At 36.6% G+C, this 72,089-nt stretch overlaps 1 protein-coding gene across 3 annotated transcripts; it reads right to left on the bottom strand.

Annotated features, from left to right (window-relative positions):
• Positions 1-17,016: 17,016 nt before the first annotated feature.
• LOC131049970 (bifunctional protein FolD 2) lies at positions 17,017-53,649 on the bottom strand. 3 transcript variants are annotated; one of them, XM_057984086.2, is made up of 6 exons: positions 53,014-53,649; positions 52,045-52,902; positions 24,917-25,233; positions 17,897-18,133; positions 17,541-17,708; positions 17,017-17,446 (listed from the first exon to the last, which is right to left on the bottom strand). In XM_057984086.2, exons 2-6 carry the CDS (start codon positions 52,292-52,294, stop codon positions 17,276-17,278), a joined length of 1,143 nt encoding a protein of 380 aa, XP_057840069.2. In that variant the 5' UTR covers positions 52,295-52,902; positions 53,014-53,649; the 3' UTR covers positions 17,017-17,275. The 3 variants fall into 3 exon arrangements, with proteins under 3 accessions (XP_057840069.2, XP_057840071.2, XP_057840070.2); XM_057984088.2 differs by having other exon boundaries at positions 24,917-25,262; positions 53,014-53,646; XM_057984087.2 differs by lacking the exon at positions 52,045-52,902 and having other exon boundaries at positions 53,014-53,646.
• Positions 53,650-72,089: the final 18,440 nt, after the last annotated feature.

Raw genomic sequence — 72,089 nt, 5'->3', positions numbered from 1 at the left:
AGGCTATAACTTTCTTCATATCTCATAAATAACGGAAACTATCTTCTTAATTTTCAAAGTATATAATTACAGTAACTGAAACAAAGTTCAATATACTTCTTCCAAATAAAGACGAACAGATTCAGAGAAAATGAATGCACCCACAAACATGAATCTTTTCCAGAGTAAACAACACATTCAAAGGAAAGAACATTAGAGGGATAATGAAAAACTGCAATGAAATAATCAAATACTGTTTCCTGATCGGATGAACATATGCAAAGACAAGTTATCCATTCGGATTCAAAATTCACAGATCTTTCTTCTCCCCAAAACGAATATCACCTGATTTCATATATATATCTTTATGTAATCAAAGACATAACGATACATCTGCTAATCTTTTTCCACCACAGATTTCAACCATCTGATTCCTCCTTTGATGAGGAATGAGAAAATACAAAAACAAACACACGTTCCAGTTTTCTTTAAAATCAGTTACTAAAAATCTAACCCTTCTACCATCGATTCTACTTAATTTATAGTCTAAACGGGGAGGTCTCCCTGAAAACCTGACCACTCCCCGATAAAACAGTTGCGAAACCAACAGAAAGTATTTTGGGACAGTTGTCCTAAAGTTTTTGCATAGCTATGAAAAATGTTTTGTTTTTAAAAATAAAGAAAACAAGCCCAAAGCGGATGCACTATGTTATATCTCATCATCGCCCTCTTCTCCGTCTTCGCGAGCGTCATGAGCAGCCGTAAGTTCTTGGATCATTGATTGGCTTGGGATTTTCATTGCATTAAGCTTTGTCTTTGCCACCTCTTTATTCCACCTGTGTTGCACCATTTTCTCTGAATGCTTCGGCAATTGATCATTCCCAATGAATACCATTGATTCAATCCTAGCCACTTTGGTTATATCCTCCGGCGTGAAACTACTCCTAACTCTGATCTTCTCCATGTTCAATCGGAATGACTTGACTGCTTCCTATGTACTTTCCCCGCAGATTCCTAGTTCCCAGCCATGATCGGGATTAACCACTTTATTATCTTTGACAATACTGCTCTACAAATCCTGGAGTTCATAGACGGAGGTTTTTGCATCCATAATTACCGACTGAAAGGTGAGCACCAGCCACATGATAGTTTTCTTAAGCATGAAAAGTTGACATTCATCAGATACCAGCTTAATTGAATGTTCTGTGAGAAATCTGGTAGTTCTGTACTCTTCGATTTTGGTAAACAGAGGCAGGACATTTTGCCATTTGTGCTCTTCTTTCTCCCATGGTACAAGTTGATTTTGGATTTTAGAAATCAGGCCCTATACCTCATCACACAACTTCCGGGAGTCGGTAATGTATTTTTCACCATCTTTGATTACTTGTTCAATCCATTTTTCAACTGCTGCAGCGATGCTCTTAGCCCGTTGAACTTGATCCATCAACTTCCTATTTTCCGGAGAAGTTGGGTCAAAATTCTCAGTGGCATGGGATATTGGCATTGCTCCAAGGCAACCGATGCTCTCGATGAACTGAGCCAAAACACTTATATGTCTTTTAAGTTCTCTTTTCTCCCGTCCATCCTTCTCTGACCGGGTAAGAATCTTCTTCGCTGACACTTGAAAAAAATGGTTATCTGTATCCCTACTCATCTTTCCCAATTCTATTCTTGTTATTTCAAAATCATCAGAACTGACCTCTTTGTTCTCATCCCTCGGTTTGTAAGAAGCAATTTCCGTCGTCCACTTACCAGTTTCCTCGTCATTGTTTAGGTGCGCGGTGGTCTTGAACCTCTTTGGCTTTGGATTCTTCTCAGAGTACTTGGCAACCATCTCCTGAATTGGAATGGTCACAGGAAGAGAGCTCCTTTTCTTGTTCACTGAGGTTGTTAACCATTTAGGAGTCACAGCGGAATGAGAAGTTCCTTCAATTATTTTTGGGGGTGGCGTCATTGCTACAGTCACCGTTTGAGAGTCTAGAGCACAAGCAACTTCACCATCCAAATCTTCAATTTCAAAGATCTGAGCTTCAAGTACGGCATCTTTGGCTCCCATATCCTTGACCTGGTCCATCCTCTTCTGGGCGACACTACGTGATCGAGTATACCGAAGGGTACTGAAATCCAGAGTTGGGCTAGGTCTGCGTCTAGGCTGAGCCGACTTGATTTCCTTACCTACACGAATAGGAGCACTGTTAGAAGGACGTTTTGGTGAAGACATACTTCTCGTAGAAAGAGGCTTGGCGTCTGGCTTCATTGCTTTCTTCTTGGTCACCCATGCCACTATTCTATCCAGAACTCGTTCGGTTCTCGATTGAATGTCATCATTTTCGTCTTCATCCCAATTAATTGGGGGCATTTCAGTGTATGTATGGGCTAAATACCCTGGTTCAAACAGTTCAAGATAATCTTCTTCAAGCCCTTTAATATCTATCTTTATTTGCAGAGAAATAACCTATTCCAGCACCAGTCTCATATTTTCTCTTTTGAAGACTTCAAGTTCATCTGAACAGTCTTCCCAGAAATCTTCTAACTATGGCGTGGGAAGGTAAGGCATTAAACCAAGGCTTCGAGAAAATCCTTTGTTGTCAAACCCTTTTCTTTCAGCATACAGAGAGAAATTAAAATTTTGAAGGTTTGCTCCTATACTTAGTGCATCAGACATTGAATTACAGGATAACACTCCCAAATGTATTGGAAAATGACCTTCCCACTTGTCCTTTGGTTGTGCCTTCTTGACCACGGAAGTCAGTTGTCTGCATACTTCTGCTAGGACAAAACAATCAAAACAGAAATGCGGAAGCTTGAAGGGTTCCTCTTCAAAGCCTCCCACTCGTATATAGCAAAAGAGTGGAAACTGGATGTAAAAGCTTCCGAACTTCTTAATCAAAGCTTGTGCCTCATCTGAAATCCGTTTGGCTTTCGTACCTTTCAGTTCATGACACATATTGCCCAGGAATGCATTATGTACCCTTCTAAAATCTTGTAGGGCATTGTCCTTTTGTAGCATTGGATAAAACTCATACACCGGAACATCTTCCTCAGTGGGCTGCCTGGGTATGCCGGTTAACTCCTTAACACAGGCCAGACAATACAAAAGATACGAGGACATGAAGAAATTTTGTTGAAATTGCTTGGCTAGACTCAACTGCTCTTTCATCGAATCAGCAATTAACTCCGCCCAATCCAGATATTGTTTTCCTTCCAGAACTAATTGTACATAGCAATATATCCAATCATCAAAGCTATAAGCTTCGGCAGAACCTCTGGCTTGATGTAACAGAAGCATTACATCATGGATATGCGGCAACATGTGGTTCTTGTTAGGATTTTTAGGCAGTCTAGAACCACCTCTCTGAGGAACTTTCAACCAGTACTTCGCCACATTATTCCTGTGTCCAGCTCTATCCGCATTGAACTCACTAATTGACTGAGCAGGGGAGAAATTAGAAAACTGATAATCTGGTATTTTGAACATCGAAGCAATCACTTCGCGGTTAATGGCATGAAGGATTTCGCCATTATCCCTTTTGATGGTTTCAGATACAGGGTCATATCTGGCAATACACTCCCGAACAAGCTCTGGACAAGGGATTGCCGGAGGAAAGGCTGCAGCTTCTAAAAGTCCACTACTCAAAATCTCTATACATAAAGACTTATCAACACCCCTGAACACCCTTTCTTTCAAATCTTCAAGGTTCTCACCCTTGAGGTCAGTATCACTAACCATGGCTTTTGTGGACGCCATGCTAAAGACGTTTCCAAACAAGTGCAGGGTGGACTTCATGATTTCAAAACAAGAAACCCAAACTTGATTGCAATGAAACCAAACCTCTGTATGAGAGAAAATGCAAGGGAAAACACTAGAGAGAATAAGGAAAAACTCACCTTCACAAATGTATAATCAGACGATGGCTAACGGCAAGAAAAACTCCTATCCAGGGACAATATAAACACAAATCCAGTAGCAAGAGAAAACACAGAACACAAATGATTTTCATACCTTATAAAGAAAGGTAATAATGTAGACACATTAAATGCAATGATTTCACAATTTCATTCTGAACGTGGCAAATTGATAGATTAGACCGCCGCACGCATGCATTGAATGCATGGCGGCGTACTTTAAGAAACTGCCAGTTCCCGCAACGTTCACTTACTTCAAAAAAACCAAAGAACGACATCACTTTACAATATGGTTCTGCCTCTCCATATTTAGCAATAAATGCACTTCTTTGAAACATTAGAAACTGCGGGACCCACTAGTATTGAACCTGTGTGAACATCTTGAACCAACTTCTTGAGTGTTCAAGTAGTTCAAGATGTATGCCGCGTCAAAATGTTGACTGCTTTGCCGTGTTGAACACGTTGAACATATTTGAACCCTTTGAACTTAGTTCAACAAGTTCAACACAAATAGTATGTCACCGAACAAGAAAAACTTTATTAAAGAGCCGCTACAAAAACTTAGAGAAAATGTTAGTACGATGAACCTTTTCTGAACACTTCGGAACCTATTGAACCTAAATGAACATCTTGAACCTAGTTCAGAACGGTTCGACACGTTCAAGGAGTACAATGAATTGTCCGAACTTGAATGAAAATGACTAGAGAAAGGACTTGAGGCCACATTTAAAGACTCGAACCAAGGTAATATGGTATGAACTAGGACTCCAACATAAAAAAGAAATTATGACCCATTCTCGGCATGAAGAATAAATGACGCGGTAACAATAAGTTATTTTTCACACGCCCTTGTTTGTTTTAAGTTGTTCCACTTTGATAGATTTACTTCTCAGAGTTGGGAAACTTCCTTTCCTTCTTGATGAATTAGTACAGTAGATTTCTGAAGTTCACCCTTGTGGAATGCATTCTCCAAAACCTTAATTTTGTGCCTATTAAGATTAAATGATTCTTTACTTAGACAATTTTTTATCTTGTCAAATTTTTTGGATGTCAAATTTTCTTTGGCTTAAATACCTTTTAGTGACCACTTAGAAGTTTGATCCTTACAAAGTTTCCATGTTATGTTCTTTCAAGAGCAGGATTTCAAATTTTCATATTTAGGTACCTTTTTAGTGTCCCTACAAAGTTTCCATGTTATGTTCTTTCAAGAGTAGGATTTCAAATTTTCATATTTAGGTACCTTTTTAGTGTCCCTGTTGAAGTCTATTTAACATATTTTAGTGCATATTTATCCTTTTGGAGTGGAGTTTCAAAGTTCCTTTACCATAGTATCTCATTAGTGGTTGTGTCGAATTCTAGCCTTTTCATACTTAAACATTATCTTTTTTACGTAACAGTTTCTCCATGGCAATGTCATAATGACATCATCTTTCTAGTAATGTCATAATGACATCGTGTTGATGTCATCCTCTCATCAAAGTTCCAAATTTTTAAAATTTTCTTATCCAAGTACCTTATTAGTGTCCCCTTTGAAGTTTGATTTTTATTTCTTTATTGATGTCATGCTTACATCATAATTTCTTATATTGGTAGCTCATGAATGGTCCTCTTGAAGTCCAACCCTAATGCTTTTGAAGGTAAATGCTTTTAGAGTTACACTTTCAAAGTTCCCTCAAGTTCTTACAACTAGTTAGTGACCACCTCAAGGTCTAATATTTATAAGTTCCAAGGCCATTAAGCATATTCTATTGGTATGTTGGATTCCCCAACCTTGAAGTACTACTTTAGAGGTATCTTCAATGTTGGAACTCTACGGCTCCATGAGGTTCTTATTCCTCAGATTTATATAATGATCATGATTTGCTCTTTACATAATTTTAGGAAGTGTGCTTGAATACAATAATATTTGATGGATATAAGAAATGTCAAAATTCATTTGATGTGGTAACTTACATAATTCAAACTATTGATGGAATTCTTGTGTTTTAATAGTACTCATGCAAGGAGGATAGACTTACTAAATAAATGAAGTATGAATACAAGGAATACCTTCCTCCAAATAAGATGTTCTCCCCATGGAAAATCATTAGAGCCATTGACCTTCACCATGTCATCATTCAAGAGTTTCTATAGAGGGTAAGTGCAAAAGGAGATAAGAATTCATGGCTCAAAGTATGACCAAGTTTGACTTGGTTCAAGCTATCACATTCATGGTTTCCCTCTGCATACATCTATTAGATACAACATCTTAGGAATAATAACAATTGATCTATAACATCCTTGAAACAATATCAGGACGAGGAAAGCAACATATTCCTTCGTATAAATCTAGAATCAACACCAGAATTGATAGACAACAATGTCGCTCATGAACCAACCAATCAAACAACTAAAAAATTGAAATCGGGCTACAACACCATTCTACAATAGTAAACATGGTCATCTAAGACATATCTGGTGCAAACACGTATTCCAAACCATGGTATTGTTCACCAAAACAGTTAGTAGAGATAACATCGGTGCTTCCAAACAAGTGAAAGGTCATTAAACTTTTAAAACTTCTTCATATCACCATACAACATCAATTTGCCAATACTTTTGTAGCATATGGTTAATCAACTAGACATCTGGACAAACAAGAACATCAAGAAAATCAGGAACATTAGGAGCATCCACTAGCACAATAATACATCCATATTGTCATCATAGTTCATCATAGTATATCCAGACCAACAATACAACGTTCGTGTCACCAACACTTTTGACATTAATGATAAAAAAGACAACAAAGACCCATATATGTGTAACAACTTGAGTGAGGATTGGATGAATATTATCCATTCTAGGAATTTATTGCCAAGTTCAAATTAAGTTCATTTAGATTTTTGTGAAAATTTTGTTAATGGAAAACAAAAGAGAGACTTTCTCAAAGTTGGAAAGAAAAAGAAGAGTGAAAAGTTAGAACTTATGCATTTAGATGTATGGGGACCAGGTTAGGCATCATCTCTTGGTGGGTCTTATTATTATGTTACTTTTATTGATGATGCAACTAGAAAAACTTAGGTTTATTTCATTCCCCCAAAAAATGATGTATTTGATCCTTTAAAAAATGAAAAGATTTGGTTGAGAATGAGACAAGAAATAAGTTGAAGTGTCTTAGATCAGATAATGGATGTGAATATAGTAATAAAGAGTTTGATATTTACTGTTCGTACCATGGGATTCATAAACAAAACATAGCTCTAGGAACACCATAAGGAAATGGTATGTTTGCAAGAATAAATAAAACAATCATGTAGCGTGCAAGGAGTATGAAACTACATGCAAGATTGTCATTACAGTTTTGGGTAGATGTTATGGATATTTTTGTTTACTTAATAAAAAAAGGGCCTTCAAGTTCCTTAGGTGGTGGTATTCCAGAGGAGGCATGGATGGGTAAAAAGGTAAACTACTTGTGTGCGGGAAAAAGTGGTGCAAAGAAACAGATATTTCGGTTTATGGACAAGTCCACACACCAATGGGACTCTTGGTGCAAGTTATGGAGTTATATTGAATAACTTAACTTCCCAAGGGACGTTCCATTTTTCTCTATCTCACAAGACCCCTCAAGCCAAAGCCTTTGCTCTCAGATCACTAAGCAAAGTGACTTAGGGATGACAACCATGAGAACGAGGGATATTGATCACTCTAGTATGAATGCATTCCTAATTATGCATGATACTAAATCTAACATGATTTAAACTAGCATGGATATGATGATAAGATAAAATGATTAGTAAAAACTATCCTAACATGCTATACTAGTCTAATATGATAATGCTATGATAATTAGAAATGCTTCTAAAAATGCTTATTTAGATGATTTCTATTCAAAGAGAGGCTAAATGCTTGATTAAAATGATTTAGATTGGATGCTTAGTAAAATGTCTATAAGTTTGATACTAAAAACTTGGATATTAAAATGAAAGGAGGGTCCTATTTATAGGAAAAACAAGGCAATGAATGGTCAAGATTGGATAATCTTATCAAGGGCCAGGATTGAAAGTTATCAATCCATGTTTACAATTCTCACCAATGAAATGGTGACAATTGTCAACATAAGATTGCTTGAGAGGAGATGTAAGAAGCATTAAATGCTTGAGAAGACCTCATGGTCACCTTAGAAGGTAAGGGTTAAGGTTAGGCTAAGGTTATCCATTGGATAAAGCTTTTACCCAAAGGATAAACTCTTGTGCAAGTGTTAAAGGGATAACCAAGGTTAAAGCAATGCATGCTTGATGAGACCCTTGGGTTAGATGAGGGTTGAGTTAGAGAGAAAGTCTCTAATCATGCAAGAGGGTTGAGTTTTTGAAGAAATAAAGCCTTTAATGGTTTTCAAAGACTTTGAGGGTTTGAGAAGTGACTTCCCTTTGCTTAGGGATGTGGCAATATTTAGGAGATGGGTTAGGCAAATTTAGAAGGGATTAGAAGAATCTAGAAGGGGGGTTAGAGAGGCAAGTGGAAGATGTAGGAAAATGAAAGTGGGTGGGGAAAATAGAATTTAATTAAAATAAAATTAATTTATTTCAATTGTGGTTGCAACTTGCATTTGTAGGATTTTGCAAGTGGGGGGATTTAATTAAATGTAAATTTAATTAAATGGGCTAGAAGGGGGATTTAATTAAATGTAAATTTAATTCAATGGGCTAGAAGGGGGATTTAATTAAATGGCTTAGATAGAAGAAGGGTATATTAATTAAATCTTAATTTAATTAATAGGTGATTAGAAGAATAGGGATGTTAATTAATAGGAAGAATTAAGAATAATTAAATGAATAAAATTCACTTAATTCATTGTGCAACTTTTAGGTGTCTACACTACTCATTTCTGAGAACATTTGGTTGTGAAGCATTTGTCCATATTGACATAGAAAATAGAACAAAGTCTGTGGTAAAACCCAAAAAGTGTACTTTTATTGGATATGGAGTTAATGATATTGGTTATCGTTTATGGGATTATGATAATCACAAAATCATTAGGAATGGAGATGTCATATTCAATGAGAAGGTCATGTGTAAAGATTTTTTCCAAGGAAAGAAACTGGAAAAGGAACACACAAAATACACAATGCTTGATGAAATCCTATAATATATGGTACCAATAGTTTCAGAAAATGTTGAGCAAGGAGAACAACAATAGGTACCTGAAACTCCTTCAAGAAGATCTACTAGGATAAGTAAACCTCTTGAATGATACTCTCTCTCATTATATTATGTGTTATTGATTGATTTTGGTGAACCAAAAAGTTATGTAAAAGTAATGCAGGTAGAAACCAGAAAGAAGTGGGTGAAAGGAATGAAAGAGTAGATTGACTCTCTGATACAAAGCCAAAATTAGGACTTGGTTGAATTACCTAAAGGTAAAAAAGCATTGCCGATCAAATAGGTTTACAAGTTAAAGGAAGAACATGGAGGCAAGAAAAGATATAAGGTTATACTTGTGGTAAAAAAGGTTTTGCACAGAAAAAGGGTACCAATTTTGATGAAATATTCTCTCATGTTGTTAAAACGACTTCAATCCAAACTATTTTAAGTCTTGTGGTTACAAAAGAAACGCATCTTGAACAATTAGATGTAAAAACAACTTTTCTTCATGGAGATTTGGAGGAAGAGATTTATATGTAGCAACCACAGGGATATGAGGTCAAAGCTAAGGACTTAGTGTGCATGTTAAAGAAAAACTTGTATGGCCTATAGCACGCACCTCCACAATGATATTTAAAATTTGATAGTTTTATGGTTGAACAAGGTTATGACAAATGTCATTCTGATCATTATGTTTATTTTAAGAGACTGGAAAATGGTAGCTATATCATCTTGTTATTATATATTAATGACATGCTTTTTGTTGGATCTAACATGCAACATATAAATGAGATTAAGAAAAAAATTAGAAAAGTCATTTGCTATGAAGGATTTGGGTGCAAAAAAAAAAATCCTTGGTATGGGAATAAGTAGAGACAAGAAAAATCACACATTAACATTGTCTCAAAGTGATTACATAGAAAAAGTGTTGAAAAGATTTCAAATGTAGGATGCAAAATCAATTAGTACAACTTTTCCCATTCATTTTAAATTGACTAAAGAGATGTGTCCCAAGACATGAGAAAATGGACTACATGTCCAAGACTCCATACTCTTCAGTAGTTGGCAACTTGATTTATGTGTGTACAAGGCTAGATATTGCACATTTAGTGGGAGTTGTGAGTAAGTATATGAACAATCCTGGAAAAGGGCATTGGAATGCACTAAAGTGGATTCTCTGGTATTTGAGAGGTACTACTACTTAGTCATTATATTTTGGAGGTTCCAACTCCACTCTATAGGGACATGTTCATTTAGATCTAGCAAGAGATATTGATAGCAGGAGGAGCACAACAAGGTATGTGTTTAATTTAGTTGGAACAATAGTTAGTTGGGTTTCACGGTTGTAAAAGATTGTTGCACTCTCCACCACAAAAGCATAGTATGTTGTTGCTATCGAGCCTAGTAAGGAGATGATTTGGTTACAAAGGTTTATGAAGGAATTGGGCAAGCAATAGGAGAAGAGAAGGTTGTATAATGGTAGTTAAAGTGTCATTCATATTGCAAAGAACTCAAACCTTCACTCTAAGATGAAACATATAAAGTGTTGGTACCATTTCAGACGCTTAGTTTTAGAGGATGGATAGTTGAAGTTGGAGAAGATACACACTAGCAAGAATCCTGTAAATTTGTTGTTCAAGAGAAACTGACTTCCTACTAAGTTATTGTTGGCCTTCAAGTATCATACTAGTGAAAATGAGAAACAAGCAAAGTCCAAGTGCATCAATCCAATGGGAGCTACAAGTGTAGTGGTGTTTATCTAGGATTAGTTTCGAAGTGGGAGATTGTGTGGTGTGGAACCTAATCATTCTCCAAGTGGGAGATTGTTGGTTTGTGGCAAATAATATGCTACTGGGCTTAAATTTTGGTGACTTTATCAACTGTGTTTCTCCCCAAATCAATTAACGGGGGTGACATAATGACACCTTACATGGTCCATTATATGGATCCCCTTTGTATCCTTTGATGTTTGAATAATTTATTTATATACATGTTTGTGAATGCTATATACTTTAAGATAAATTAATGATTTAATGATTCTTATACACCTCAAAATGGCATAAAATGTAATGATTAAATCTATGAACTCGTGTCATTTTCCATTTAAGTTTGTGCCTATTTTAAAGAGATGCCTTGAATACATGTACTATCTTGAGTTATATTCAACTCATCCCTCTAATCTATATCCTTATACACATCTCCATTTACTTAGCCCCTACCCACCTTATTGTCACATTTACCCATGCAATTATACTAACAGTCATTACCAACCTAGATTTCCCCTAGTCGTTTTCCCTTTATATACAAAAATACCCCCTCTAAACACACCTTTTATTTACATAATATAATCTATGCTATTTATGTTTTAAAATTTGACAATAGTTTAATATTGCAAAATTGGCTTTTGGATTTGATTGTATGAATAATTTTTTTCATCAACGTTTTAGATCATGCTTCATGATCCATCATCAGGATGAGAAAGCTTGAAAAGAGAAATGAAAATAGCACCAAGCCAAGGTGACTAAAAAGAAATAGGGGGTAGGGAGGAAGAAGAGGCACAATGTCCAAGGGATCAAGGGAGGGGAGGGGGTGAGGGGGAATAAACCAAGAAAGGGGCAAGGAAAAGAAAAAGAGACAAAGGGAATAAGACAAGAAGAAGAAAATGAACTAACCTACCAAATAAGACATTAAAAAACTTAACAATGAAAAACTATAAAAATAAAGGAAATCACCACAAAACATAATGAAGAAGAGGCAAAAAATAAGAGGAAGGGACACAATGGCAAAGAAACAAAAAATATAATGACTAAAGTAAAAACAAAGAGGCACAAAGATAAAGTAAGAAAGAGAAAGAAACACACCAAAAAAAAATGAATATAACATGCACCCAAAAATAAAGAACCAAGCAAACGATAAGAAAGGGGAAATTATCTAAAAATTAACAAAAAGAGAAAAAAAAAAATATATATGCACACACACACACACACACACAGCGCAAACAAAAGACAAACAAAAAAATAAAATAAAAGGAGCAACAAAAATAAGACACACCTATATGTGTGAATGTAAACAAGAAAATATATGTACACAAAAACACACACACACACACACACACACACACACACACATGTGTGTGTGTGTGTGTGTGTGTGTGTGTGTGTGAAGAAAACACAAAAAATAAAAGAAGACCAAGACAAGAACAAACAAAAGAATAAACACTAGAAAGGGAAAGAACAATAACAAGAGAACACCAAAAACAAAGAGGAGAACAAAAAGAAGAAAAAAAAGAAAATGAGGGACAAGGAAAACGCTCCAAAAGAAGGAGGAGAAAAAACAAGGAACAATGGAAAGAGAAAAAATAGACAAAGAGGAAAGGAGGAGAAAGGAGAAATGGGAAGGGCCTAGGGAAGGGATGGGGATGGGGTGGAAGGTGGAAGGTGGCAAGGAGGGGGGACTAGGAAAAGAGGGGGGAGGATCCAAGAGTGCAGGGGGTTGGTTACAGAGGTGAGATAACAAAGGATGCCATGAGAAACTAATGTTCCAACCGCCTTCACGATTGAGTTTAGAAGCATGACTAGAAATTTGGATAGCTTCAAAACCGTCATGCTTCCAAACTCAACCGTGATGGCAATTGGAACATCATTTTCTCCTGGCACCCATTGTTATCCCATATCCGTAACCAACCCCCCACACTCTTGGATCCTCCCCCCTCTTTTCCTAGTCCCCCCTCCTTGCCACCTTCTACCCCACCCCCATCCCTTCCCTAGGCCCTTCCCATTTCTCCTTTCTCCTCCTTTCCTCTTTGTCTATTTTTTCTCCTTCTTCCATTGTCCCTTGTTTTTACTGCTTCCTTTGGAGTGCTTTCCTTATCCCTTATTTTTCCTTTTTTTCTTTTGGTTCTTCTCTTTGTTTTTGGTGTTCTCTTGTCATTGTTCTTTCCCTTTCTAGTGTTTATTCTTTTGTTTGTTCTTGTCTTGATCTTGTTTTATTGTTTTGTATTCTTTATGTATGTACTCTCTCTCTCTCTCTCTCTCTCTCTCTCTCTCTCTCTCTCACACACACACACACATACATATATTTACACACACACACACATTTAAGTGTATGTACATATATTTTTCCTATTTATATTCATACATTTAGGTGTCTTATTTTTGTTGCTCCTTTTATTATTATTATTATTTTTTGTTTCTTTTGTTTGTTGTTTGTTTGTGTGTGTGTGTGTGTGTGTACACACATATATGTATATATCTATACACATAATACACATATATGTGTATGTGTGTGTGTGTGTGCGTGTGTGTGTGTGTGTGTGTGTGCACATATATGTATATGTATATGTATATGTATATGTATATGTATATGTATATATCTATACACATAATACACATTGTAGACACCCAAAATTGTCCAGTCTAATTAAATAAATATTTTATTTATTTAATTATCTAAGCTTAATTCTTCTATTAATTAAATAAATCTTTATTTATTTAAATAATTCATTTATCCTCTTCTAGCCTTATTTCTCATTTAAATAAATACATGTATTTATTTAAATTTTCCTTTTCCTAAATTAAATAAATATCTTCTTTATTTAATTATCCCACTTTTTCTATTAATTAAATAAATCTTTATTTATTTAATTAATTCATTAACCTTATCTACCCATGACACATGTCATTCATCTCTTAATTCATACACTACCTACCTCTTTCATTATTTTATTATTTCTTTTACCTACCCTCTAATCATAGCCGACCTCTTTTACACCTCTCAATCTTATCTCTCCATTTCTTATAGTGTCTTCTATATAAGATGATACTTCCTTCATTATCAACCCTAATCAATTATTCTAATCAAGAATTCTAATTACTTGATCAATTGACTACTTGGCATATGCGATCCTATTTGCAACCACATTCTGTTCTTTGTTGAGCTCTTGTGCACATAAAATCTGAGAGCAAATATATCAAGCAAGATCAATGGAGATAGGAAGAATGGAGATTCAAACCCTATTGGACATGTGATGGTATAATCTTTGTGATTTCATTTGATTTGCATTGTCTTAGGTAATCTTCATATGTTATGGTGGATCCTTGTTGTTGTTAGGCTAGGGTTTTGTGGTTGAATTCATTTAGCCTTTCAATATTGTTATTATTGTTATCCATTTTCACCATATACACACATATATGTATATGTGTGTGTGTGTTTTTTTATTTTTATATATGTTTTGTCTTTTTGTTTATTTTTAGATAATTTCCCCTTTCTTATTGTTTGCTTGGTTCTTTATTTTTTGGTGCATGTTGTATCCATATTTTATTTTTTTTTGGTTTTTTGGTTTGTGTTTTTTTTTCTCTTTCTTACTTTATCTTTGTGCCTCTTTGATTTTACTTAAGTCAATTATATTTTTTTGTTTATTTTCCATTGTGTCCCTTTCTCTTATTTTTTGTTTCTTCATCATGTGTTTTGTTTTAATTTCCTTTATTTTTATAGTTTTTCATTGTTGTCTTATTTGGTAGGTTAGTTCATTTTTTTTCTTCTCGTCTTATTCCCTTTTCTCTTTCTCTTTTTCTTGTCCTTTTCTTGGTTTGACCCTCCCCTCCGCCCCTGATCCCTTGATCCCTTGGACATGCTGCCTCTTCTTCCTCCCCACCCACTATTTCTTTTTAGTCACCTTGATCTATTGCTATTTTTATTTCTCTTTTCAAGCTTTCTCATTCTGATCATGGATCATGGAGCATGATCCAAAACGTTGATGAAAAATATTGTTCACACAATCAAATCCAAAAGCCAAATTTGCAATTTATTATGTACTATGGAAATTTCATGCAATTAATTAGTTCAATATTGTTTAGCAGACCATTTTCAGTAATTCTATTGTAAGGCATTGCCAAAAACAAGAAATTTTCTATTCTCATACATCATCTTTCTAAGAGTTAGAAAACTATTTTTAAAAGAGTTAATCCTTATCTTTTGAGCAATTAGAGTTCTAATTTTAGACTCTAAAAGAAGAGAGCTTATGACATCCTTGGATTGTTGATTTTAAAAATTATTTTAGATTTCATATTTATAAAATGTTTGTTTAGGAGTTTAATTATATAGATCTAGTCACGGCTTTTGAAAGTATTTAGTCATTATTATTTTTTGGGCAATAAGTAACCTAGTTTAGTATAATCTTTTAGTCACTGATTTTTTGAGCAATTAGTAACTGAATTTAGTATAATTTTGTTTTTTAAAGTTTATATGCTTTATTTGAATGGTACAATATGATAGTTTATAACCAACATGTATGACAAAAGTTTAGTTTTTAAGGTATTTTTTATTAGTTATATTTTAAGGTTCGGTAGTCATAATGTAAGTGTTATTGCAAGTTCATGAATTATTAAATAATTTTGTAATAGTGTTTGTCCCATCTACACATTTACCCATACACTTGTATTATTGTAATCATACTATTATCCAAGGTCAAGTTTACAATCATGGACTTAAACTATATCTTTTAAGTTCATGGATTATTAAATAACTTTTTTAAGAGCGTTTGTCCCATCTACACATTTATCCATACAATTATATTATTATAGTTATTCTGTTATCCAAGGTGAACTCCGCAATCATGGACCTGACTACTCTTTATCTTTTTAAAATTGAAGAGTAGAATTTTGTCAACCAACCCTCTATTTTTCCGCAAAATTATGTTATATTAGAATTCATGAAAATTCAATGCATTCATTGCATTTTTAAAAAATTTAAGGTGCAACGGGTAGCAACAAATTTTAAATTGGTGCTTTAAAAGAAGTAAAAAAATTGCATACATTATTCTAGGGCCCTTGTCTAGTGTCTCAAAATCATATGCACATTTTTAGACATTGATCATCCTTGAAGAACTAGTCTCCTTGTCATCTCCTTGTCACAAAACAGCAGCAGCAGCACTTTCAAAGCATTTTTAAATACTACCAGCCCCAAAGTCAGCAAAACCGGCAGAAAAAATCTAAAATCTATCAAGCAAACAAAAGATTAAAATTGCACAAATCACAAGTTGAACCCAAACGAAGAACAAATCCAGAACCAAAAACTTGATCCAAACCCAAACGATCTCTAAGCACACAATTCCAGAGACATTTTACTATCAGTGGCACAAAATCCAATGCAACTATCAGACTATTTCCATTATTTATCAAAATTATCCATCATAAAAGTTAATCTAAGTAATGTTATCCTCTTCGTACTCACTTTCCAAAATCAAGTACACTTATCTAATTAATAGTTCCAACTATGATTAGTTAATCTAATCTGAATTGTGCTAAATTTTTGCAATTACTTAATTAAAAGGTTACCCCTAAGGAATGTTTATTTTCCTTCACCACACTTTTCTTTCAAAAATATTGGTTATAAAAGAGTATCACTAACGAGCATCCAACAATGATGTGAATGAAAGGCTAAACTTTCCTGGTTACATAGGTGTGTCTTAACCCTATAATGTTCATTCCTTGACCAGAATCCCAAAGAAAGATAGAGAAAAAAGAAAACAATTAAGTTGGTGTTGTTGTATCTAAGATTGTTTCTAAAAATAAGAAAAGCAGTCACTAAACCCCATCTTTGCATTCAACAATGCAATACGACAGAGAACATACAAGGGTAATACCAAGTCAACACGCATGAACTAAAACTCTACTTGGCTTCACCATACTTGCAAAACAAATAAGATAGTTAAGTTGGGAATAGAAAATCATCCACTTAGAATCGCAAAAAAAGATGTTTTCCTAAGATTTTGCAGGTAAACACGGATTCATTAACTCTTCTTAATCACATTATGTGGTATAGCTGCATTGGCATATGTATAAAACATATAATTGCATCACAACTATCATATAGGTCAAATACAGTTCAGGACTCTGCCATATCTAGGCCAAAGACTGCAAGCCTTATAAGAGTACAAATAAGATATAACAAATAATCAGCAAGAAAGAGGCATAAGATACTGTAAAGCATATTACAGTAAGATTCAACTAGAAAAAAAGGTCAGTGATTTCACTAAGTATTAGAAACTAACAATTTATGTTACAGTTGTCTCCACGTAAAGAAAATGTAATCATCTAGTCCTAAATTCTCGTATACATGCCTAAAGCCTCCAAAAAATGCCTTACGGCAAAAATTAAATCTTTTTAATACTTACAGTAATAGGTAACTAATTTATAAGCCTCGTAAAACCCGTGTTATTACAAATCTGAAGCCTATTGCAAAAGGCCTAGATCAAACATCAAAAATCTCAATTGAACCCATATGCCCGTTTTGCTGACTCTAGAGTATTGGACAGAAGCATCGCAATAGTCATTGGGCCAACACCGCCAGGTACAGGAGTTATTGCTGAAGCTATTCTTGAAGCCTCTTCATAGCAAACATCACCAACTAATCGGTATCCTCTTTTAGCATTAGGATCCTGCAAAAGTGGAAGCAATAGTTTTAAATTCCTATATAAAGACCAACTTTTTGTCACAAAATCGTATTAAAAAAGGGAGTTATAAGGTGCTTACCTCTACTGCATTTATGCCAACATCAATTACTACTGCACCAGGTTTCAGCCAATCACCACGAACCAAATTTGGCACACCTGCTGCAGCAACAAGAATATCTGCTTCACGAGTAAAATCTGTAGGATTTTTGGTATAGGAATGCACAATAGTAACGGTTGCATTGTGTCTCTGCCAAAATTAAAAATAATCAATAACGAGGATTCTCCATATGAAACTATGGGGCAAATTGAAAAGTAAAGTCATGATAAACTCATTCAAATCAATCAAAATAATACTCGTGAGGGAAATAAAAGGGTTGTAAGTTGACAACATCATGATGATAGAGGCCAATGTTTTATATAAGAAAAATTATTTACTTGCAAAAGCATCGAAACAGGCATCCCAACAATATTGGAACGGCCTATCACAACTGCCTTCTTTCCCATCATATCTATTCCAGATCGAAGCAGCAACTCTATGCATCCTTTTGGTGTACAAGGTACAAATAAAGGCTTTCTCCCTTGCATTGCTAACCGTCCAATATTTAAAGGATGGAAACCATCGACATCTTTTTCAATGCTAATAGTATTCAAGATCTTCTCCTCATTGATATGCTGTTAACCATACAAGTAAATTTATGATAAGTAACCAAATTAATAGACGGAAAATTAAACATCAACTACCATATTAAGAGAGAAATAATAAAGTTGGTTCTTGTTTGCAAAAGTTAAGTGTAGAAGGTACTAAGTCTGATTGGTAATTGGCATTGTGAAAATTTTAAGACTTTATTTGTGAATTTACCTTTTCTATTCCCGTATTTTCGAACTTCAATTGGAATGCTTAGCAGAAGTTTGATTGGTTATAGAATACATGTAATCTACTGATCCCATCAAGCAGTATCTTCTCATTCTTTGATGCTAAAAAGTAAAATCCTTCACATATAACACTTATTAAACCTATGGCTTCTAGGACCAGCATATTCACTTGGGAATGCCAGATTATTACAAAAATTTGAAAAAGCTGAAGCAAGTTAAACAAGATCCGTTTAATGCACTCCTGGTACCAAACATGTTATGTAAATGATGTTCAATTTACATTCAATATGCAAGTCATATTCTTCTTAGTATTATCTTGTTTTATCTATTACTGAATTATTATATAAATCTGATTATCTTCTTTTATGTGGCAGGAGAGGAGGAACATTTATAAATTTCGATGTTCATTCTCACACATACCATTTGACATATATAGTGGGCTGGGTACGGTCAAGCGATGCCTTGACCAGTCATGTCTTTTGGACATGGCCGATCAAGACATCACTTGATCGTGCCCCCTCGCTATAATGGTGTATGGCGTTTTATTTAACCAACCGGTGTATATTCAAACACCCGATAATTATCGGTGTATGCCAAACAGTGTATGGTTATATTTAATACTTCAAACACTATCCTTAACAGCCGATATTAATCGGTGTGAGTTTAATATACCACCCGATATTTAATCGGTGCAAACATAAACTAATATCGATATCAATCGATAGTCTAACCGATAATCATTAAGTCGTATTTGCAATGGTTAACTCGATTTGTCAATCAGTGAATACGAATAGATTATCAATTTGGGATACTATGATAATGAACAATTAACATAAGTAAAGAATGTTTATCAATTGAATACTTGAGTTTATTCATTTTAATAATCGATATGATAAATGATTGAATGAGAGACTTCATTTATCTTTCATTCAATCATTTATCTTACCGAAGCTATCTATGCATTAACACTCCCTCTTAGCTAGGTAAGATAAAAAAGAGTAGTGTATCAAGCATCACAATTCAACTGATAGTTAGCATTCTTTTACATATTTTAATTTTCTAGGGGATCATATCATCTACTCACAAGATATGAAGTATCACCTAACCACGTGATACAAAATGTCTATCACATTAGTCTTGTGATGACAGGATATCACCTTAGCACATGATACCAGTATTACCTAAGCACGCAATACTTAAGGATAATCATATGAGAAAATATTCAATTCTCACCTTTATCCAAGTTATGGTAAGTGCACTAACACTTCACATGAATGTTTTACCACAACACAATCATGGCTACATCCATGATCCACCAGAGATCCAACATGATAACTGGTTTGGACATTATAAGATCGTCACCTTATAATGTCTCCATACAAGTGTTCATTATCTTGAGAGATCGTCATCTCTTAGATATGAGCCCAGGGGACAAAATCCAGAGATGTCCTATCATGACAAAGAGGTTTACACATTAAACATCTTATAGATATGCAAATATAGATTACAAAGCAAATTACCTTTCTATCATACCTAAACCTTTTTCTGAAGTGATCAACCTTCACTTTGGAAAGAGGTTTGGTCAGAATATCTACAGTTTGATCTCCTGTACAAATATATTCTAGTTGGATTGCATTCCTGTCTACCATATCTCGCACATAGTGGTATGGAATCTCAATATGCTTGGATCTATCATGAAACATTGGATTTACTGAAAGTTTTATGCAGCTCTGGTTGTCACAGTGTATAGTAGTGGGTTTCATAGGTTCTCCAAACAACCCCACAAGCAATTTCCTAAGCCATACTGCCTCTCGGGCAGCCATAGAAGCTGCAATGTATTCTGCCTCGGTGGAGCTTTGAGCTACTGAAGACTGCTTCCTGTTGATCCAAGATATCATAGCTAAACCTAGACTGAAGCAACACCCTGAAGTGTTTTTCCTATCTGTCACACTTCCAACCCAATCTAAATCTGTAAATCCATGCAGGTCTATATCAACTTTCTCATATTTGGGACCAAAGTTTAGGGTACCTTGTAGGTATCTCATAATGTGTTTTCCTGCAACCAGGTGTATCTCCTTCGATTCACACATAAACTGACTTAGAGCATTAACTGCATAATAGATATCTGGTCTTGTATTTACCAGGTACATCAGGGACCCAATCATCTGTTTGTATTGAGTAGGATCAGTGGGTTGTGACTCTGCTGCTGCTTCTTTAAGTTTATGTAAATTGGTTTCCATAGGAGAGGTCATGGGTCTACAGTTTAGCATTCCGAATCTCTTCAAAATATCCAAGGTGTACTTTCCTTGGTTTAGCATAATGTTGTCAGAATTCTGCCATACTTCCAATCCTCGGAAGTAATGAAGGAGTCCTCAGTCCTTCATATCAAATTCTTTGGATAGATCATTCTGGCATTGATCTATAAGGTGATCATTTCCTGTGATTAATAAATCATCAACATATAAAATCAATATTAGCATATCAACTTTATTTCTTTTGTAGTAAAGATTAGGATCTGCATCATTTTTGGAGAAGCCTAGTCCTAAGAGATAGGTGTCAATTCTTTCATACCAGGCCCTGGGAGCCTGTTTGAGCCCATAGAGAGCTTTCTTGAGTCTACACACATGAGACTCTGGATTATGAATTTCAAAACCTTCAGGTTGCTCTAGGTAGACTTCTTTTGAGATCTCACCATTTAGAAAAGTTGTCTTAACATCCATTTGTTGTACCTTCCACCCCTTTGATGCTGCAATGGCTAATACAGCTCTTACTGATGTATACCTGGCAACAGGTGCAAAAGTTTTTTCATAATCTATTCCTTCCCTTTGTGAGAACCCTCTAGCTACAAATCTGGCCTTGTGTTTTTCAATACTGCTGTCTGCAGCATGTTTTATCTTAAAAAGCCATTTAGATGAAACCACGGATTTCTTAGTTGGCCTAGGAACAATCTCCCAAACATCATTTTTCATAATGGACTAATACTCTTCAGACATGGCATCCTTCCATACTTGATGTTCAAGTGCATCTGATACATTGTTTGGTTCGGCTTTAGAGAGATCATTCATAAGGGCAACATAGCTAGTGAATTTATTAGGCCTTTTGCTTTCTCTAAAGGTACCTAAAGGAGCAACAAACTTCTGAGCTTCTTCTACAGTTTTGGTGGCCCATAGTGGTCTTTTCTTGAGGTTTTCTCTAGGTGGACTTTGATTTTTACTCATAGTTTCCTCAGGATTCTCCCTTTGAAGCTCAGGAGCAGGATCTCTATCTAAGCTAGGGGTGGGGATATAGACTTCAGGATCTAAAGAGCTTTGGGCTCTTTTGAAGGCTAAGTTTTCTTCAAAGATCACATCCCTACTTAGTTCAATATTCTTTTGACCAGGTATATATATCCTGTAGGCTTTGGAGGTTTCACTATATCCTACAAAGATTCCCCTTTTTTCAGAAGGCTCTAATTTTAATCTTTTCTCCTTAGGTACATGAATATAGACAGGGCATCCAAAAATCCTAAGGTGGCTTATATCCGGTTTTGATTTAGTAAAGACTTCCTCAAGGGTCTTATCTTCAAGATGGGAGTGAGGACATTTGTTTTGAATATATACAGCAGTGCTAGTTGCTTCTGCCCAAATATTGATATTTAGATTCTAATCAAGACTCATAGCTTTGGCAGCTTCAACGATTGTCCTATTTTTTCTTTCTGCTATCCCATTTTGTTGAGGGTTGTAAGGTATTGTTAACTCCCTCTTAATCCCTGAATTTTTACAAAACTCTTTAAATAATTCTGATGTGTATTCCCCCCATTATCAGTTCTTAGGGTTTTAATTTTGTTTCCTGAGTAGTTCTCTGTTAGCGATTTGAATTCTTTAAACCTATTAAGGATCTCTTCTAATTCTTTACATTTCAGAAAGTAGATCTAGGTTTTCCTTGAGTAATCAATAATCATCAACAAATATTACATAATACAGAAATCCCCCTAATGAATTTACCAACATTGGTCCACATACATCAGAATGAACTAACTCTAAAATTCTACTTGTTTTTCTAGTACTACTCTGAAAAGCACCTTTAGTATTTTTACCTAGGGCACATCCTGTGCATGCCCCTGAATGATATTGCTTTAGCTTAGGTAGACCTGTGACAAGGTCTCCCATTGATGATAAAGCTCTAAAACTTAGGTGGCCTAGTCTTCTATGCCAAATTTCATTGGCATCTGTAGTTTCATGAATTATGGCTAAGTTGGGCTCTGTGCATAGCTCATACATGTAGCCTTGTCTTTAACCAATTGTTTTAGCTTTCTTGATGGATGAGTTCTTTGGCCAAGCCAATACTTTGTTGTCCATGAAGGTCACTCTGTATCCATTGTCCTCTAGTGCTGATATTGAGACTAGATTCCTCTTAATGCCTATAACATATAGCACTCCTCTAAGTTGTAATGATACACCCGACTTTAGTTTGATGGTGCAGTTTCCAACTCCTTTGATAGGGTGTGTAGAGTCACCTCCGATGGTTACCTCCTCATCATTCTCCTCTTTCATGGAGTCTAGTACTTCTCTGAATCCTGTGATGTGTCTGGATGAGCCACTGTCGATCACCCAGGAGTTCACTTTGTTTGATGCTTGATTTGTGAGTGCTGAATAGAGCACATACTTCTCGGAGTCCTCTTCCCTTTTGGATTTTCCTGTTTTGGCAAATGTGGCTTGTTTAGCTCTTTCTGGACATTTGGCAACATAGTGCCCAAATCTGTCACATCTATAACACTGAATTTAAGAGAGATCCTTCTTGAAGGAGTTTTTGCTATGACGACCTTTTCTCTTCCTGAATTGTTTCTGCTTGCCTTTCTTGTTTGAGTTCGTATTTAGAACTTGTAGATCTTCATCTATATTCTTTTGTTTGATCCATTTCTTATTTTGCCTTGATTCCTCTTGGAGACAGTCAACCTTTAGCCTATCGAATTTAGGGAAGTTGTCCCTTTCACTGATGCCTTGGACGAATGTTTCCCAGATGCTAGGCAACCCATCTAGAGCAATGAGGGTTAATTCTTTGCTTTGGATCTCATATCCAAGGGTTGTCAGTTCATCCCTTAAGGTAGATATTCACATGAAGTAGGCATTGACTAATTCTCCTTTTATCATGGCTATGTGATTTATCTCTCTTTTTAGAGCCAAGGTTCTACAAGCATTGGATATCTCAAAAGCGTCTTCAAGTGCTTTGAACATGTTGAAGGTTGTTTCATGTTTCCTTATAATGGGCATAATGTTGTTCCTTACCCCATCAACTATGATTTTGATAGCCTTATCATTTCCTTCTCTCCAAATTGCTTTGTCAGGTTCAGTCTCAGGGTTCTTTAGTTTCAGTCTTTACAAATGATTCAATTCTATTTTCTTTTAGAATCATTTGAATTCTGAATTTCCATGCGGAAAAGTCGTCACCCCTTGCGAGTCTGTCTTCAAATCTGATAGCGCTAGCCATTGATAGGATTGTGATGTTGAATATATACTTGATTCGAATTTTACGTAAAATTGAACAGCCTCAAGTTCGATTTAACTATAGCTCTGATACCATGTAATTGATGTTCAATTTACATTCAATACGCAAGTTATATTCTTCTTAGTATTATCTTATTTTAACTATTACTGAATTATTATATAAATCTGATTATCTTCTTTTATGTGGCAGGAGAGGAGGAACATTTATAAATTTCGATGTTCATTCTCACAAATACCATTTGACATATATAGTGGGCTGGGTACGGTCAAGCGATGCCTTGACCAGCCATGTCTTTTGGAAATGGCCGATCAAGACATCACTTGATCGTGCCCCCTCGCTATAATGGTGTATGGCGTTTTATTTAACCAACCGGTGTATATTCAAACACCCGATAATTATCGATGTATGCTAAACGGTGTATGGTTATATTTAATACTTCGAACACTATCCTTAACACCCGATATTAATCGGTGTGAGTTTAATATACCACCCGATATTTAATCGGTGCAAACATAAACTAATATTGATATCAATCGATAGTCTAACCGATAATCATTAAGTTGTATTTGCAATGGTTAACTCGATTTGTCAATCGGTGAATACGAATAGATTATCAATTCGGGATACTATGATAATGAACAGTTAACATAAATAAAGAATGTTTATCAATTGAATGCTTGAGTTTATTCATTTTAATAATCGATATGATAAATGATTGAATGAGAGACTTCATTTATCTCTCATTCAATCATTTATCTTACCGAAGCTATCTATGCATTAACATGTTAGACAGTGCAAGTGCCTCATGAAGGAAGTTCAATGCAAAACAAGTGCATATCCAAGAATTAAACTTAAAAATGATATTGAAATGAATCACCATCCATATTATCTTTGTGATCTATACAAAATAGAATTTCAACATGCAGGTAAGATATGTATAAAGTATGTCATCAATGTAAGATTTATGATTTAATAGAATCCTAAACAGGAGATACATTCTGATGATGTACTGTGATATGTGAATAGTCAATAGAAGGGAATAAACACAACCCTGTGACTTCCCAGTTACAAAACCAGTTTATGAGCTCTAAGAAATACCTGTGGAAGAGGAAGTTGTACTAAAACACCATGAATGGATGGATCATCGTTGAAAGTCCTAACAGCCTTTTCAACTTCCTCTTCACTGGAATCTTCTGGCAAGTCAATGCCTAGTGATGCAATTCCTGCCTCTACACAAGCTTTTTTCTTGCTGCGAACATAGGTCTCTGAATCCTTTCTTGCTCCAACTAGCACCACAGCTAAACCAGGAACCTTTCCAAGTGCATCTCTCATTTTGGATACTTCCACTGCAACTTCATTTCTTATTTCTTGTGCAATAGCTTTTCCATCTATCACTGCTGCTATTGGCTCCATAGCTACCATAATTCCCAAAATGTACAGAGAACTTTTCATTAACAAGCCAATATACAATGACAAGGCAAAGGAACAAAACCAAAATGTCAAAACATAAGTATTTTCATTAAAAACACATTATAAAGAGCAGGTGAATCAAAAAACTTACAAAGACAAGTCATCAAGATAATTATTGAGAAATGCATTTCAAACTGAGGACTTGCCATAACTAAGTGGTAAAGTTTGCCATAAAAAAAAATCAACTATGGAATCTCAGAGGCCAAAAATATCCTTTAGTTTTGTCTAACCTGTGTATTGTGAACCTGTGTATTAAATAGTCTGATCAAACCACTTGGTTAAATTGTAAAGTCCGATCTACTTGCACTTCATGCAAGTTATTTTGGTAAATTGACAAAAACCTAATTATAGTCATTTGACCGTAGCTAATGTAAATGATCTCAAGCAATTGGCAAAGGTTCTATAAACTTACTGTTAACATCATTGCTGTAATGCTATCCTTTGTACTTTGGCGTTAGTATCAATCAAATGTTTTTTATGCTGGTCAAAGGTCAAAACAGTCTTTCCCATGCCCAAAAGCACTCCAATACACTTGCAAGTTGTGAAACACAAAAGATGAGAGAAAAATAAAGGCAAAGGGTTGGGTTTCAGTTGGTTTCTTTCAGCACCTTTTCTCCTTCAATAGTGGCCCTAACTGTTGTAGTTCCTCAGGGAAGGTAAAACGTGGAGATTCTGAACCTTTTTCCATGCCTATTTTCGTGGTTTTCAGGTATGTAACAAGAGATTAATACTTTTTCCCATTTTCAGTTTGGCACACAGCAATGGATAGTTTGCATGTGGAATTTGATGAATCTCTTTTCATTTTAAGAGAAATTTTTCAGTTCTCTATGTATGGATTTGTTAGGGCATTTCTATACCACATTTTTGGTGTTTTTCACATATTGAATATCTAGAATGCTGAAATGAAAGATCAAGGGAATGTAGAGCTGAAGCAAGTTCACATTCTGTGATTGGGAAGTGGTTTCGAAGAGTTAAATCTGCAGAATAGTCTTGTATGGAGATTGAAGGAAAAACACAAAAGGCAGAGGATATGTTGAAGTTGGTCAAAAACCTGTTTTTTTTTAGTCTCAAGATAGACGTTAATGAAGACTGGAGTCAAAGTTGCATGGAAACAGATATGGATACAGCCATTTTTTAAGACCCCCAATATGGATATGGCTGGATATGGCATTCATAAAAAAAACAACACATATATTTAACACAATTTTCTAAGTTATTAGAGGAGATTTTCATTACTTCAAATGCAATATAGATAAATAATTGCTACATAAATAAATATAAGTTGATTTAACAATTTACTACATGCAAAAATATTAGAGCTGCATTGGAAGATAACCCCAAAAAAATGGGTCACTAAAATAGAAAAACATTGCATTTGTTTATCTCGTTTGGTGTAGGTTTTCTTTATACCAATTTTTTTTTTTTAAATTGCATGAATGAATTTTTTTTAAATTAAATTTAGGAAGATTTACATAAAATTTAAAAAAAGCCAAATCACATAGTATTCAGCATGGTTGGAAAATCAAGGTTTTTTGGGCACATATGGGTACAGTATCTGACGTGTATCTGAGCTATATCGGATACGTATCCGTTTCGGATACAGGGATAAGTGCGCCCAGGGAGGGACAGAGAAGCATCCAGCTACTCTGCTGGGAATGCCTCGTATGAAGGCAGTGCAACTCAATCTAAAGAAAGAACTATCAAATGTGGCAAATGCAGTAGTACTAGCAGTAAAACGAGTTCTTGAAAGGTCTGGTAGAGCTATGAAAAATGACTACGAAAATATGAAGCACTTGAAACATTGTAGAGAAGTAGAAGTGGGTAAGTTTGGTCCTCTCATGATGAAGTTCTTGTGGCTACCATCTCTTCTGTTTTAAGGGATACTTATATTGGGTAGGCTCTTTCTAGTTGGGGGTCATTGTTGCTGTGTTGTCTTCTTTGCAACCGTTGTATTCTATATCATGGCACTTTTGGCATTGGTTTTGAGCTTCTTGACAAAACATCCTCTGGACTTGTTTGGGACTATCCACTTGTCTGAAGACACCTTCTTCATTTGAAATCAACACTACCCCATCAATGCCTTTACCATTATCCCATTCCTTTCACAACCCCTGCCTGTAGGATATGAAATACTTGGCTGTCTCTTCTTGATATAGATAATCCTCTGAATGTCTTTCCTCACTGTCACTAAACTTTGCAGACTAATGCCATCTCTTGTCATTCTTGTTTGGATTGTCCTTTAAATTGTCAGCATGGTCCTACTTTGTGTCACCGCATTCGCCGAATTTCAGGCATGAAGTTCGAAATTCGGCAGATTTCAAAACATTAATAAAACTTCGTTGAAATTTGTCATATATTCAGTATGGCAAAGGGCAAAATTTGTTCTAATAAAAAATATTTTTAAAAATATCTAGATGGTAGCGGAAGAAAGCTTTGTCAAAGTAAGAAAAAGCTCCGCAGTCATCGCCGCCTTGCGCTATCCAGGAGATTAGCAGTATAGATATTTCCAATGGTTTAGAGATTAGCGGTATGGATTAGGTGGTCCCACAAAACTCGTATGCATGCATTTTACGACCGAGCCAATTTTTCAAGGCTTTACATGAAGAGGGCTATTAATTTTTTAAGTTTTGTTCTTATTTTAATTTTTTGCTTTTTCAAATTAAATTTAAATTATTTATACTTTATGTTTTCGATTTGCTATTTAATAAAACTAAAAAATTTAAAATATTTAAACTAAACTTATTATTATAATATATTTATTATTTAATATATATTAATAATATTTTTAATTAAATCTTTTAACGTTATTTATTATTTATTTTCTTTCATGTTTAAATTTTTTAGTATATTTTAATATATTAATATACCAATATTATTTATTACTCATTTTCAATTTATTGCTTGTATTTTAAATAAATAGATTATATAAGGCAAATTTAGTGCCGAATTTTTTTCCAAATTTTTAGCCCTTGCCGAACTTCATCCGAATTTTATGGTTGCCAAACTCGAACTCGAATTCGAATTCGAACACGAACGCGGTGACTTAGGTCTTACTTATCCCTTTCACCCTACCCACTGATCAATCACCATGTCAAACAACTTATAATGCTTTTATGTCATTCATAATGCATGATTGTCAAAGAGACTGTTATTCGCTAAGGAGATGAAAATGTAAAGATGGCCAATTGTAAAAGGACAGTCAAGTTCTCATTCACAAGAAATGGAGGTTTGATAATGATACAAGTCTGAGAAAGGAAAAAGACCCCATACTTTGTCATGAACGTATGACAGTCATCAACACATACAATGCAAACTGAGGGAGAAGTTTCCATTAATTAACAGTGAGAACACAGGGCTGTGTGTTGCTAAATGACAATTTCTTCTATATGACAGTCATATAGGCAAGAAAAGGTTGAATGCATCATGCTACAGGTTGGACCCAAGTATTGGTGCTATGAGGACAGCCAAAAACCATGAGACGACACGATAGTTCTTGTGGAAGTATGAAAGATAAGATGGAAGCATGCAATGAAAAGAGAACTCAGTTGTGAGCTAGGAGTGACAGTATAGCATTGTGAAGTGAAAGCAGTAGAAGATGGTATGATTGTGTTAGCCTTGAACAAATCAATGAACATACAAAGATACCAAGCGCATAGATATCATGACAGAGGAAAGGACAGCAGAAATAGTAAGATGAATAGACTCCTATGACATGGAATTACATGACAAGACGTATAGTCCAAAAGGAAAGCCAGGTTAGTGGGTTCATAGTCGCATTAAAGGAGAAAACATTGTATCCAAGAAGCATAAGATCTTAACAAAAACTAGAGCAAACTTCAGCTACAAGAACAAGAATAGAACAAGAAGAAGAGAAAACAGTCCTTTGTAATGGGGCAGCTCATAAGGCATTCTCAAGAAAGGATAAAAGAATCAGTCCAACATATGATGATACAATGAATAAAGACAGTCCTTGCAAGTAAAAGACGGCCTCAATAACAATGATTAGTGTAATGGGAAACAGTTCTCAAGAAAAATGATGAAAGCATTTATGACTATCATTGTCTTGTTAAAGTGAACGAGTGGTTGAAGAGAGAAAATTGCAGCTTTGAAGCATCTGAAGCAAAAGACAGTGGCAACAGACACAGTCATAGTTGGCAAGGGTTAAATAAATTTATTTTTGAAGGTGACAGTGAGAAGATGGTAAGAGGAGCAAAGATGGTGAATTGCAAGGACGGGGCTTTATGAGGGTTTTGATGACAGTGCTATATCAAATGTTGAAAAGAAATGTCAAGATAAAAAGAGCAGCAAAAAAAAAGTGACAATAAGGTGAGAGCAGCCCTGTAGCATACAACATGATGAAGAGAGTTTTCTAAAGACAAGGATATGTGACTGAGAAAGAAAATTAGTAACAATCATGAGACTTGGAAGAATGATTTGAAAATAAGACATAAGGGTTATATCCAAGTCTCTCGATGGAGAAAGATATGAAGCTCTTTTAGGCCAGAATACCAGTCCATCATGATGAGAGACATGGTGGTAACAGTGTAAGTCCTAATGAGAACCATGAAATAGAGACTTAAAGAAGAAGACAGTCATATTGAAAAGCAAGTCCAGTCCACATGAAAGATAAGTTCATCATCATGACAGTGAACCAAAATGCCTATGAACAACCATTGATCAGGAAGAAGAATCTTCAAAGCAGACAAGTAGTATTCTACAGTGAACTAAGGGCAATGTATTTTTCAGTAGTTTAAAAGTTTGGTTCATCAATGCAATGGAAAAGGTTCATGTTCATGACAATCAAGTGCAATAATAGTAATCTGCTGTCAAAGCCAGATTTTGACAATCTATAAGGGAATGTTGAATTGAGTGAAACATCAAACAAGGTACAAAGATTAGCTTACAAACAAAAAAGGCAAGGTCCTATAAAAGTGAAGACAGAGTTCACTAGTCTATTAGATGACAGCAGCTACTAGACGATGACAGTAAAAAGAGTAAGGAGATTGCAGCATACATTGAAGTAGCTAATCACAGGCACCGTGATAGAAAGCATGAAGTTAGTAAACAGCAAACTCAAAGTGAAAAACCTTGATAGTCATGAAGTTTAAAAGGCAGATTTATCACTCATAAGTGTTTTTGACATGTGTAAAAGGTGCCTATCGGGTAGATATGCATTCAAACAGCAGCTCCAAACCATTATGACTCAGAAAAAAAGCAGTTTGAGGGGTCTTTATTGCCCCAAAACAGTTTCATCCGACGCCAAGAAGCTTAGAAGGATTGTTGTAGACTTTTAGGAGATGGCTAATCAGTTGGATGAGGTGGAGACATCATGGAGAGCATCTAGGGTAGATGGGTAAGTTATTTGGGTGGTGGAGCAGATTTAGGGAGGCAGTTTTGACAATTTTCAAGGCAATTCCAAGCATCTAGGAGCTGTTTGAGTAACTTCATCAACACATGGGTCAATGTAGATGACTCTAATGCATATTCCCACCATTTTGGAGAATTTAGAGGACCTTGAAAATGGATAAACACTTGTCCTTTTTCTGGTTTTTTCAGTCGACAAGCCATTGTACTTTAAAAGAACAGCAGTAGGCCTCTTTAGGAGTTAGTTCTTGCTTCCATTTTGCAAACTATTGTAGCTTTTGAAGCTCTTTTCAAGCAAAAGTACAGCCTTGTAACTCAAAACCAGTGACTTTATGACTGAAACAGCAGATGTAAACTTTTATTTTCAAGTAAATTTCAAGTATTTTATGTTAGTTTTTGGTAGCTTCAGGAGATATTTTTCTCTCTAATATAATTAAATGACGAATTATCAAGGCAGGTCGGCCTTCTTCATTTTTTTTTATGTTTCACAATATTACTTTCTTCTAGGGCCGACCTAGAGAGGAGGCCGCCCTAGACATGTATATAAGCAAGGTGTTGCTTGCTCAATTGATTCATTTTTTCATTATTCAAGTTTGCATTCTTCAAAGAAGAAATTCGCCCCTCCAGCAGCAGATCGCCATTCTTATAGCAGCAGATCAGATTTCTTGAGACGCATATTTATGTGTATTCTTGCACCAAGGAAAGGCATCATTATTCACTATATTCATCCTTGTGTTGGGTCTGATTTGTAAAGCAGATTTCTGCTCTTATTCATACTATATATAAAAGATATATTTTGTTGGGTTTTTCTCCCTCGAGAAGGAGGGTTTTCCCAGAATAAACATCGGGTTCATTGTCTTATGTGTTGCATTTTCCGATTGCTTACTGTTATCACAAAAGCTCGCACCCTTGCTGAGCTATCAACTCAGCAACCTTGTGAAACATGGAGACAAACCCGAAGTGTGGGACCTTGCGCAAGGGGGTTGAATCTCCGGAGAAGGCCGGCTTCTTTCTCAATCCAAGTCCAGGTGTTGAACCAACTCAACACTTCAAAACGAACTCCTAATCCTATCCTAACAAATTGCTGAGGTAAAGGGAAGAGAGAATGCTTGAAATAAAAGGAGGTGATGCACCAAGAAAAGATTGTTCCTCTCCCTACCAAAATGACACAAAAAATCAACTGAAACACCCAGGAGATGCAAAAACTTTAGTTGTATGAGTGACCCCAATGCATGTATGAAGGTTAGAATTCATTGAATGCCAAGAGGGGAGAAGGTTTCCGACAAGTTACACTCAGAAATAAATTTAACACAGCATATATGAGAGAAGAACCACAAAACATACACCTATGATGAAGGTAAGGAAACATACACAACATACATAAATTGAAAGTAGGCAAGAATGGTGATTTCAATTAATTATAAGGCCAATGGACAAACTTACAGTTGCACAAATGCAAGATAAATACAAGAGAGGTGGGAGAGCATGGAATAGCTCAAGCCAGTAGGGAGAGAACCCTTTACAATGAGGCTGAACAGCCTTTATATAGAAAAATGGTTACAAGAGCGATCGTGACCCCTGTATGTCAGTCTGGGAGTGCAAGGAAGTGCATGCACTTGACTTGTACATGCAAGCAACCTAGCCATACCCACAAAAGGCAATTCTAAGAAGGCTGGATTGACTGACCTTCCAAAGTCAGAATATGCAGACATGACATAAGTCACTACAACAAGCATGGCCCCATACCTCCCTTGATGGAAATCCTGCCAAAAACATTAAATGCACCCCTGTGGCTCCACAAAAGAAGGTGCACAAGTCACAAAAGTCGTCAGAGCATTTAAATCTTTGAGTGTCAATCACGCCATCTGGAAGTGTTGCAAGCCAAAAGGAAAGGCTTCAAAGACCTAGGTCACCGAAGTTGGGGAAACTTCGGAGACCTGGGTCATCAAAATTGGGAAGACTTGGGAACTTGGGAACCTGGGGGTTCTGGAGTTCCGGGGTTGAAGACTAAGGAACTGGGGATGGGAACCTGGGGGTTCCGGGGTTGAGCAATAAGGAACTTGGAAGCCTGGGGGTTCCGGAGTTCCGAGGTTGAGGAATAAGGAACTTGGAAACCTGGAGGTTCCGGAGTTCCGGGGTTGAGGAATAAGGAATTTGGGAACCTAGTGGTTCCGGAGTTCCGGGGTTGAGGAATAAGGAATTTGGGAACCTGGGGGTTCTGGAGTTCCGAGGTAGAAGACTTAGGAACTTGGGAACCTGGGGGTTCCGGAGTTCCGGGGATGAGGAAAAAGGAACTTGGGAAACCTGGGGGTTCCGGAGTTCTGGGGTTGAGGAAAAAGGAACTTGGGAACCTGGGGGTTCTGGAGTTTCGGGGTAGAAGACTTAGGAACTTCCTTTTGACAAGACAACACTTCACACTTCATAATTCAATTGCTTTTCTCCTTGATCAACTGGGGCAGCGCTGATCCATGGAACATACCTCCGATCGGTTCTCACTGATGGACCAAGGGGTGTCCTAAAATTAACATTTTAAAGAGCGTAAAATTGTAAAAACACCTTTCAGCAATAAAAGTTCAATTCCATTGCCTTCAAAGCTTGTTTTCTTTGTGTGTACAATTGTAATTGATGCATAGTTTGTGTGATTTCACCTTAAGTTCTATAGTAATGTTTCATTTGCAGCACCTTAGAATGGCAATATACATAGATTCATGCAAGTTGTTAGTTGTGAAGTGTTAAAGACCACTCTTCAAACTGTGAAAACTTTTTGTTTCCTTTTAAGGACTGCACAAAAACAAATCCTTCTTGCAAAAGATTGATGTGTGAATGCATGCAATGCTGTAGTTGTGCAAAAACCAACTGAAAAGTTGAAGCCTGTGTGTCAAAACAGGGATGTAAGTTTAGTAACAATCTGGTGCATAGCCACATTAACTGTAGGTTCATCTTTTAAACAATTCTTTACCCCTTTCCATTGAAATCAGCCTTCTCAAGAGGTCCATCTCTATTACAGGTTACCCACAGCTTGGAAGTGTTCCCATGTGTCAACAGGTGGCTAAGTTAATAGCTTAGCTAGGGTGCAATTTCGTTGATAACACTTACAAGTTAGACAAAAAAAATATTCACATCTTTTCTTCACGAAGACAATTTGTTCTTCAATAAATTTTATATCTTATGCATTTATTCTTAGAATTCTGGAAGCAATAAGCACAAATTTGTGATATGTTGCTAGAGAATCTCGTATTATTAGAAGCAGGATTTGTACAAAGTACTCTGCCTGCTCACCAAGGGTAAAACATAGAACAATTTACAACCTTCACAACGTGGTTATGTGAGTGTTCTGATGGAAATCCATTCATAAATATTGCGGTCTTTATAATTATGTGATCGATGTATACTTGTGTATGTGATCAAATTAGCTTCTACCTGATGATGTTATTGTGTCTTTAAGGTTTATTTAATAAAGGGTGCACAAAACAAGTTTTAAATCCTTAAAAATCTCTAATTTTTTTGGGGTTTTCACTTGCCGAGTCTCGAGTCCCGAGTCAAGTCACCCTCACCGAGTTTGAGTCTCGTTTCTATGGTTGAAACCTTATAACTACATAGTTTTAATCAATATGCATCTCCATTTTCATGTGCCCTTCCTCATCAACTTTGGAGACTTGTTTCGGTAGCTTTGTGGGTATTAGAATCTCACTTGTGAATTTTATGAAATCTATTGGGCTACTTTTCACTGAACAGTGGAATGACACGCTATACTAAAACATCTACAGACTCTGCAGACCAAACACACTCTTTTAAGCCTTCAACATTCTTGAATTGGAAATTTTTTAATTGGCATGGACAACCTCTTTAAGTTGACTTGTTGATTTCGGACCTTAGCATTGACAAGTTCATGAGCGAAGAAAATCTTGAAGAAGACAAAAAGTAATTGCTAGTTTTGTTCCATCGGTTATAAATTTGTGTTACTTTCAAAAACTGTGGAGTTATAAATGAGGCTGGTTGTGGGAGAAGGGGGGAAGGATGTAGGAATGTGATTTGGGGACAGGATGGCTGTTAAAATAACTATACAAACTAAAAGAAATTGAAATTGAAAAGTAAATACATTTGCAATTAGAATATTCCCTTTTAGTTTTTTTAGTTTTTTAGGGTTTTTAGCATTTTTTCTTAGAAAGTTAACCCTTTGAAATTTTTTATGCACCAAATGGTGCAGCCTTTCCCATCTTTGCAAAAGGGGATGTCCCCTTTAAGTCCACTGGATGTCTGGGATACGAGCTTGATCCACCTGTGTGTGCCCTGAATGCTGGTTGTGTCTATCTTGATTCTTTAATCATCATATGTATGGTTATCTTGTGCATATCTTTTCTATTGGAAGTCCATACACCATTTTTACACATTGCCCCTTACTTTCGGATTTACTGTATTTTGACTCTCTTTTCATCCCAAGCATTGGTAGACAACTTTAAAATGGGGGAGCTGGCTTGATCTGGAGGTTATTATTACGGTGGGACCATAGGTACAAAAAGCTGATGGTTGGACACATGAACACAAATATATTATGTATGTCCATCTTCTTATTCCATTTTTAAAACTTGGCTGAGAGTTGTGAGAACAATGTTTGGAAGAGGCAGGGTATTTTGTGCAAGAAATTCTTTGGCAATTAATTATTAGAAGTCTTGTTTTCTTCTTTTGCCAATTTGGCAAGTCTATATAACCTTTGGCAATTTCTTGGGATTTAGAAAGTTAACCCTTTGAAATTTTTTATGCACCAAATGGTGCAGCCTTTCCCATCTTTGCAAAAGGGGATGTCCCCTTTAAGTCCACTGGATGTCTGGGATACGAGCTTGATCCACCTGTGTGTGCCCTGAATGCTGGTTGTGTCTATCTTGATTCTTTAATCATCAGATGTATGGTTATCTTGTGCATATCTTTTCTATTGGAAGTCCATACACCATTTTTACACATTGCCCCTTACTTTCGGATTTACTGTATTTTTGACTCTCTTTTCATCCCAAGCATTGGTAGACAACTTTAAAATGGGGGAGCTGGCTTGATCTGGAGGTTATTATTACGGTGGGACCATAGGTGCAAAAAGCTGATGGTTGGACACATTAGTTGTGACGTTTTCACACATCGCCCCATTGCAAATGGGGACCCATGTTTTTGCTCGTTTTGCTCGTTTTCGCTTTGCTTTTTAGGGTTTTGGTTTAGTTTGTTAGTTGTCTGGATTAGGGTCAAGCCTTAGGGTTTTTTCATTTTGACGTTTTCAGGCCAGAATCCAGTCAGTCTTGAGAGCTTTTTGAGCTTCCTTTCGTAGGATGCAATTTTGAATAAAGTGAATTCGCCAGAATGGTCTATTTTCAATTGGAATTTTGAATGCATAGTCCTAAATTTGTCTAAGTGTGAATGATGAAATTGTGAATTTTGTCCAATTGAGTATGTTTGACCAAATTTTGAGTTTTTTGATATTTGATCCCGGGCATCGGAAATGATTTGTTTTTGCCTTGTGAAGTGGTTAAACTTGTGAAATCATGATATTTTGGCCTGTAAGAGCAAAATCGCTCCTGTCCCTCAGTGAAGGACCGGAGCTCGTTTTCAAAAATCTTACTGTCTCTGCAGGATCAAGATGATTTTTCAAGTAGAAATGGTAAAGAAAGGCGTGATCTTTCCGTTGAATATAAATTGAAGAATTTCACGAACACGGAAATGCCCCAGGAGTCAAAATCGCTCCTGTCCTTCAGTGAAGGACCGGAGCTCAAAATCAAATATTGCTTTGTCCTTGCAGGATTTTAACAACTTGACGATTTGAAGAGGTCCAAGGAAGTGCATTTTACCAGTTGAATATAATTTGAAGACACAAACATGAAGAAAAGTGGACCAAAATGCAAAATCGCTCCTGTCCCTCAGTCAGGGACCAGAGCGAAATTCCTTATAAGGCATGTTTTAGGCAAAGATCAAGCAAGTTTTAGGGTTTGAGGCAAGCAAAGACGGTGTTACGGATTCGTTGAAGACAAAATTGAAGATTGCAAGACACCAAATGGGACCTATATTAGCCTGGGCGCTCCTGTCCCTCAGTCAGGGACCAGAGCGATTTTTACCTTAGACAAATTTCTTGCCAAGTTACAATGAATTCCAAGCCATGGATGAATGAAAAGATACATTACGAATCCGTTGAAGATAAATTTTGAAGTTGGCAAAATGTGATGGAGCCTACAAGTACAAATTCGCTCCTGTCCCTCAGCCAGGGACCAGGGCGATATCTTAGTTATCTTGCTTTCATCCCAAGTTCAAGACACTCCAGGACGAAGTACAAGGTGGCGAGGACGTTTTAAGGTATCTTGATGAAGAACAAAGTTACAAGGACCGCCAAAATGAAGGATTTGCACTTAAATACCTAGGCTCGCTCCTGTCCCTCAGGCAGGGACCAGAGCGAAATTTTCATAAGGGCCTAGATTTTGAAGGTTTAACAAGTATCAAGTGTCCAAGGGGATCAAAGGGACCTCATTCTACATTATGAAAGTAATTACAAGTTGATGGAAGCAAGCATGAGCCCAGGACATTGAAGTTCGCTCCTGTCCCTCAGGCAGGGACCAGAGCGATATTCACCATAATTGCCAATTCATGCAAAAATCATGCCAAGTCAGGATTATACGAAGTTGCAAAGTATCAAAGGTGTCTTAAGAAAACGATATGTAAAGGTTTCAAACGTCAAAGGGTCATCAATTGAACCAAGGGACCTATATCGCTCCTGTCCCTCAGTCAAGGACCAGGGCGATTTGCACAAGATCATTCATTTTTCTTCAAAATCATGACAAGGCAAGGATACACAAGATCAAGGACATCATTTAGGAAGCAATGAACAAAGAACAAAGGTTGGAAGATAGCAAATTTTGGCTAGAACTTCAGGATCGCTCCTGTCCCTCACCAAGGGACCAGGGCGATAATCCTCCAAACATCAAATATGCCTCGTAGAAGCCAAGTGAAGTAAAGTGGAATGAAGGGACAACGTCATTACTTGCCATATAATGCAGATTGGTGATTGAACAAGCAAGATTAAGGAGAAACACCAAGATCGCTCCTGTCCCTCACCAAGGGACCAGGGCGATATTAGCTAAATCATTCATTTTCCTTCGAAAATCATGTCAAAGCAAAGTTGCAAAAGGTTTAAAACGTCATTTGGAAGGCTACACAAAAGAAGTGAACGACAAAATGTTACCAATTTGAGCTAGATATGGAAGTTCGCTCCTGTCCCTCACCAAGGGACCAGGGCGATATCCACCTTAGAGGGCATTCATTCACCAAATCAAGTTAGTCAAGTTCGAAATTCCCAGCAAAAATGCCAAATTCAATGTGGAGATGGAGGTTTTAACGTCAAAAGCACAAGAATCAAGACCAAATTGAGATTTCGCTCCTGTCCCTCAGTCAGGGACCAGAGCGTTAGGTTTGCATCTTTCCACCTTTTTTAAAATTCTTGGCATTAAATCATTTTTTTGAATTTATTTTAAATGCTAAAATCGACAAAATCAAAAAAAAATTCAATTAAAATAGCATTTAAAATTAGCGCATGGGTCTTTATTAATTAATTTTTGCCTTTTAAAAATCGAGTTTATTTAAAATTATAGGCATTAAATTAATTAATTATAAATAAAATGGGGCGCTTGATTTAAAATTTGTTTCATTTTACAAGGGTCGGCCTTTAAGTTTATTTTAAATTTGCCTTATTCGCCAAAGTCGGCCTAGGGTCAATATGAAGGTGAGCGCCTATAAAAGAGGAGTAGTTTATTTCATTTTCACATCATCATTTATCATCTTTTCATATGCGATTCGGAGTATACAAAGGAAGTGCGAAATTATCATTCAAGAGGAGGTGCGAATTGTGTTCAAGGTGCGAGTCTTATCAATAGGAAGGCACAAGCATTATCAAAGGAGTTCGAGTTTCAAGTTAGGCGAACTTGCCAAGGACATTGAAGAACACATCAAAGACTCCAAGGGTGGCGAATTGATAAAGAGGACATTCCTTATCCTTGAAGATCATGTTGAAGGCTTCTAACGTTAATTTTGCCTAGGCAAATTCCTCATTTTGCATTCTAGTGTTAGCTCTCAAGAGAGGTATGGCGATATGGATTTATTGTTTTGATTTTGAACGTTGATCGTCATAGCTTAAATTTTGAATTTTGAAATTTTGAATTCCAGTAGCCGAATCATTTTTTAGGAAATGATAATTCAAGGACTTATCATGAGGTTTCCTAAAATTAATTTAATCTATGCTATTCATTGCAAAATCATGTTACTAATTTTGAAATGTTGTGTAGGCATCAAATGGAGATCTCATCAAGGAAAATCAAGCCGGATCAAGGACGGTCTTCGCCGGGACGATCAAGCCAGGACAGGGGCGACCTCTTTCAATCCAGCGTTCCAAGGCGAGGTACATCATCATCCTACACATCAAGGACACATGGAGTTAGGACAAGGGCTCGTTGAAGAAGCAAATAATTTTAGAAGAGTTAATCAAAGATAACTTCTCAACGCTACCAAATTGAGTATCAACCAAGTGTCAGACGAGGTGGCATCCTAGTCATCACGTCTCCAATCAGTGAGGTCCACCTCAGCATGTCCAGATTCAATGTACTTAACTCATGGAAGGTGGCACAAACTCCGATGTACCTACCCCGGCTATCCATTGGTTGATTTTTCTAGAGGGGACATGTGTCCAAGCAATACAATTTTATCATTGGTCAAGCATTAAATGTTATGTAATGGTTGTAACAAACCCTAATTAGGGTTTTCATTGTTGAATCTTGGCCATTGATCTTGAATTGATCTAAGCCATCGAATTGAATTGTGGGCACTATATAAGCCCTGACATTTCATTTTGTAAAGTTAATTAGAGAGAGTTGTAAATAATAGAAAGCAGTTAGTAGATAGAGAGTAGTTAGAAATTGATAGAATAGTAATTAGAGTAGAATAGGAGGACAAGGCAAGAAATTGTTGCCATTGATTGTAAACAAACTCCATTTTCATTGAAGTAATGGTGAAGTGTGTCATTTCTTGCAATTTGCATGGTTTCTTGTTGAGTCTTCAATCCTAGATGGTAGATGATTAGATGAATGGAGGAAATGCGATTGATTAATGGTGGAATTCGTATATCCATACTACTAGCAGTTTGTTGATTGCAGACTTGCCTTGTGTAGTCAACTGGAATCATTCAGCTTAAGCTCAATTTCAATTTGTCGCTTCTTCATTGATATGCATCAACTTGATGGTGTCTATGCCTGCGGTGATGATTTGAACATCATAAAGCTTCCCTTAGAAGATCGCACTAGCCTTGTGGAGATGGTCCATTGATGTCAAAACAAGACCTAGTTAGAGTTTCATCAAAAATCAAATCATTGCTCCTACATTCTTAGTATTAGGATTAGATCTTCTCTTCGCCCTCATCCTTTTTCCATTTTTTCAAATCTAAGCCAGTAAGAGCCTGTGTTCCAGCAAAGCAGATCGGAAGTTCAATCATCAGATGTAAGTCCCCTTGTGATTCCAGCAAATCACATCATACCACTGGAGTTTATCCACACGTAGAGACCCTACTAACCAGAACATTGGAGTCATCCTAACTGATCCTTCATGTGAATCTTCAGCAATTAGAGACTTTATTCAAGAGAGGATAAGATGCCTTTAGGTATTTTATTCTGTGTATGATGGTGTACAAAACACACGTCAACAGGTTATCTTGTGCATATCTTTTCTATTGGAAGTCCATACACCATTTTTACACATTGCCCCTTACTTTCGGATTTACTGTATTTTGACTCTCTTTTCATCCCAAGCATTGGTAGACAACTTTAAAATGGGGGAGCTGGCTTGATCTGGAGGTTATTATTACGGTGGGACCATAGGTGCAAAAAGCTGATGGTTGGACACATGAACACAAATATATTATGTATGTCCATCTTCTTATTCCATTTTTAAAACTTGGCTGAGAGTTGTGAGAACAATGTTTGGAAGAGGCAGGGTATTTTGTGCAAGAAATTCTTTGGCAATTAATTATTAGAAGTCTTGTTTTCTTCTTTTGCCAATTTGGCAAGTCTATATAACCTTTGGCAATTTCTTGGGATCATATATCAAAGCTATGATCAGATTATTATTATTAATTTTTTCAGCAACTCACTGAAATATCCCACATGGCCTTAACTTTTAATGTATAGGACAGTTTACAACAATAACCAAGTGATTTGATCAAGCTTGTGGGCTTGAATACAGGTTTGAACAAACCTAACTAGTTTTTTGGATTATGAGATTCTATGCTTAGTTTGACAACCTTCACAAGCTCCTGCTTCAGAACACTCACTATTTGTGTACTATCTGGTCACGCTTCAAGTTGCTAAATCAAACCTTGGTTGAATGCATAGTGTCCTCCTAGGTCCCGTCCCTTACATCAAGGTCAGAGTGAACTCGCCTTAAAAGTCTGGAATGTCATCCTGATCCTGAAATGGCCTGAAATTTGACTAAGTCTGGAAATTTGAAGGATCCTCCAAAAACTAGATTTTGCATTATAACTCATGGGTCCGAAACCACTCTCAAACATCCTAACAATATATATGGAATATAACTTAAAGTATAAGAAAGAGAAAAGACATACTTTCTTATACTTAAATGTTATATTCCATATATGAATCCTGATGGAGAGACTAACTTGTCAAACAAGTCAAAACATTGACCTGTCGTGGCCGAGTCTTGGAGCTTGGACTAAGCATAGAATCTCATAATCCAAAAAACTAGTTAGGTTTGTTCAAACCTGTATTCAAGCCCACAAGCTTGATCAAATCACTTGGTTATTGTTGTAAACTGTCCTATACATTAAAAGTTAAGGCCATGCGGGATATTTCAATGAGTTGCTGAAAAAATCAATAATAATAATCTGATCATAGCTTTGATATATGATCCCAAGAAATTGCCAAAGGTTATATAGACTTGCCAAATTGGCAAAAGAAGAAAACAAGACTTCTAATAATTAATTGCCAAAGAATTTCTTGCACAAAATACCCTGCCTCTTCCAAACATTGTTCTCACAACTCTCAGCCAAGTTTTAAAAATGGAATAAGAAGATGGACATACATAATATATTTGTGTTCATGTGTCCAACCATCAGCTTTTTGCACCTATGGTCCCACCGTAATAATAACCTCCAGATCAAGCCAGCTCCCCCATTTTAAAGTTGTCTACCAATGCTTGGGATGAAAAGAGAGTCAAAATACAGTAAATCCGAAAGTAAGGGGCAATGTGTAAAAATGGTGTATGGACTTCCAATAGAAAAGATATGCACAAGATAACCATACATCTGATGATTAAAGAATCAAGATAGACACAACCAGCATTCAGGGCACACACAGGTGGATCAAGCTCGTATCCCAGACATCCAGTGGACTTAAAGGGTACATCCCCTTTTGCAAAGATTGGAAAGGCCGCACCATTTGGTGCATAAAAAATTTCAAAGGGTTAACTTTCTAAGAAAAAATGCTAAAAACCCTAAAAAACTAAAAAAACTAAAAGGGAATATTCTAATTGCAAATGTATTTACTTTTCAATTTCAATTTCTTTTAGTTTGTATAGTTATTTTAACAGCCATCCTGTCCCCAAATCACATTCCTACATCCTTCCCCCCTTCTCCCACAACCAGCCTCATTTATAACTTCACAGTTTTTGAAAGTAACACAAATTTATAACCGATGGAACAAAACTAGCAATTATTTTTTGTCTTCTTCAAGATTTTCTTCGCTCATGAACTTGTCAATGCTAAGGTCCGAAATCAACAAGTCAACTTAAAGAGGTTGTCCATGCCAATTAAAAAATTTCCAATTCAAGAATGTTGAAGGCTTAAAAGAGTGTGTTTGGTCTGCAGAGTCTGTAGATGTTTTAGTATAGCGTGTCATTCCACTGTTCAGTGAAAAGTAGCCCAATAGATTTCATAAAATTCACAAGTGAGATTCTAATACCCACAAAGCTACCGAAACAAGTCTCCAAAGTTGATGAGGAAGGGCACATGAAAATGGAGATGCATATTGATTAAAACTATGTAGTTATAAGCTAAGTCACAAGGTTCGAATTCGAATTCGAATTCAACAACCATGAAAATCGGATGAAATTCGACAAGGGAAAAATTCATGAAAAAAAATCGGATAAAATTCGCCTTCGATAATTTTGTTTATTTTTAAATATATGCATACTTCTAATAAATTATCAGAATAGCGACCCTTGTTGGAGAAAATCCGAGGGCGACCCAGCAGTTGCAGACACCCATGACCCAATAGATACAAAGCATATACAAAGAATACCCACGACCAGCTGAGTTGTGTTTAGAGACAGATAGCAGTGCTTTATAGAGGAAATTCGATTAAATTCGATTTTTTTTATAGAAGTTTGAAATTCGATTAAATTCGAACCTCATCCTTGAAAATCGCCGTATCTTGTGACTTAGGTTATAAGGTTTCAACCATAGAAACGAGACTCAAACTCGATGAGGGTGACTTGACTCGGGACTCAAGACTCGGCAAGTGAAAACCCAAAAAAAATTAGAGATTTTTAAGGATTTAAAACTTGTTTTGTGCACCCTTTATTAAATAAACCTTAAAGACACAATAACATCATCCGGTAGAAGCTAATTTGATCACATACACAAGTATGCATCGATCACATAATTATAAACGCAAATTATAGTTGAAGGAAATAGCACACTTAGATATTTAAATATTGTCAAATGTTTACATAACTCATGGAATATGAAATCCATGACATCAAATGTTCCAAACAAATATCAAAACAATAACTAGAAGCCTATGGCTCAAAGGAGCATGCATCCATCCTAAAAGGCATCTAAGGTAGGTCCCACAAACTAGTGGGAGATTGGGAGTGGAGACGCTAATGGGTTTGCGGGGTAGCAATGATAAGCTCCACAAAGTGTTAGATGTGAGCAAAACCCAACATAGAGGGGAGGCGGGGAAACACACTTGCATTTCCCCATGGGCCAGAAGTGGGGGTTAAGCCCCCCCAAAAATAAAATTTAGAGAGAAAAAAAGAAAAGTGATAGTGAAGAGAGCAAAATGATCTTTGCATTGGGCAAAATGATGCTAAGCCCCTAAAAAAAAAAATTAGAGAAAAAGAGAAAAGAGAGGGTGAAGAGAGCAAAAAAATGCTTTGAGGGGCCTTTGAGGATTTTTGGATGCTTTTTTTTTTTTTTTAAGTTAAAAAAAGTCTATTTTTGTTAATTTTTGAGATATAAAAGAGGAAATTGATTCTAGCCAAGTCCAGGCATTGGGACTTGCCAGTTCCGAGCCGAGTCTGTGAGTCTTGAGTCTTGGAAAGTGTCGCTCTAGACTCAAACAAGCAAGGGCCTATGAGACTACGGCCCTGGGACTCGCCCAAGGTCACCCAGCTCGGGACTCACCGAGTCCAAGTGAGTCCTGGAACTATGTTCACACTTCATAGAACAGTTACTAACCACATCAAAATGTGACCAGAAAACACACATACACACTGGCAACTAGCAAACAATCAACAGTCAGGTCACTTTGCCATCCACTTTACATTTACTGCTTTAAGTTTGTTGCTCAAACCTTGCCTTCCTTTCCTAACCTTTTATTATACCTTTAATGTATGTCACAAGGTTAGGTTGTGTTGTACACACACACCCCATCTCCAACAGGGACACCCTTTGTTTTTGCTTTCTTTGTTGGTATTCTGCAACAGCTCTGTCATGTAGGGATTGCAAGAACGAGAGAGTGATTAGATCAAAATGCATCACACAATCACAGGAGTGTGATAAGGAGCGAAGGAGGCTTGTAGTACTGTGATAGTGTGATAAGAGCATAGGAGGCTTGTAGTACTGTGATAGTGTGATAAGAGCATAGGAGGCTTGTAGTACTCCTAAGATGTTGATGTTTAGCGGCGGGAGTTCTTTCTCCCACGATTCTCTGGAAGAAATAAATATTAAATAAATAAAAATTCAAGTAATTTATTTAAGCCCACTCAAGTGGAGAAGGTGCCATGTAATAATTTATATTTAATCATTTGTCTAAGGCCGACTTAAAAAAAGTCACACCATTTCTATTTGAAAAGTCGTCTCTCTTGAGGCCGACTTCCCTTGAAGAGACACCACGAATTATATATAAGCAAAGCAATTCTCACTCATTTGATTATCCAATTCTCTTCAAGTCAGATCCAACGAATACAAGATAAGTTTGCACTTCTACAGCAGATCAAGTTTGATAGAAGAGCAGTTCGCACTCAAGGAGATATTCGATAATCATCTTCAACATATTATCATATTGCTTCAGATTGACATTCAGCAAGGAGATCTAATCTGTTGTAGTTCGCACCTAGGAGAGGCGCCTATATTCATCATTGAATTGGACTTAAATTTGGCCAAATTGTAAAAACAGATTTCTGCATTACTCAATAATATAAGAGATATCATTGGCTGGGTTTTTCTCCCTCAAGGAGGGGGGTTTTCCTAGGGTACTTGCTGTGTTAAAGTGTTTATCATTTCTGTATTTCTGTTTATTTCACATCTGATCATAAAAAACAACATGGTATCAAAGTGGGTCTAAGCAAAGATCATGATCAGAATTATTTTAAACAGCAAAATATTCTTCTCTTCTTCTTAGGGCATCTATCTTTGCATCAAAAATGGTAAACGGACTCAAGGTTGAAGATAGACTTGATGGTGCCTCTAATTTCACCTCTTGGAAGTTTAGAGTTCTAATTGCATTAGAAGAAAACGATATTCTCGAGTTCGTGGAGAAAGAAGTGCCCGAGCCTTCCTATGAGACTGAGAAAACACAATGGAGGAAGAATGGCACGAAGGCCAAGAAGATATTGATTGATTTTGTGAAGGATCACCTTGTGCCTATTATCTCCAAGTTGAAGATAGCTAGAGAGATGTTCAAAACTTTGGAGGGATTATATGAGATCAAGAACACCAAAAGAGCTCTTGCTTTAAGGCAATAGCTTCATCACATCAAGATGGCTAAAGGAGATTCAGTTATCTCCTTCTTCATGAAGATTACTGAATTGAAGGATCAGCTATATGCCATTGGAGACATAGTTGAAGACAAGGACTTAGTCATGTTGGCACTCAACGGTCTTCCTCAATCTTGGGAGCCCTTTATCCAAAGTATCAATGGAAGATCTAAATTGCCCAAGTTTGACCGTCTTCAAGCAAATTGCATTCAAGAGGAATCAAGGTTGGCAGCAAGAGGTAATGGTCGTAGCTCTCACAATGAAGACAATCATGTTCTTGCTACTCAAACTTCAAAATGGAAAGGAAGAGAAGGGAGAAAACGAAATTTCAAGAGGAATAGAGATAGGAAATCGAATGCTGCTCCTGGACCAAAGAAGAAGAAGGATCTCTCCCATATTCAGTGGTTCGGATGTGACAAGTATGGTCACTATGCTAGTGATTGTCCAACAAGACCAAAACCGCATGCCTCTATTGTTGATGTGGATGATGTCTATCCTTAGAAGGAATCAAGAGATAACTCAAGTGGATTTCTATTCATCTCTACCCTATCAAGCAATGTTCCAACTGATAGTAGCACATGGTTGATTGATAGTGGCGCTTCTTGTCACATTACAGGTTATAGAGAACATCTTTCAAACTTGATAGAAAGAGAAACCAACCTTCGAGTTATAATCGGAGATGATGCATGCTATTCAGTGAAGGGTGCTGGAGCCACCTCTCTTCACCTAGATTTCGGCATCCCTCTTCATTTGAGTAATGTCTTGTTCGTACCAAGTATCAAGAAGAACCTTGTATCAATTTCAGTTTTGGAAGACAAAGGATATCAAGTTGCATTTTCTGAGGGAAAAGTTCTTGCTTGGCCAAAGAACTCTAGCATCAAAACAGCCTACGTAATTGGTGTTCGTCAAGATAGTCTATATAGACTTTCATTCAATCAATTCAAGCATTCATGCATGATTCCACCCGTTCGAGTGAGCTATGGCATAGGAGACTTGCACACCTTCACTTCAGAGCTCTTCCATCCATGGAGAAGATGGTTATCGGCCTTCCAAAAGCTCAATCAGGAGCATAATGGTACTTGTAGAGGATGTGCAATGGGTAAGAATACTAAGGGTCATTTTCATAGTAGTGAAAGTAGATCAAAATGTAATCTAGATCTTGTTCATTCTGATTTGAGTGGTCCAATGTATGTGGCATCCTTAAGTGTTTTTGGTATTATGTAACTTTCATTGATGACTACTCTAGAAAGACTTGGATTTATTTTTTGAAGTCTAAGGAATTTGAAGAAGTGCTTTAGAAATTCAAAGAATTTAAGGGTCAAGTAGAAAATTTGTCCGAGAAAAGGATCAAGGTTCTGAGATCTAATAACGAAGGAGAATACACTTCTGGAAGCTTTCGTAATTTTTGTATTGAGGCAGGGATCAAGAGGGAGTTTTGTGTTCCTTACAATCCTCAGCAAAACGGAGTTGCAAAAAGGAAGAATACATCTATAGTTGAGGCAACCAAAGCTCTGATCCATGATCAAGACTTACAAACCTTCCCTTGGGCAGAAGCATTCAGAACTGCAGTGTATGTTCAGAATCGAATCTTGGAAATTATGACTCCTGAAGAAGCATTTACAGGTGTGAAACCTGAGGCTCCTCGTACTTGGTATGAGAGGATTGATCGATACCTGATGAGCTTGGGATTCTCCAAGAATGATGCAGATTCAAATCTCTACTTCAACGTAATTCATGGTGAGGCTCAAATATTGGTTCTTTATGTTGATGACTTATACCTTACAAGGGAAGAACATCTCATTGCCAAATGGAAGGAGGAGTTAGCTTCTGAATTTGAGATGAAGGATTTAGGTCTTATGCATTACTTTCTAGGGTTGGAAGTATGGTAAGACCCAATGAGATTATTCTAAGTCAAGGGAAATACACCATAGATATCTTGAAGAGATTTGGGATGATGGATTGCAAATCTATGTCTACACCGATGGAAACAAATTTGAAAAAATTGAGTGAGTCTGCAGCTAGTTCAGATCTAGTAGATCCCACCATGTACAGGCAGTTGATTGGATCATTGATGTATCTAGTCAATACTAGACCAGACATATAATGTCCTCTACCTAATTAATTATAATTAATCTATTTCGATTTACTAAAATTGATTGAGAGACTAATCATGAAGCAAGACATCGATATTCTTTAATTTATTAGTTATTAACAAGTGCTTATTTATTTTCCTCATTAGATGATTAATTTCATTATTCATAGTTCTTAATATAGATATCAGACCCTGCTACTTCAGTTTTAAGGGAGAAGGGTCTATGTATGTTACCAAAGCATTTAGAGACCAAATACAATAGGTTCCCTCAAAGTTTACAGATCCAAGCCCTTACCTATCTTGGGTTTAACCTATTGCTTGGATTTAGACTGCCCCTCTTTGGAACATCTCATTCCCATCTTCTTAAATACTGATAGTAATAACATGATGTAGACTATAAATATACTAATTTCTTATGTATTATGAATATATATGAAATTAAGTATGATTGTCATACATATTGCAGTCTATATTAATATTACTATTAATTCTGCATAAGAACATTATCGGGCTTCATATATTAAGTATACTTATTAAACACATCCCCATGCATACCACCAAGAACAAAGATGTTACTGCCTGCAACTTAATAACAGTTCTGATCTCATCTGATCCATGTTGATGTCACTAGATGCTTTTGATTTCTTCCCTTTATATCTCTCAATGTGAGGGAGAGGTCACACCTCTTCATCATGTATGTCCTTGGCAAGAGACACACCCTTTCACCATTAGCACTCTTTGAAAGAGTGCAACTCTTCATTCTTTCTGCCCTTTGAAAGGGACACAACCTTCCACAATCAGATCTGCACTTCTATTCAAATCAGATCTGCACTTTTCATTTTCCAAATCCTCCCCCTCTCAAATGAGGTTCTCTTCTCCCTTTTTTATCTCATTGTTGAGGGAGTCACAACTTTTCCTTTCATGTCTTTTGACTTTTTATTAGGTTAATTAATTTTTAATTAATCATATTTAATTATATTATTTTATATTTTAATTTTATTTTTATCATTTATTATTAAATTCTATTTCAAAGTGGGGACATTACAATCCATCCCACCCAAGATTGCTTGTCCTCAAGCAATGATCAATTTTAATTTTCTTACGCTAAGTCATCTACCAATATGAATAAAAAATACAGCACATACACATGGATATCTGCAAACACCAAGCATAAACATGAATACACATATTGTCAGATTTTTTCTTATTGATTAGAATGACTCATTGATTCATCTTTACCCTACAGGATGGCAAAATCATAGCTCTAATACCATTTGTAATGTGCCCTACCTGATTAATTATAATTAATCTATTTCGATATACTAAAATTGATTGAGAGACTAATCATGAAGTCAGTCATCAATATTCTTTAATTTATTCGTTATTAACAAGTGCTTATTTATTTTCCTCATTAGATGATTAATTTCATTATTCATAGTTCTTAATATAGATGTCAGACCCTGCTATTACTTCAGTTTTAAGGAAGAAGGGTCTATGTATGGTACCAAAGCACTTAGAGACCAAATACGATAGGTTCCCTCAAAGTTTACAGATCCAAGACCTTACCTATCTTATACCCTCAGACTTATGGGTCGTTGATCCCCACCCTATCTTGGGACTTAACCTATTGCTTGGATTTAGACTGCCCCTCTTTAGAACATCGCATTCCCATCTTCTTAAATACTGACAATAATAACATGATTTAGACTATAAGTATACTAATTTCTTATGTATTATGAATATATGTGAAATTAAGTATGATTATCATACATATTGCAATCCATATTAATATTAATATTAATTCTGCATAAGAACATTATAGGACTTCATATATTAAGTATACTTATTAAACACATCCCCATACATACCACCAAGAACAAGGATGTTATTGCCTGCAACTTAATAACAGTTCTGATCTCATCTGATCCATGGTGATGTCACTAGATGCTTTTGATTTCTTCCCTTTATATCTTGCAATGTGAGGAAGAGGTCACACCTCTTCATCATGTATGTCCTTGGCAAGAGACACACCCTTTCACCATAAGCACCCTTTGAAAGAGTGTGACTCTTCATTCTTTCTGCCCTTTGACCTTCCACAATCAGATCTGCCCTTTTCATTTTCCAAATTCTCCCCCTCTCAAATGAGGTTCTCTTCTCCCTTTTATATCTCATTGTTGAGGGAGTCGCAACTTTTCCTTTCATGTCTTTTGACTTTTTATTAAGTTAATTAGTTTTTAATTAATCATATTTAATTATATTATTTTATATTTTTATTTTATTTTTATCATTTATTATTAAATTCTATCTCAAAGTGGGGACATTACAAGGCATTTGCTATGCAATGAGTGCCCTCAGTTAGTTCATGTGTGAACCAAGGCAAATTCATCTAGTTGCAGCTGAGCATATCTTGAGATACTTGCATGGCATAGTTGGATATGGCTTGAAATATACTTCCAGTGTAGATCTACAGTTACAAGGCTATTTTAACTCTGATTGGGTCGGGAGTGTAACTGACAAAAAGTGCACCTCTGGATATTGCTTTAACTTGGGGTCTGCAATGATTTCTTGGTGTAGTAGGAAGCCGTCTTCAGTGACACTAAGCACTGCAGAGGCCGAATATATTGCAACATGTGTAACAGCCCGAGAAGCAATGTGGCTTCAGAAGCTCCTTGCAGGATTGTTTGGACAATCATTGGAGCCGATTGTTATTCATTGTGACAATCAAAACTGTGTGAAGCTATTTGTCAATCATGTCTTCCATGAGAGAACAAAACATGTGGAAATCAAATACCATTACATCAGAGATATGAAACTGAGGAAAGCAATTCAACTGAGGTACATTTGCACTGATGATCAGACGGCTGATATTCTCACCGAGCCTCTCTCTAGAATGAAGTTTGTGCATTTTCGAGATAAGCTTGGAGTTGTGGAGAATGAAGCCCTTGCTAAGGAGGAGACTCAGCATCAGTGATCTTTCATGATTTGCTATAATGCATTTTTCTCTAAGACGGAGAAATTTGAGGTGAAAGCCCTTATCCATCTCTGAGATGGAGATGTGGTTCTTTCCACCCTCTAGGAGTAGCCATGGTGGACATCATGTTGAGTGACTCCATGACGATGTGTTTCTTTCCACTAATGGGAGTAGCCATTGTGGAAATCACATTGAGAGACTCCATGATGATTCTCTTGTACTTGTGTTTATCCACCCTCTAGGAGTAGCCATGGTGGAGGTCATGTTGAGAGACTCCATGATGACATCACGTTGAGCGACTCCGTGATGGGCACTTGTGCACTTGTTCCTTTCCACACATGGGAGTAGCCATGGTGGATGCCATGTTGAGTGATTCCATGATGCAATCACATTGAATAACTTCGTGATACACCTTCTTCCACAAATGGGTGTAGCCATTGTGGATGTCATGTTGAGAGATTCCAGGACATCGATATTAAGAAAGATACCTCCCTAGCTAAGAGGCAGTGTTGATGTTTAGTGGCAAGAGTTTTTTCTCCTACAATTCTCTAGAAGAAATAAATATTAAATTAAATTAAAATTTCAAGAAATTTATTTAAGCCCACTCAAGTGGAGAAGGCGCCATGTAATAATTTATATTTAATCATTTGTCTAAGGCCAACTTAACAAAAGGTCACACCATTTCTATTTAAAAAGTCATCTCTCTTGAGGCCGACTTCCCTTGAAGAGACACCACAAATTGTATATAAGCAAAGCAGTTCTCACTCATTTGATTATCCAATTCTCTTCAAGTTAGATCCAACGAATACAAGAGAAGTTTGCACTTCTACAGCAGATCGAGTTTGATAGAAGAGCAGTTCACACTCAAGGAGATAATCGATAAATCATCTTCAGCATATTATCATATTGCTTCAGATTGACATTCAGCAAGGAGATTTATATCTGTTGTAGTTAGCACCTAGGAGAGGCGCCTATATTCATCATTGAATCGGCCTTAAATTTGGCCAAATTGTCAAAACAGATTTCCGCATTACTCAATAATATAAGAGATATCATTGGCTGGGTTTTTCTCCCTCAAGAATGAGGGTTTTCCCAGGGTACTTACTGTGTTAAAGTGTTTATCAATTCTGTATTTCTGTTTATTTCACATCTGATCATAAAAACAACATAAGATAGCATACATGATTTTTCCCAATATAACAAACACACAGGATGTTTTTAGAAGATGAATTAAACTCAATGTAGCAAATGATTCCAAACCACTTGATAAAATATCCCTACGGAACTATTTTAATCCATAGATTAAAATAAGTCAACACTTACAGTTTGGGTCGGGGAGCGCAGCCGGAGGATGCCAATTGAGCGGCAGAGTCCATCTGTCGGGCATGTTCCATCCCAAAAGAGGGGCGCGGCCTGTCTTTTCGGGAGCAGTGACCTCTAGTCTGCTTTCCCATGTGACAATGCTGCTACGAAAATGACGCTGCTTGGACGTTGCTGCCGCAGAAAGGAAAGTAGTAGCACTCCATGATAGCGCTCCCATTAATTCTGCTCTTCTCCACAATGGGGAGAGCATCCACCTTAAAACAAGGTTGGAGGAAACGCGACCCCTCCTCCACTGGCACAAATACGGCTCGGAAACCGTTCCCGTCCGTGCTCAAATTAGGCTAAATTTAGAACGCAACCCTGTGTCTAAATCCAGCTCTCTTTATAACTATTAACATCAAAACGTTTATGAGGAGCACCAAAATCAATCTTAATATCACCCAGTGGCTGATACACAAGATCAACATAAGGGAGATTTTCATAAAACCCCGGAACTTCGCCAAACCCACAAGTACGTGCTATGCCTCCCTTTCTGTTTTGCCATGTAGATCAAATATTAAATCAAATCCTGAAACTTCTACTCTCATTGCATTGTGCCAAGACTTCCGTTATGTTCCAGAAACGTGTGAGACTTGCAGGGTAACCAAGTGTTGATATCATGTCATGCCATGAAGCTCTTCAAACTTTCGTTAACATCAAACAGCAAAACACTCTCCCCTTTGCTGCTACGTGGGTGAAAAATGGGCAACAAAGCCTAAGATTTTTCTATTTTCCCTCTCTTTTGGTGAATGTCGGCTTGGAGATAAAGCTTTTTTATGTAACAGTTTCGAACTCCTAAGATAGCATACATGATTTTTCCTAAGATAACAAACATATAGGATGTTTTTAAAAGATGAATTAAACTCCAATGCAACAAATGATTCCGAAGCACTCGATAAAATATCCGTAGTAAAATAAGTCAGCACTTACAATTTGGGTCAGGGAGCGCGGCCGGAGGACGCATATCGAGCGGCAGAGTCCATCTGTCGGGCATGTTCCATCCCAAAAGTGGGGCACGGCCTCTCTTTTCTGGAGCAGTGACCTCTAGTCTGCTTTCCCATGTGACAGTGCTGCTACGAAAATGACGCTGCTTGGACGTTGCTGCCGCAGAAAGGAAAGCAGTAGCATTCCATGATAGCGTTCCCATTGATTCTGCTCTTCTCCACAATGGGAAGAGCATTCACCCTAAACCCTATTAAGCTCTTTAGTCTCCCTTTACTGTGTACTAAAGAAAGAGTATCTACAGATGCACTTTCTGTGCAAACATTCATGAACTTTTTCAAATTGTAGCAATCCTTCTGGGCCCCAAGTTGTTCGCAGGATGCACCTCGACTTCAAATACTCTTTTTCACGACATGCATTGAGCTTATTTTCCCTAAAACTTGCAATTTTATCCGGTGGTCCATGAATGTCCATGGCAATCATGTTTCCTGTCTTTCATTGTTTTTCATATTCATATCCCTAAGAATCCTTTGGAAAGATCCAATCTTGTAATACTTGGGTTTTGCACCAACAACCTATAATGAGTTTCTTAAAAAACTGTTCGAGGGTTTATTTTGATGTTTTGGATCATGGCACGGTGGATCATTTGGATACAAACTAGGTGATCATTGGAGGATCTATTATATAATAGAGGTGTAATGGTCACGGTGATTGTAATTTATATTAAATTTAGTATAAATTTGGTTGAAGATATTACATATTTTTTTAGTAAAAATAATTTAAAATGATTTTTAGTTACCTTCTAAGAATCTCTTTATTCAGTAATTAGTGACTTATTTTCAAAGTCAAAGAATAAGCATATATGGTTTTTTTTGTTTTCTTTGTCATGGATGAAGTAGTAGCAAAGATAACTTTAAGTAATAAATCCTAAAAGCTCTTAGGGCAATGGCGTCGAGGTGGAGGCTTGGTTTGCAACCGAGGGATTTCAGGGATTTTAGACAGAGAGAACAGTCTAAGTTCCATGTCCAGCCTTCTTTTAGGCCATGGTTGAAACCAAAATGGGTTTCGAAGGATCAGAACAGGTTTCTTTTTTCCTCGCAGTTGCGTCTGGATAACAATGGCAAAAGTAAGGGTTTTGGGTGGCGCAAAAATGATTCCTCGAGGGATTTTAATAGCCTCAACAGCTTTCCTAATGGCTTGAAATCAGATTGGAAAAGGGTCTGAGACAAGGTGTGGCGACCAAAAAAGATCCCAAGAGTGGATGAAAATGAGAAGGTAAAGCAGTCTCAACCTGAAGTCAAAAACTATCCATTTTTCTAGACAATAGCAGTTGGAATGATTATGTTTCCTTTTTTAGGGCGAGGGGTTTTTTTATGAAATGGGTCGGGGAGTGGCCTGCGTTCAGTCGGGTTAAGAAGTGGTGTGCAGAGAACTAGTCGTTCAAAGTAGATATCAAGTCAATGCCAAATGGTTTTTTCCTAGCGATCGCGAAAGACAGTGTTAGCAAAAACTATGTCTTTAACAATGGGCCCTTTTTTTATGGGAGGCAAGGGATTGTTTGTTAAAGAATGGGAGCCTAATTTCAACCCTCTTAAAGCCCATTTAGAAGAGGTTCCAATCTGGTTGAGACTCTATAGTCTCCTGCGGGACTATTGGAATGAAGAGACCTTCAAGACCATTGGCAATAAACTGAGTTTCTACATCAAATAGGACGAAGCAATAGAAGCAAAGAACTTTAGTATGTATGCACGTATTTCTATTGGTTGGAAGTCATATTTCCCTCTGCCCTTCATTATCGAGATCAATACTAATGAAGGTTGTTGGATCCAACAAATTGGGATTGAGGAACATTGTAAAATCTGCAATAAAGATGGTCACTCGGAGGAGGTGTGTTTGGTTGGCCCTAAGGGTAAGGTAGTTGCGGCAAATGAGGAGATTGTTCAAGCATAGCTAGTGCAGGAGGAGAAGGCACTTCAAGAGAAGATCGTGTGTGATGGGGCGATGCAAATAGTGATTCAGATGGCATGTCTTGGGAGGATGAAGAGGATGAATGGGGTTTGGAGGATGAGGGAAACATTGTGGAGATTCGAACCATAAATTAAATTGATTCACAAGTCCTGAAAGCCTGTCTGGGGGAAAAGAAATCAAGAGAACGGAAATCTAACAAAGTTAGGCTTGCTATGGCAGGAATTGCTAAGGGTTAGAGTAAATTAACAGTAGGGAAGGGGGTGACCCTTCCTAAAGAGAAATGAAAATCATTAGTTGGAATGTCAAGGGATACAATGCCCCTGAGAAAATGGCATATGATCAAGCATGGGTTTGATCAAATGAAGCCTATGTTAGTTTGTTTACAGGAAACTAAGCTGAACTCGAAAGATGTGAGAAGCTTGATGAGATGTTGAAGGTCATGGGTGGGGATTTTTTTGAATGGCTTTGTAGGTGGTCTCGGTATTCTATGGAAACTAACATCCTTGAACGTGGAGGAATTGGTTAACTCTTAGTTTTGGAAACTTCATAAGGTACACTCTTTTAGGTTAAACTGTGACTTCTTCGTTTTAAATGTGTATGGCCCTATCAAGGCTCGCCTACAACCAGAAGTTTGGAGACAATTATCTATGATCCTGCAAAATTTAATCGATGAGTTGGTCATTTTGGGCAGAGATTTTAATGCAACCTTGGAGATGGCAGATAAGAAAGGGGGGAGAGTGGGCTTTAGCAGTACGCAAGTGGAATTCCAGAATTTTTTTGCTTCTAATGGATTGAGAGAGATTAAGACATGTAGTGATGCGTTTACCTAGACTAATAAAAGGTGGGGATTAGGGCATATTGCAGAGAAGTTGGGCAGGTTCTTCCTATGAGGTAAATAGGATAGTAAACCATTACTGTTTGAGGTAGTTATAAAGCCAATTGGTGCCTCTGATCACTTCCCAGTAGAGTTACTTGTTGTGCTTGATAGTGCTCCGATTAGATGCCCCTTCAAGTTTGAAAAAATGTGGTTATAAGATGACGACCTACCAAATTTAGTGAAAAAGTGGTGGGTTGAGGCTCCGGTGATTCTGGGTACACATGCTTTTAGATTCTTCAAAAAAATGCAGTTTTTAAAAGAGAAGTTGATGGAATGGAACATAATCAAATTTAAGAACATATTTTCTAACAAAGTTGCCCTAGAATCATAACTAAGTGAGACCCAGGAGATCATTATGAATTAGGGAATGACAGCTAACATTTTTAAAAAAGAAAAGGCTCTGAAAAAGTAAATATAATGAAATCTTGGCCAGGGAGGAGATGTTTTGGAGGCAGAAATCTCGGGAGTGTTGGTTAAAAGGAGGCCATAATACTAAGTTCTTCCATATTTTAGTCTAAGGAGGTCTTGGAATAAAGTTACTTCAATTAGAGGCAGGGACAATACAATTTTGGATAACATGGAAGCCATTAATAAGGAGGCGGTGAATTTTTTTAGCGATTTACTGAAGCATAATGAGGAGCTGAATGACCAACAACAAAATTTGTTGCTTGCTAATATCCTACAAATTATTACTAATAGTCAAAATTGGGCCCTTTGCAAACCAATCACTTTGGAGGAGGTTAAGGAGGCTATGTTTTTTATGCCTAGGCACAAAGCCTCGAGGCCTCATGGTTTTTCGACTTTCTTTTTTCATCACTTTTGGGAGGTTGTTGGACATGAAGTATGGTCGGTGGTGGAGGAATCTAGAGAGAGTGCTTGTGTGGCCAAGGAACTAAATTGCACTTTTATTGCTTTGATACCTAAAGTTGAGAAGGTTGAGACCTTTAGTGTTTTTTGGCCTATTTCCTTGTTCAATACTCTATACAAAGTGATAACCAAAGTCATTATGAACATAAAGAAACCAATCTTAAAGATTATTATTTCGAAAGAACAAAGTGGCTTCATACCAAGAAGGTTTATAATGGAAGGCATAATTATTGTTCACGAAGCCATTCATACGGTGAGGAAAGCTAAGGTGGACCACATGTTGATTAAATTAGACGTTAGGAAAGCATATGACATGGTGGACCAATCCTTTTTGCTTTGGGTTTTGAAGGGTTTTTGGTTTTGTTGAACCTTGGTTGAATTGGGTGAAAGCTTGTATAGATGGTCCTTGGTTCTCAATTTTAGTAAATGGTGATCCCCAGGGTTTCTTCCAGACCTCAAGAGCCCTAAGGCAGGGGGATCCTCTTTCTCCCTTCCTTTTTATAATTCTAGTTGAGGCCTTAGGGAGACTTATTCAGAGCTTGAGAAGTAATGGTAAGTGGAAAGGCATAAATATTGCAGCTGGATTGGCACCTTCAACGCACCAACAATTTGTTGATGATACCATTCTCTTCAGGGAAGCCTCGCTTAGAGGAGCTCGTACTATTAAGAAGGCACTTGCTACCTTTTGTGATGCCTCAGGACAACAGGTGAATTAGGCAAAATCTAACATTTTCTTTTTCAATACCCCTTTGGAGCGACAAAGAGATATTTTTAGGATCATTGGTGTGAAAGCAAGAAGTTTACCGAGAAGATTCTTGGGTACCCCTCTTTTGGGGGGTATTAATAGAGTGGGTTTGTGGTATAGATTGGTGGAATATTGTGTTAATAAGCTGGAGGGATAGAAGAGAAAATGGCTTGCGTGGGCTAGTAGATTATTGTTGTTAAAATCGGTTTTATCAGCCATTCCAATCTACTCAATGATGTGTTTGAAAATTCGTAAGAAAGTTATAAGAGTTATTAATCAACGTATGAGGAAATTTTTTTGGAATGAAAAAAGTGATCAAGACAAAATCCCACTAGTAGCTTGGGACAAGTTATGTCAACCCAAAGAGTTTGGTGGAGCGGGCTTGAGAGATTGGAGCCTTTTGAACGAGGTGATGGGAGAAAAACTAATGTGGCACATGTATTTGAAGCTTGATCAAAAGTGGGTTCAAATCCTAACCCACAAGTATTTGGATTCTCACAATAGGGAAAGAATACTTACTATTTGTGATCCACCTAGGGGCTTGACCATTTGGAATTTCCTTGTTTCCTACAGGAGAGTGATCATAGTGCATCTCACATGGCAGTTGGGGAATGGGGAGAAAGATGATTTTTGAAAATACTCGTGGGAAGGAAGGTCATCACTCTTCTTGCAGGCCAAAGTGGAGGCCACTAAACAAGTAGCAGAGTTGCATTGGAGGTTTAAGGTTTTGTGACTACATGGAGAAATCGAGAAGGAATGAAGTGGATGAATGGAGATGGAAGGATGTCAGGACACTCCCTTTGTCTTCCCCTCAGTTAGTAGTGTTTGAAAGTATTCTAAATAAGCATAGAACATATCTCTCAACCAAGGAGGATGTTTTGAGATGGTGCGGTTCAAAGGCAGGGATGTATTCGGTAAAATTAGGTTACAAGTTGGTAGAGGAAACAGTGACTATCAAGGATTGGCCGACTAGACTTTGTTGGAATTCGAGAGGTCTACCGAAGGCTGAGGTTTTTGCTTGGTTGGTTATGAAAGAGTGGATCTTAATTGGAGATAGACTAAGTGGATTGGGTTTTAATGGCTCGTTCCAATTTGTAATGTGCAAAGTTGATAATGAATTGTTAGATCATTTGTTGTTGAATTGTGAAGTGGCACCGAGTGTTTGGAAACTTTTATTGCAAAAGCTTTCTTGGGAAATCTTGCTACTAGTTAAGGTGGTTGATCTCTTTAAGAGTTGGTTTAAGGATAATAAAAAAATGGTTTACTCTTGTATTTGGTTTGTCTCTCCCTCAATTGTTGTGTGGAAAATTTGGAAAGAGAGGAATAGATGCATTTTTCAGGATAAGGAAGACCAAGGGAGAAGCTATGTGATAGAGTTGAAAGGGTTATATCAGAAGTTGTTTTTACTTTGACATTAAGTCATAATTTTGTTAAATTCTCGTTCAGTATGGCTATCTAAGTTAATTCAAGCAAATTGGCCCTTGTTGAAGTTTAGGCATGCTCATGGGTTGTCTAAGGATAATCTTAGCGGTGGTGGGGGCTTGGATAGTGTTTGGGTTAAGTCGAAGCAAGGGTGGGTAAAAGTAAATTTTGATGGGGCATTGAGAGGCAATCCGGGAATATTATGTGCAAGTTGTGTTGCTTGTGATGAGGAAGATAAAAGTTTAATCAAAGGAGCTCAAAGATTGCAGGATGGAACTAATAATGAGGCGGAGGATCAAGCAACTTTGCTTGTGATAGAGCTGGCTAGTAATCTAAAGATTCTAAAGGTTCATTTAGAAGGAGATTCCAAAGTTGTTGTTGACACAATCTCAAAGGGATCCTCTCCAAGTTGGTGCATTAGTAAATTCATTTCAATTATCTGCACCAAGTTACGGGCCTTTCAAGATTTTTGAATTTTGCATATTAGAAGGGCAAGAAATGGGGTGGTGGATTTCTTGTCCAATGTGGCATGTGAGTTGGACCCGTTTGCAACACGTTGGTGAGGTAGTGCAAATGTGTAAGTACACTATACTACTTAGTTGGCATCTGACACTTTTTCTCTTAATGGCTGAAGTGATGTTGAGAGTACTGGACACCAATTTTAGTGTAAAATTAGTGGAGAATGACTTTTCAGGGAAGTTGAATTAATGTTTGGAAATTTGAGGTGATATTTGTTGGAAGAACGTTTAAATTTCCTTGTGGCAAGTATGAGTCTTTAATGTGTTGACTATATTCACCACCTTGGGAAGCATGCAAACTCTTTCATCTTGGCTGGGAAGGTGATGGTCTATGGTACATTTCATTAATGACGCTTGAATGGATTTAATTTTGAATGCCTTTGGTTTATGGTATTTCCATTATTTCTTTCTTGATTTCTTGATAGGTGGTGGTGAACTTGATTACTAACTAAGGTTGGCGGAGGTGACAACATCGCCATCTCAGGTAGAAATGGAAGCAAAATTTACCTTGAAAACTAAGATGCAGCTTGTTGTCGTCGATTTCAGCGAGACGGAATTCGTGAGACAACCCTATGAAACTTGTTTGTTTCGTATCTCATGTACTCTGATATTGGTCGACTTATCTCGTAAGTCGTGTCATTTTCACGTCTTAGTTATGCGTCTTTTATTTTTCTAGAGTTAGCTTTTATTTTCTCTTTTTCATGCAGGATGGGTTTTAAAACCTGAAATGCATGTTTGAGTCCTCTGTCTTGCACATCGGGTTTTCAAATCTAAAGCGCAAGTTCCTTGCTTTTATCTGACAAAGCATGTTGAACCTGACCTACCAGTTGGTCTTTGGTTAGATGCATGTTGGGATTTAAACCTCGAAAAGCAGTTTATCTTGCTTTGTTTAAAGCAGGTCGAAGTTTAAACTTCGACCTATGGGTCGTTTTTCCTGTAGGTTGGGTTTTGAAACCCGACCTGCAAAGCGCGCTAGTTGATTTAAGTGCATTAATTGCACTTCTAATTGACCTTTTAAAATGCAATTTTAAGTTGATAGTTTTCATTCTTGAGCTCCTAGGCGGGAATTTTCGTCGAGCAAGTGCGTTGAAGCTTGTGATTTCGGTTTTTAATTGATTTGTGGTGATTTTTGGGTAAATTTTGACGCCTTTGTTCTTGTTTCTTTCATTTTGTTAGGGTTTTTGAGATTTGGCGTCATTTTTGTTGCTTTCTTTTTTAGATTCGTCGTTTCTTTTTATTGCTGCATAGGGGTTTTAGTTTTTGTCTTTTCGGGTTTTCATACCCGACTTTTGTCTGTATTGATTAGTGTCAGATTTTTAATCTCGATGCATAGCTAAGACATGGTTTTCCCTTGTCGATTCATGCTTGTTTTTTTTCCCTTTCATATGCAGGTCGGGTTTTTTAAGCCTGACCTACATGATTGACACACGTCTGACAAAGCATGTTGGGTTTTAAACCCAACATGCCTTTTCAGTTTGCCTTGAGATGCATGTCGGGATTTAAAACCAGTTTGCTCTACCCTCAATCCATAAAACCCGACATGCAGTTTTTGTCCCTCCTTTGACCTATCATGTTTTAAAACCCAACATGTCAACCTGCTTGTAATAGACTGCATGTCGGGTTTTAAAACCCGATATGCTAGTTTTGACCTTCCAAGCGCAAGTCGGGTTTTAAAATCCGACCTGTTGTTTTTCTTGTTTTTTCTTCTAAGTCAATTTTTGCCTTCCGAATATGGTTCTAATTTGTAAGGACATGACTTTTATGATGTTGACTCTTCATGCATTGTTCTCTCATGTTGAAATGCAATCTGTTGACAAATGTCTGAGCCCTCTTCCAGTAAATCAACAGGAAAAAAGATGAAGTACAAGTATGATAAGTACTTGAATATGTTCCCAGAGAGCTCTGTCAAGTCTAATGTGGAGTAGATCCGAGACACTGAAATAGGACATGACAATATGAAGGAATTTCTTGAACAGGTTGAGAAGGCTCCCTCAAGGATGACCCGTCATCTCATAGCAAGTGAGCTACACAAATATGCATCCTTTCTAGTGGCAGCGCATGATCCCGATTTTGTACTAGCAGTAACAAAGCACTTTGATCCTAACACAAGACAAATCAAAGATGCAGACAAAAATGTGGTCATTCGTCTAGATAGTGAGTACTTCAATAGTGTTTTCAAGGGTTCCTACACCGAGGAAGTTGTGAACATTACTCCTGCTAGTGTACAGAAGTATAATGAGGAGAATGAGGACAAGCGTAAGAAAACAATCAACAATGTCTTCTTGCAAAATGCTCGAATCTCTACAACATCTCGATGGCCAAAGATATTTCATCGAAGTGATTTCAATGAGGAATATAATGACATGGTCACCTTGTTGTCATGAGTAAAGGGCTTCCAGATTCTCATTATTTTCAGACATGGATGTGGTGGTACATGAACATCATTAGAAAAGGGAATGACATGATAGACTAGGGTGAGCAAATCAATGATGCGAGTTGTGAACAACTAAAGGAAGTCAAAACTACCTTGAAATTATACATGACTTCCTACCTAGTGTATGCAGCCACCTCCATGAGGCAATTTCTAGAACTGTCTACAAAGGGTGACAGAAGGCAAACCCCAGTGTGGGACTATTACTCTCAGTTGACTATCTCCAATTGGAGAAGTCACTTCTGAAGGGTCAGTGATTATTTCTGTGGTATATGGAAGTGCTTATTTGATAAGGAGTTGCAGAAAAAGAGACTTTCAAATGCAATATATAATTAAGTTTGTGAGTATGGATTTGTTTTCTTGCAATTCCCTACATTCACATGCATTTGTGTAGGTTGCTTCACTGGTGACCCCTTTATGATTCAAAGGTATCCATCTGACCAGATCATTGTAATGGAGCTATGTCATCAGTTGGTATATGTACATTAGAGACAATCTTCTTCACACAAGACTGGTCTCAAGTCTTCTCAGTCCATTGGCAAATATTCAGTGTTAACTACCCCCAAAGCCAAGAACATGGAAGAGGAAATGCAATGGGTTGCAATGAGAAGATTCAAAGCTCTCAATAACTTTAATTTCCGTGGAATGAAGAATAATATACATAGGAACTATGTACACGTGCACCAGCTAGAAGATGTCTGAGCGGATTGTAGGGGTGAGGTGGATGTGAGGAGACTTGATTTTAGTCATCTTACACTTGAGCAGATTGAAAATCTGAGTTTGGCCAAGATTCCAGATATGTGGGAAGACACTACTAATGATATTGTGGATCACATCTATTGCAATAACAATATTGCTAATACTCCCTTTCCTCCTATTCAGTGGTCGCAGAAAGAAAACGAGTTTATTTTTGTGATATTTGCCCCCATCATGGTGAATACCAATGCATGGTTGTTAAAGAAAGGTATAAGAATGAAGCAACTCCCTAAGAGTTATGGTGATGAGGAGGAAGATGAAGGTCTTGTGGGCAAGACTTTAGAAATGAGAACCAAGAATAAACATGACTCACAAGAGCCACCACCAATTTCATCTCCCAAGTCTAAAGGGAAAGGGCCAAAGTATAGGTTTATTGTTAAAGGGCCAAAGAAAGGAGAACCTTCTTCAGTATCTCAAGCTGCACAAGAAGATGTTTCTAAGGAACCAACATCAAAAGAACTAGAAAAAGGCCAGGAGGAGTGACAAATACCACAAGAAGAAGAAATGCATGATGCTGGGGAATCAATTCCACCATTAGTTTCTACCACTTCCACAACAACACAAGTTCCTGCTTCAACTCAGATAACCATTCATTCTATTGAGTCTGACTCAGATGAGGAAGATGAAGAAAAGGATGATGAAGGATTGGACATTGTCATGTCAGAAGGAGAAGATGATCAAGAGTTTGTGACATTGTCAAGCCTTACTAGTTTTTGGTGGTATGATGAAAGAATAAGTATCCGGTAGATTACTGAGAGGGGGGGGTGAATCAGTAAATAGAAAAACTGATACAAACTTCCAATCTCAATCTCAATCACACAAAGTAAACTTATCAAATGAAATACCACTATAAATACTCATAATAAAAATTGGTTGACTGTTACAACAACTTAATAGTAAACAACATTAAACTTGTAAACATCCAAATGCTTTATCATATGTCAACATATTCCATTTCTCAATGCTTTCGGTTATCATGCCTTATCAGAATAGTTAAGTAGTTAGTCAAATCAACCATAAGATCATAACCACAAAAACATTCACCACATGACACAAGTATTTTTGATGTGAAAACCCAAATAGGTAAAAACCACGGTGAGATGAGACTCACAAGATAATATCTGAACTCTTCTGAAGTTCACCATGTTAGGAGCCAAGCCCGTTAAAGCTTTTACAAAAGTCTTGTTAAGAACTAATCCTGTTAGGAATCACTCAGTTGAGGGATTGACTACAAATGCCTTGTTAGAAGAAAGTACCTTGTAAGGAGTAACCTCAGTAGAGGATTTGAAAATCCAATCTAATGGATCACCTTGTTAGAGGATTTAATAAGTAACCGAGCTTGTTAGAGCTTACCCGGTTAGGGTATTTCAATTCTGTTGTAATTGTTAGAGAACAACATGAGTTTTCTTTATTTGTCTGAATAGCACTACACTTGCTTGATCAGATCCTTTTAAGCTTCTATCTGCCTTTACTCAAACTGCAGACTCGTTATCTGGTTTGGTAACCACAGACTCAACTGATTTCTCCCAGCTCTTTCCAACACTAAACAAAACAACTTCATCGACCTTAAATATAAATCAATTAGGTCGGTAACACAACAAAAACCTAATTCTCTCATCGAGATTACAAACAAGTCGGTACAAGTATGACCATTGGATTTCATAGCAATCTACACATCAATTAAGAAAATCTCAACTGCTCCTTGATTACCGCTTCATCGAGCTCAATATCTCATCACGCGCTTTGCATTAGATGCAATACATTTTGCTCATTCCCTAGACAAACAAACACGCCAAAACATTTTGAACTTGTCTTCATACAATGATCATACATGTCACCATCATTACCGCTCAACATCAAATCATAAACCAACATAACCAATTCAACAACCTTATCGGTTAGGGTTTAACAAAAATAACTAGTAGGGTTTACCAGTTACATTACATAGTTAGGGTTTTAACCTTTTACATTGGTTACCAGTTCAACTCACAAACTTACATACCGGTTTACAATGTCCTTCAAAAACCTCTTCCTACCGATTACAAGACAATATCAACAATATCATTACTAGATAATTGACATCAATGATAACATAACATATCATTAATGCAATCTTCATGCAAATGCCAACAATTTTGATGATGTACTTGCGTCTATGATTGAATTTTCGATCTTAAACTTCATAGAATCAATGGCGCAAATTTCTCAATAACAACAAAACAGTGACGCTTCCTTCAGCTGTTGTTATTGTAGAAGCTTCGCCACTTGTTTCAACTATTATTATTACAGAAGCTCCACCTCTTGTTACCACTATTGTTGTTACTACTAGTCTTGCACAAACATCTCAGGTTGTTGATATTACATCAATTAGTCAAGGTATCTCACAAGTACCCGTTTCTACTCAAGAAGAAACCACAACTCCACCACCATGATCAAATCTTCCCTTGTGGTTGCATATTGTGGCTCCAAAAAGAAAAAAATAAGCAATTTCTCCTGATGAATTTGACTTTGAACAATTAGCTCATGCTAAATCAAAGGTCACCAAGAATCCCAAGACTGTATCCAGGATATTGGTTGACCCTGTTAGCAAAAGGAAATATGTTGAGGTCCTAGTACCTCCTTTAGATAAAAACAAGGACCAAGTTCAACCATCAGACTATACAATACAAACTTTGGAATTAGGTATAGAAACACATGAGAGTGTTAAACAAGACTCTCAATCTGAATTGAATTCCATCATGTGCAGACTAGATGAAGAGAGGGATGAAAACATAGACTGGAAATATAAAAGTGAACAGTTGACTAGTGTACTTCTTAAAGTAACTCAGTCATCACAGGAAGTGGAGCCCATAGTTTCTTCTGTAGATAGAGCAACGCTCAAGAAAGCAGAGGAAGTAGGCATCAAGGGAAAGGTGGTAGAGTGGATTGATCGCTTGAAATCAGAAGGATCACATCTCCTTAATTCTGCAGTCAATCTCTTGTTGGATTTTGAAAATGCATAAGTTCAGGTGCAGGATGTACAATCATTATTATTCTAGGAGATAGAAGAGTTTGAAAAAGATCTAGCACTATGGGATAGAATGAGAGAATACATGGTAGACATCCTTGCTTAGAATAATGTGGTATTGACTCAAGGTGAGTATATTCAAACTCGAGCAATGCTAGCACACAAGAATGAATTAACAAAGGTACTGGTCAAGGATTTAGATCAAGACAGGAAAACATGTGCTAATGGACTTGCTAATATTTCATCAAGGATAGTTGAGTTGCCTTGCTAGTTATATGATAAGGATCATAAGGTTTTACCCAATGATACTATTGAAAAGGAATTCTTTGCTATGATAAGCCAATTAGTTGATGATGAATTTTCTTTGTTATCATTCGACAAGTTAATTGAAACCCAAGTTAACTTGGATGATTTTGCTCCCATATTGAAGAAAGCTAAAAGAGCATATGTGAAAGTCAGAGATTCAATTTTCCGCGTTCATGCCATCTCCAATTCAACAACAACGCCTAATAAATCCAAGATGCAAGCTACGCTAGCTAGATTCACATAATCCCAAAAGACTAACGAGGGGGAGAATGAAAGATAAAGTGTTCTCATTGACACTAAGTAGTTTTCATGTAGTTGCATCTTTTCTTACTACAAATTTTCTTGCAGTTGCATTTTTATTTTATGCAGTAGCTGTAGTCAAGTGGGACTTTGTAGTTGAATTAGTTAGTTGTGCCCACATTTTTCTCAACTCCTTTCCTATAAAAGGAGGAACCTCATTTGTAAATATTGATCTTTTATATGCTTAGAAAAACTCTACCGAATTATTGCCTCAAGTGAGACTTTGAGATCTTTTGTTGTGAAAATTAATCAAGCAAATAAAGAAGACAATTCCCTTTGTTTCTAAACTTTGAGTTGGGCAAGAAATTATGTATATGAGTGAATGTTCTTTCGTTCATTGCTTATATATATGTTCTTTAATTCCTCGATGGTATTGGTGTTTGGTTCATGTTATTAAAGGAGCATTCTAAATGTAATTATAGACTTTGAGCTATCTTTCATATTTGGAAAATCTTATTGTGATACGATGATTAAGCGAGAGGATTTGTACTACGATTGATTACTTTTGGTTAATGGAAGTTTCACTTATATCATGAAGACTTTGAGTTGCAAGTTATAATAGTTATTAAATTGGAAATTGGATTGTACTTAAATAAGACTTTGTGCTTATGCTGATTTAGGGATATATTTTAATCATTGTAGGCAAGTGTAGTTAGTTTGTTAGTTTTCAAGAAGTTTTATCAAGTGAAGGGATATATGTTAATTCTGAAAAAAGAGAATTATACACCTTGATCTTACACCCTCGAATTTACTTTCAAGTTGTTGAAATACCAAAATTATACCAAGGAACCTCCTCTTGATGAGAGGAGAGACTTTGTCTCAACATAGCTATGTGTGAAAAATATATTTTGTCATTGGTACGTTGGTGACAAAATATTCACCCAACACAACTTTATCCTTTCCTCGTACCTATCTCAGAGAGGAGGTTGAATGGTATGTTTATGTTTGGAGATAAAAGATTGATGGAGTGTGTGAAGAGACTATTGGGGCAATCCATTGGTGTGGTGGAGCACCATTACATAACTAACATGGATGTGTATTCTTTGATCTTGGCATGGGGATTGGAATTGGAGAATTCTGCGGAGCCGGTGAAGAAGGTGATGAATGCCATTGTCCCAGAGGATTATCGCTTGGTTATGGAGTCAATTTTTGAGTGGGCGGTTCCTGGTGTGGGTTTAAAATTGTGTGAAGGGATTGAGAACTTTCATCGAGTGGGTGAGGTGAATTACATCCCCTTTGTGAGGTGGTGAGATGATAGAACAAAGGCAGTTTTTAAAGGGGAAGCTCGTATCGACTGGGAAGCTCTGAAGGTGTTTGTAGATTTAATGGAGATAGAAGCAGAGCTGTAGTGTGCCATAGAGGAGGCCAGAGAGTTGGAAGGAGCAAGGTGACAAACAAGAAAGAGAAAGTGGGTGAATGAACCCTAGTTCTTCCTCCGAGTAAATTTTAAGTTTCTCAGTTAATGGCGCCTTTTCTTGCTTTTGGACCGCGGGCTAATCCTCGGTTAGCATTTTTAAGAATTTTGTCAGATTATGATAAAGTGTATATACCCTGTTTAATTTGCGATACTGTATCGAGCAAAATTTGCATGCTCGAAGTCTGTATTTTTCTGAAGGATGTTTGAATGGGTGGTTGGGGCTGGTGGTTTTGTACTGCAAGGTAGTTTGGATGTTGTTTGATGGGTGGTTTAGTGCTCTATTTTAGTTAATTTGTAAACTTTCTTTAAATTAATAAAATAAACTATTACCGATAAAAAAAAGAATGAGCATATCTTTATGTGAGTGTAAGAATAAAAATTTCATACATGCAAAAGAAAAAATGATACAATTTACACTAACACGATGCACATAGGCATAAACAGATTGGAAAATCCAATTGTTGATCTTATTGTTAGAGTAATTTTAGGACAATTATCTATTTTTTTTATTAATTAGGTCATTTAATTGATTTTTCACTTAAGCTAAACTTAGGTGCTTTATTTTATCTGAGTTTTATGCTTTTTTAGTTGAGCTCATTGAGAGGCACTTTTAGTTAGCTTTTTTAGCTTGTAGTTGAACTTAATTTAGCTCCTACTTTGCATTGCTTTAGTTCTTCTAATTTTAGGATTAGGGCATCTCTTGCTTTTTATAAAGCAAGTCATTCATTCATTGTAATTGTACCTCCAATATTGTGCACCTTCAATATTGAATCTTCTTTTCTTTTATGCATTAATACAAAATTATCTGGTTGTTATAGAGCATACAATATTTGCTTGATCTCTTTTGTGTGATAGGTATTTTTCTTGAAGATGATTCTTGGCTCCTATGGTTGATCATCAACTTCTACATGGTATAGAATTGGTCACATAAGTACAATAAATATCCCCCCCCCATAAGAGAGAGAATGGGGATAAGAATCCTCACTCTTGTGCTAATAATGAACACTTGAAGACAAAACATGATCCACTGTCTGCAAACAACATGTCTCCCCTTCATAAGAAACCAATCCACTAGAGATAGGTGAAGCCACTCCCATAAATTGAAAGATGTAGGAATCCGAATCCAAATTGTATGTGCATCTAGAAATTGTCCAAATTCTACTATGTCAATAGATGATGAGGATGCCGCAACCAAACTAGGTACATGCCTAATAAATGCAGGAGGTGACAAATAAGGATTATGCAAAAGTTGATGATGAACAAGCTCCATGGGCGATGAAGATGAGCTGACAACACCGATGCGTCTATTAGCAAAGAGGAGATGGCAGTCCTCAAAAATAGTCCTTTAGATCTACAATATATGACTCCACAAACAAGGATGATATGTCTACTAGATATGAATCCCAACTAGTTGTGCTTGGAAGAACAATGTCTTATTGCACTAAATCAATGGGGGTTATGCATGAGCCAATGCCAATCTGATCAGGAACAATAGAAGATGGAGATGATTGAGATGGGATCTCAATGTAAGGAGTAGGAACATAAAGATAGGCCTCTGATCCATCACAACATGCAAGACCTCTGTTTGAACCCAACTTGCACAAAAAATTCACCTCAGGTTGGATACCTCAAGCATGCAGATAGGAACTTGACATATCTAAAGATTTGATACCATGTAGAAGTTGATGAACAACCATAGGAGCCAAGAATCATCTACAAGAAAAATACCTATCACACAAAAGAGATCAAGCAAATATTGTATGCTTTATAACAACCAAAGAATTTTGTATTAATGCACAAAAGAATAGAAGATTCAATATTGAAGGTGCACAATATTGGAGGTACAATTACAATGAATGAATGACTTGCTTTATAGAAAGCAAGATATTCCCTAATCCTAAAATTAAAAGAAGTAAAGCAATGCAAAGTAGGAGCTAAATTAAGTTCAACTACCAGATAAAAAAACTAACTAGAAGTGCCTCTAAGTGAGCTCAACTAAAAAAGCATATCACCTAGATAAATATAAAGCACCTAAGTTTAGCTTAAGTGAAAAAGCAATTAGAGGACCTAATTAATAAATAATTAGAGTCCTAAAATTACTCCAACACTTGCCATATATTAAAAAATAATTAGACAATTTTCCTAAAATTACTCCAACACTTGTCATATCCAATTCTTTCATAAAAATCAATCTTACTTTTAGTCTCTTCGTGCAAAGGTGATTGAGATAGGGGATTGCTTGGAGTGCTAGCGGACTACACCCCTACTTGTTCTTTATAGGGATATTCTCTCCCCTCTGTGTTAAACCTAGGTATATCCAGTGAAATCCCAAATTCATGAATAACTCCATGAAGTTTTTATTGTTTCTCATCTTTTCTAGTTGCCCCATTGTTTGGGAGCTACTTGTGACATCCACCAACAACTTCCAAAATTCTCATGGGAAATTTTAAAATCTTTAAATATCTTCTTTTCATAGTCTATGATCCCTTTAGCTTCTTAATTCCAACTTCCTATAGATATCTCTTGTTGGAAATGAGCCAATTCACCTTCTCCTTTTGTTATACCTAATCTAGTCAAGGACACAAATCTACGAATTAATCGCACCACATAAACCATGCAAACTAAACAAAACTTTTCTCTAATGCTCATGCGTTCTATAATAAGAATAGGCATTACATTTCATAACTTAGCAATTGTGATCATAACATGAGGAGCAATAATATGAACTTATTTATATTGTTGTTCCTTTGGTACTTTATTTAACAACAAATGTAAATTATGACACTTGTATAATTTGAAAATAAGAACGAACATGTGAAATATAATTTGAAGATATTCAATGTATAAAATTTTAAGTAACTTGGTATTATGTCTCTTTATCTCAACCATAATAAACTAGAATTATGAGCTACTTGGTTCCATGTAGCATCCAAGAATATAGAGACTATGACAACACTCCATTAATGCTATCATAATTTATCTCGCTCTAAAACACACTCAAAACAAATTGCTTCACTCATATAATTTGCTTTACAAATATTGTACGACTCTTGAGGATTTTAGTTGAGCCCAATGAAACTACATTTGCTTCTAGATGACCCCTCAAATGAGAAATAACTAATAAGACATAAAATGTCTCTTCAGATTAATAGTAAGAAGGTAGAATGGCATGTCTTCTATTTTGGGCAGTTGGGTTCTCACTTACCCTTTTCATGTAGATTTTGGACTTTATCTTAAGAAAATCTATCAATTCCAAATTTCACTACATCAAACCGGTTAGCACCAATCTTGATTTTCTGAATCATATCTCCAGATGAATAGTTTTTAAAAGCTAACTTTAAATTTTCTCCAAGCTTGAAGAAAGGACAATCATAGTGATCAATAGTTTATTCCTATATAACAAGAAAAAATGATCTCATCACTATTTTAAATTTTGTTATTGTGTAGATATGTCACTATTATTTTTTATTTTGTGAGTTCTTTTCCACATGAATTGGCTTGGTGTATATTTATTTCATAACTTCTATAAAAATGATGTAACCTTTCACAACTTAATCATGAGTATGAATTTTTATTTATAGGAGTCAAGCACATAATTTTGTATATAGAACCTTAAATAATATAAATGCAATGATATTGCATTTCAAAATAACAAGTGTACAACTACTATGTAAAGAATAACTCTAAAATGGATTTATGTTGTTAAACAATAAATAATTTTGAGCTAATTCGACACCAAAAAAGTTGTCCAAAGTATGGAGCCCAATTCAATGGTGCATTTTGAGCCAATTTTATAGCTATGACATTGATTTGTAATATAATTATAAATCACCTTGTATTTTTTATGTATCTGTCCCTTTTATTGTTTGATCTTAGCACCTACTCCAGCTAAAAATCTAACCCCAGTCTTTTGTGCGGTCTTTTCTTTTTCTCAAGACCACATCTCTATATCTTCAATTAGGATGTGGAATACATCATGTGAGATGGTGGGTGGTAGAGTCCCACATACATATAAAAATACATACCAAATACATATACTACCTCAGATGAATAGGTGTTTTGTAGTGCCCCTCCCCGACTCATCTTGTCTTTTATACATCAAAGGAATATATTGATCTAGTTTAGTTCACTTTATGATGATTTGATGGTATCATGTTATGTACTAACCCTATTTCATGATTGTATTGGATATGATGATGGATCTATATTTGATCATTATTCATGATGGATCATATTGCTTGTGGGATTTTGATGACATTATGATTATGCTAGCCCTACTCTATGATTATGATGAATGAGTTGATGCTATGATGTTTGTGATTGTCTTCTAGTGTCTTCATGATTAGAGACGATGTGATACCACTCAATATAAGCACAATATGATGTTCTGATTCTCTATCACTTGCCTGATCATTTATGATGTATATGTGTTGTATATATATTGTATTGC

The sequence above is a fragment of the Cryptomeria japonica genome, chromosome 2, assembly GCF_030272615.1.
Source record: "Cryptomeria japonica chromosome 2, Sugi_1.0, whole genome shotgun sequence".
Taxonomy (NCBI): Eukaryota; Viridiplantae; Streptophyta; class Pinopsida; order Cupressales; family Cupressaceae; genus Cryptomeria; species Cryptomeria japonica.
This window is presented reverse-complemented; position numbering and strand designations above follow the sequence as displayed.

What these genes read in the sequence shown, in the direction of transcription:
- LOC131049970 (XM_057984086.2), bottom strand. Translation starts at nt 52,294, where the DNA reads ATGCTCTCCCCATTGTGGAGAAGAGCAGAATTAATGGGAGCGCTATCA. An exon ending in TACAACTTCCTCTTCCACAG is followed by an intron (nt 18,134 to 24,916) that starts GTATTTCTTAGA and finishes TATGGTTAACAG; the next exon opens with CATATCAATGAGGAGAAGAT. An exon ending in CTGTTTCGATGCTTTTGCAA is followed by an intron (nt 17,709 to 17,896) that starts GTAAATAATTTT and finishes TAATTTTGGCAG; the next exon opens with AGACACAATGCAACCGTTAC.